Source organism: Peromyscus eremicus, chromosome 9 (assembly GCF_949786415.1).
Source record: "Peromyscus eremicus chromosome 9, PerEre_H2_v1, whole genome shotgun sequence".
NCBI classification, from domain to species: domain Eukaryota; kingdom Metazoa; phylum Chordata; class Mammalia; order Rodentia; family Cricetidae; genus Peromyscus; species Peromyscus eremicus.
The window spans coordinates 70,635,802-70,707,890 of record NC_081425.1 but is presented as its reverse complement, the minus strand read 5'-3'; the positions used below and the strand labels follow the sequence as shown (position 1 = coordinate 70,707,890).

Below are 72,089 nucleotides of genomic sequence, written 5' to 3'. Positions count from 1 at the left end.
ATTGAACCTAAAAACATAATTAGCTTCATATCCTCTTTCTCAACTCTTGTGTCCTTCCTTATTACCTAATATTACCCTTTCTTGTTCTCCTTTCTAAATGTTATATTTCACCCACACTTACAGTTGTGTGTGTGTGTGTGTGTGTGTGTGTGTGTGTGTGTTATGCTATAGGTTAGGATCCACATACAAAGGAGAACATGAGGTTATTACTCTTTCTGAGATTAGGTCACCTTATTTAATCTTATACTTTCTAAGTCTACCCATTTCCCTGCAAATTTCATGATTTTGTATTTCTTCATAGCCGAATAATATTCTATCTGTATATGTACCACAATTCCATTAAACTTTAACTATTGGTGGCATCTAAGTTGGTTCTACTTCCTTGATATTGTAAAGAAAACAGAAATAAAATAGATGTGCAAATATCTTTGTTGTCGGGTATGTAGTTATCTGGGTATATGCCCAGGAATGGAATAGCTGGGTCATAGGGTAATTGTATTTTGAATTTTTTAAGGAGCATCCAGACTGATTTCCTTAATTGCCATGTCAATTTGCACTCAAACCAGCAGTGAATAGGCATTCCTCTTTCCCCACATCTTCTCCAACATTTGTTGTCAGATAGCTTGGTAATAGCATTCTAACTGTGGTGAGGTGCTATCTCAAAGTAGTTTTAATTTGCACTTCCCTGATGAGTAAGGATGCTGCACACTTTTTTTTTTCAAGACAGGGTTTCTCTGTGTAGCTTTGCGCCTTTCCTGGAACTCACTTGGTAGCCCAGGCTGGCCTCGAACTCACAGAGATCCGCCTGGCTCTGCCTCCTGAGTGCTGGGATTAAAAGCGTGCGCCACCAACGCTCGGCTACACTTTTTAAAATGATAGTTTTTGGTCTTTTGTGTTTCTTCTTTTGAGAACTTCCTGTTTCGTAAGCCCATTTGTTCGCTGGTAGTTTTATTTCATTGGTATTTAATTTCTGCAGTTCTTTGAAAATCTAGATATTAACCACCTGTCTGAAGATTTGTAGGGAAAGATTTCTTCCACGCTTTGCTGATGGCTTCTTTTGCTGTGCAGAAGGTTTTTAACCGCATGTAGTCTCATCTCTTGGTACTTGGGGCTGGATCCTGTGCTACCAAAGTTCTGTTCAGAACACTTTTGTCTACCCCAACACCTTAAGAGTCTTCCCTATGCTTTCCTCTAGTAGGTTCAGTGTTTTGGGTTTTTATTTTAAGGGAATGAGATAGTTTACTCTGGAGCCATTTCAAGAGACCATGGCCTGGGAGCACAAATTTAGGTTACCCCAAATTTCATGTTCCAGTGTGGAAGAAGTTTTACAATATTTTTATAGTTTTACAGAACAGAGAAAGTCATCAATCAAGGCAAATTTAAAATATATTGGTGGGTACATCGGAGAAGCAGGTACAGTGAGATGGGGAAGCTTTCCTATAGGCCCACGATGCTACCTGATGGTATTCTTAGCTTTTGGATTGGTAGAAGCTAGTCACCTACTAAGTCTAAAAAGTTTTATCTATTTTCACAGGGTGTTAGTTCTAACACAGGGGGGGACAAGGAATGGTCATTCTGGAAGACCAGAGCTTAGTCCAAGGTAGAGTAATTAGGCTCTGGACCTGCAACATTGCACCTCTCCAGAGTACTGAATTTTTTTTTCTCTTATTGAAGAACGGATTTTTTTTCACACAGTATATTCCAATTATGGTTTCCTCTCCTCCAATGTCTCCCAGATCCTCCCCACCTCCCCTCTCACCCAAATCTACACCCTTTCTTCCTCATTCTCATTAGAAAAGAAACAGGCATCTAAAAAATAACAAAATAAAAAATATAAAACAAAAAACAAACAGACTGTAATAGGGCAAAACAAACAGAAGAAAAATAGCCAAAGATAAAGCACAAGAAACACATATAGATTCAGAAACATACATGTTCACACACATAGAAACCCCATAAAACCAGAAAACATAATATATACACAAAGGACGTATAAGGCAAAACAAATAAATAATTAATTAATTTAAAAAATAAAAAATACCCTGACAAAGCATTATGAAACATAGAATGTCCAAAAATGCCATTGAATTTGTTTTGTGTTGGTCATCTACTGCTGGATATGGGGCCTGCCCTTAAGAGTGATTATACGCCCAGTAAGTTTTAAGTTAAGGTCTTTGGCCCACTTCAGGTTGACAATTTTTAAAAACAGAGGTAATACACTTGAGACTCTGGGATCCCTTATCCACAGAAGCCAAACCTCTAAAGAAAACAATTCAAGCCGGGCGGTGGTGGCGCACGCCTTTAATCCCAGCACTCGGGAGGCAGAGGCAGGCGGATCTCTGTGAGTTCGAGGCCAGCCTGGTCTACAAAGCGAGTTCCAGGAAAGGCGCAAAGCTACACAGAGAAACCCTGCCTCAAAAAACCAAAAAAAAAAAACAAAACCAATTCATCACAGAAACTCGGCTCTCCTTACAAAGGCCGTGTCTCTATTTCTGGGGCATGCATAACTTCTTCTGCCTGTGGTCTCCTAACTTTGGTCCTTTAACTAACCTGATGCATGAAATGGTCTCAGAGGTCCCCACAAACTGTTAGAGACCTTGATTCCTGTCAGAGGGCATTCTAACTCCTCAACAAAAGCCCTAGCCTCTGGCTGCTCTGGCCCAGGCTTTGCCAGATTCCTCTAGACTGGTCCACCTCTACTTAGACACTAGATAGGGTTATGTCCTGGGTCTCTTAAGACAATGCTCTTAAGACTGTAGCCTGAGATGTGCACAATTGCCTGTATTTCTAAATGGCTGAGAAAGTTTGTTTCGGAATGGCCCACCTGTGTGTGAAACTTCGTCTTTGGTTGTAACTGCTCTCTCTCTCTCTCTCGCTCTCTCTCTCTCTCTCTCTCTCTCTCTCAAATAATTTTCTCTTTTCTTAGAATGTATTCCTTTTCTTTAATGTGTGAGTCTTTTGCCTGCATGTCCATATGTGGATCATGTATGTGCCTGGTGCCAGAAGAGGTCAGAAGGGGATGCAACTGGAAGAGGTCAACTGGAGTTACAGATGGTTCTGAACCACTGTGTGGGTGCTGGGAATTGAACCAATTGAACACATTGCAGCTAAAGCAACAAGTCTCTGAACCACTGAGCCATCTCTCTTCTTTCAACCCACAAAACTCTAAAAGCAGTGCCCTCTCTTCGTTACACATCTATGTGTCCCAATTGTTCAAACCTCCTTCAGCTCACCACGCGATCTCTGCTCCCTCCCGCAGCCTCCACGCGGTAAGTGTTGCTTTCTTGCAAACCCTTGATGTAACCTTCTACAGATGCCATTCTATAAATCCAGAAACTCCCAATTCTGCTCCTCTGGGATCAGAAGAAACTCTTCATGACTACAGCTGCTCCTCTAACCTCTATCCAACACACAGAGAGCCAAGCTAGTCTCCATTATGGTATTTTCACAAGGATGGTTCAGAAATCTCAAACTGTTGGCTGCGGGGTGCAGAAAAAACTTGACACCACGTAGCTGAAGCTTGGAGCCTAGAGCCTTTGACTATGACTGAACTTTGATCAGCCACCACTATCCTTATTTGCATAGCAAAGATCATATAACTTTTCCATATAACTGGAAATTATATGCATGGCAGCTCTGAGCAACCTCCACCGCCCTCCTTCACAAAGAACAATTTGTATTCCTGGAGCCTATATAAAGAAACTCACCCTCACACGAAAGTACTATTCAAAAATGGAGAGTCCCTCATTCCAATGCATTACTCCATGCTATGGACATTTCTTTTATCACTTCTGAACCCGTCACTGCCCTCTGGCCTAATGCTTTCCTACACCTTAGTAGGGTCTAGTGAGCACACTGAAAAATAGTCTTTTCCTATTTACAATGCCACCTGGGTGAAATGGAACAAATGAGATTCTTCTCTTTTTGTTTTTCTTTTGAGATTTATTCTCTTTCCTAATTATGTATATGTTTATGATTCTATGTAGGTTTGTGCAGGTCCCCTGGGAGGCCACAATCATCAGAGAATGGGTCAAACCTGGGGCCTGTGGAAGAGCAGGAAGTGCGTTTTCCAGCCACTTCTTGGTAAACTTAAAAGGTGAAGAAAAAGAAGATGATTTTCTAAAGAGATTTGAGATGAAACAGAGGGGACTTTTTTCTCCCTTTGTATCTTGTGGAATTAATTTTGTTGGGGAAAAGAGAGGGGCCATTTTCAAGTATTTGGACAGTAAGTTGTGCATTTATGGCAAAAAAGATGTATTTATTAACTGAATAAATAAAATGTACAACTGTATGTATTTAAACAGTAGGAGCTTTGCAACTGGTTAATACTTAAAATGATCTGTCGAAAAGTCTTCAGGGGGCTTGAGAGACACACGATGGTTGGGAGGACATACTGCTCTTGCACAGAAAATGAGTTCAGTTCTCGGCACCCAAACTGGGCAGCTCACAAGTACCTGTAACTCTAGTTCCAGAGGTATCTGGTAGCTCTGGCCTCCACAGGCACCGACACTCAGGGACCTGCCCCTCCCCTTGCCACATACACAGAATTTTAAAAATAACTAAAATACATCTTTTTCAAAAAAGAATCTTAACAAAACTAGTAGTTTATATATTGAGATTTTTGTTAATTTTGGATCTCCTGTTTTGGATGATGGGGGTCACCAGGAATGGAAAAGAAAGAAGTTTGCAAGGTAGCAAAGAGCACAAGATTTAAAGGAAGGATCATTTGTGATCCCTGAGGACAAAGACTTGGGCTACATTACTTCTGGTCTCTTATTTGTGGCTGTGTTATTATTGTTATTGTTATTATTATTGTTATTGTTGTTATTGTTATATTTTATGCGTATGGGCATTTTGCCTGCATGTGTGTTGTGCACCACCTGTGTACCTGGGGCTGGGGGAGTCCAGAAGAGGCCATTGGCTCCCTAGGACAATCATGAGCTGCTTTGTGGATACTGGAACTCGGACCAGGCCCTCTGGAAGAGCAGCCAGTGCTCCTCACTGAGTGCTCCACTGAGCCATCTCTCCAGTCCTTGTTCATGATTTTTGAGGAAGCATGAAAAGGTTTAGCATCCAAGCTTCAATGTCCAGCTTCCTAGTTAGTGGTGAATTCAGAAGATACGCTTTACCGTCTTCCTTGAAGGAACTCAGTAAGTGAATTCTAGGTATTTGTTTGTGAAACATAAACCAATCCCTTTCCAACCCACAGGTGACAGATGAAGGACTTAAATATTTTTAAAGAAGAAACTAAAATCATGAGATCTGAGTTCCCTGATTTTTGTGGGGAGTGGTTGTTTGTTTGGTTTGGTTTGGTTTTTTGAAGCAGGGTTTCTCGAAACAGTCCTGGCTGTCCTGGAACTCGCTTTGTAGACCAGGCTGGCCTCAAACTCACAGAGATTCGCCTGCCTCTGCCTCCTGTAGTTTCCTGATTTTTGTTCTGAGAAACACCTCACACCTATGTAATGTGAATAATAGCAAGGACACGTCCCGTATACACTGACAGCACACAGCAACTTGTCTTTCCTGCCACTGTGCCCTATAAGAGATTTATTAACATTATTATTTTTTCTGAAGCCTTTGAAGAAAATGTAGATAAGGAATAGAATGATCAAAGAGGGGATGCTTAACTGAAAAAGAATCATCAGTTTTCATATTAATAGAATAGACTGGTTCAGCAAAAATCCCACAACCTCACCTTCTAGAAGTTCTGAAGTTGCTTTCTTTATTATGCTATATTTTTATTATTTAAAACAAACTTCAAATTTAAATATATTTTGGTCATCTTCTTCCCCTCTCCCAAGTCCTTCCAGATCCTCTCCCACTCCCTACCCATCCAACTTTTAAGTTCTTTCTCAAAAAACAAACACCCAATAAAAAATAAATAAAATCCCCCCAAGCCAAGAAAACTAAAACCATGCCCAAAAAGAAAACACCAAACTGTAACCAAATGAAAGCACACAAAAATACTGTGGAGTCCATTATGTGTTGGTCAGCTGCTCCTGAACATGAGGCCTGTCCCAGAGTGGTTGATAAACACAATGTCACTCTATTGGAGAAAAGCGACTTTCCCTCTCCCAGCAGGTATAAATGACAACTCAGTTGTTAACCTTTACCCCAGTGGCTAGGTTTTCTAAAGTTACTTTCAAGTACAGATTAGTAAAGTGGAGTTTCTGCCACTTTATACTGTTGCTCACACATTTAGAATTTGTAAAGCAAGTTTTCATCTATAATCCTAAGGAATCAACTTCTTTGTATGTTCTGTTTCAGTACAAGGAGCTAATCAACCAACTATTAAACCTACCGGTGCAGGTGTGATAGCTTGACTAAATGTCCTTCTTCCCAGGATGCTCACTCAGCACACTGTCTCTCCAGGTAGCCTGAGGAAAGGGATATATCACTGGATGACTCCTGGAAAAAGAGATTGTTTATGAATGATGCTCTAATAATCACAACAATAACATACGGCGGGGGAGGAGAGGGGGGACAGTGTATCTGCCTGTGCTCGCTGTTTATTTTACAACTGTGTCTCAGAGAGGGTTCAAAATTTTTCACCCAGTGAATATTTGTCCTGTATTCACACATGAAAGTTTGGGGTTTTTGTCTGGTTGGTTGCTTTTGAGACAAGATCTCACTATGTAGCATTTCTGGCCCAGAACTTCCTACCCAAATGGGCCTCTCATTCACAGGGAGCAACCTGATTCTGCTACTTGCATGTCGGGATTAACGGTGTATGCTTGGTCCACATTTGGAACTTTTACACTAAGCTGTTCCTCCCCATCTCCTTTAAGTCGTTCCTGAGAAACCCTGAGTAATTAAACTTATTAAGTAAAAGGTACCCTATAATGTCACAGAACCATCCACCTATTTCTCTTACATGCAGACTAGCTTTCCTAGATGAGCCTGGAGAAAGGAATAGGTACCATGGAACCTCACCTCAGCATCAGGCATCATCTCCTCGATGGCTCTGTGAGGAAAACTCACAAAGGGGAATCGATCCATATGTGGGTTCACTTCACTTCCGGAGACTCTGGAGACTTGTTTCCTAGGACTTTGCTGAAACGTTTAAGTATGTGCTTCCTCTCAGGGACTGTTGTAAGCACCGCTCCCCCTTCCCTCCCCAGGTGGTCTCAGAGGCTTCCTCATTTCCCCTGAAGGGCATTCTTTTTCCAACCCTTGGGACTCACCTGGAATTTAGTATGTTTGCTTCTTTACGTATTAACTCTAGCAGATGGTCTAGAGTTAAGGGAAGAGAGGAGCTATGGAAAATTCCGAATAAATTCTAGGAGACTTCCAAGTGTACCCCGTTGAGGAATCTTCCTCTCGGGACACCATGAGACAAGGGGTAGTTTCACCTAGGACTCTAATTCTGAAACTGAGATATGTTGGTGAGTAAATCTTTCCCTTTTAGTAAAAATTAAATACACCAACATAGAGAAACACAAAACTACATTCTATTGGTTTTATAAAAATAAAATCTAAGCCAGACATGGTGATACATGCCTTTAATCCCAGCACTCAGAAGGCAAGTGGAGCTCTGTGAGTTGGAGGTCAGCTTGGTCTATATAACAAGTTCCAAACCATTTGGGGCTGCCTAGTGAGACCCTCTCAAAAAAAATTTTTTTTAAATAAAAAATAAAACTCCTCCAATTTCAATAACATAAATGGGATCTGAAATCATTGTGTTAGAGTGAAACAGCCCAGGCACAAAGTGGCAAGTACTGCTTGATGCATTCACATGCGGACTCTCATGACGGTGAGGCGTAGAGGCTGAGAGTAGAGTGGTAGCTACCGAAGGCTTCATGGTAACAAGAGAAAGGAAGGGGTAGGGAAGATCAATGAGTACTAAGTTGCAATTAGAGATAAGGAAAAAAGTCTAAGGGCTTTCCAGCCAGAATCACCATCTTCCTGGAGTTACCAAAATGACCAATACAGAAGGAAGGAGGAGAAGAACATGACATGTGTTTTCTTAGCCTTTTAGGAAATGTGGAGTTGTTTGTATGTGTGACTCTATTAGAAGGGTGATATTATAGACATCAAGGAAGTGAGTACTGTTCAGTAAGGAATGTTGCATCCATGTTACCATGGCAAAACTGGACTCTACAATGTCTCCCACATGCTGTTGGCGTTGTTGCAAACAAGCAAGTTAAGGATAAGATTCTTGACAAGAGAATTAACTGAACACACTAAGCATATTAACAGCCAAGAAAGAACTTCATGAAAATGGGTGAAGAAAAAATGATCAGAAAAAAAGGAAGCCAAAGAGAAGTACCAGGTCAATGAAAGCACCAGCCCACTACACCCAGAGATGAACACTGTGAGGACTAACAGAAAAGCGCCAGAGCCAGCAGTGGTGGCACACGCCTTTATTCCCAGCACTTAGGAGGCAGAGGCAGGCGGATCTCCGTGAGGCCAGCCTGGTCTACAGAGTGAGTTCCAGCACAGCCAGGGCTATACAGTGAAACCCTGTCTCGGAAAGAGAGAGAGGGAGAGAGAGAGAGAGAGAGAGAGAGAGAGAGAGAGAGAGAGAGAGAGAGAGAAGAGAAGAGAAGAGAAGAGAAAAGAAGAGAAGAGACTGAGCTGTGGGAGCCAATTAATCCATAACTTTATTGATATAAATAAATATATAACATAAAAAATAAAGTTCTGTTATTCTAATACATAAGAACATAAGTATTGGTAATTTTTACATTTTTCTGGTTAGTTTCTAATACAGTATTTTTCAAACAATTTTTTTTATTCTCCTCCCTGTAGGGACCAAAAAAAAAAGCAGGGGTGGGGGGGTGGGGGGGAGGTAAAAATAACATAAAAAGCACACCCACATTCTCCAACAGCTTGGAGCCTGGCCCAGTGAATTGTGATGCCTTGTGCAAAAAAAGTAGAGACTAATTCCTGGTGACCCTGTTGCCTCATCCTATGCGGCTAGCATCGGAGAGGACAAGTGTCATCATAAAACTGCTTCCTCCTCCTCCTCCTCCTCCTCCTCCTCCTCCTCCTCCTCCTCCTCCTCCTCCTCCTTCTCCTCCTCCTCCTTCTCCTCTTCCTCCTTGTTGTGGAATATTATTTTAAGATGTGTTACATTTGTTTATGCTGTGGAACATTTGTTTAATGATGCAAAGATGTGTTGCATTCTTTGATGTTGCATTTGTTTAACTCTGTGAAGTGGTATTACTTTGCCTGTCTAAAACACCTGATTAATCTAATAAAGAGCTGAACGGCCAATAGTGAAGCAGGAAAAAGGATAGGCGGGGCTGGCAGGCAGAAAGAATAAATAGAAGGAGAAATCTGAGAGGAAAATAAGAAGGAGCAAGAGAACAAGGAGAGGAGGATGCCAGGGGCCAGCCACGGAGTAAGAGTGAAAGTAAGATATACAGAAGTAAGGAAAGGAAAAGCCCAAAGGCGAAAGGTGGATGGGATAATTTAAGTTCAAAAAGCTGGCAAGGCATTTATAATGAAGAATAAATGTCCATATGTTTTACTTGGGAGCTGGGTGGTGATCCCCAAAGAGTAAAAAGTCAAAGAGCAAAGAGTAAAAACAACCAACAACACTCCTTGTTCCTTTTGATAGAGAGTCTTACCTTGTTGCCCTGGCTATCCTAGAACACACCATGTAGACTAGGCTGGCATTGAACTCACAGAGATCCACCTGCCTCTGTCTCCTGAGTACTGGGATTAAATTAAAGGTGTGCAACATCACACCCACCTTGATCTGTCCTGCTTAACTCCATTCAAAAATAACTTCACTCCGACAAATGGCCCAGGAGGACAGGTCGGATAACTTTGCTCATCTGCTATAAAAGGACTCTATTCCTTCCCAGAGGGGTGGGTCTCTGCCTCACTCCCTGAGATTTTGCCCTCTGTGTTTCTATTCATAGTATCTATTCTTTGTTAAAACGTTTATATTAATTTTGGTCTGGTACATTCCCTGCCCCCCAGACTTGGTCGTTCTTCCCATGACACTCCCACTCTTCTCCCCTCCCCATTTTCACCTCTTGTTCCTTCTACTTCTAGCGGCCTTGTTTCTTCTTTACAGCTCCTTTTGGCTTCCCCTCCTTCTCCTTCCTCAGTTCCTCTTTTCTTCCTCTCATGGTCTCTTGTCTAGTTTCATAGCCTGTAACCACTCTCACACTCACTTAAAAACACACATATAAACATTAAAAGTTAGGAAGGACACACGAGAGAGAACATGTCGTTTTTGTCTTTCTGAACCCAAGTTACCCGGTTTAAAAAAATACTTTCCAGACACATCCATTTTCTTCCAAATTTCATTTTTCTTTAGAGCTGAATAAAATTCCATTGTGTACATGCATGTTGTGTGATATTTTGTTTGTGTTCTGACAAATAAAGCTTGCCTGAAGATCAGAGGGTGGAGCTAGCCATTAGTTAACCTTAGAGACCAGACAGTGGTAGCACACACCTTTAATCCCAGCACTTGGGAGGAGGAAGCAGGAAGATCTGGAGTTCAAGGCCACCCTTGAGACTGATCCAGTCTAAAAGAGAAACAGAGCCGGGTGGTGGTGATGCATGCCTTTGATCCCAACACATGGGAGGCTCAAGCCTTTGATCCCAGCACATGGGAGGTGCAGACAGGATCTCCTCCTTTCAGACTGAGTCAGGATCACCCATTCAGTCTGAGGATTCATAGAGACAGGTTGGCCCATTTTGGTCTGAGCACTGGTAGAGGTAAGAAGTCTTTGGTGAGGGCGGTGGTGGCGCATGCCTTTAATCGTAGCATTCGGGAGGCAGAGCCAGGTAGATCTCTATGAGATCGAGGCTAGCCTGGTCTACAGAGCGAGATCCAGGACAGGCACCAAAACTACACAAGGAACTCTGTCTCAAAAAAAAAAAAAAGTCTCTGGTGGCTGGCTGTTCTGCTTCTCTGATCTTTCAGCTTTCATCCTAATACCTGACTCTGGGTTTTTATTGTTAAGACTAGTTAGGATCACGCTTCACATGTACAATGTTTTTATTAACCATTTATCTTTTGATTCACATGTACATCACTGATTGTTTCTTTTTTCTTTTCTTTTTTGCTATTGTGAATAGTGCATGTGCAAGTGTCTCTGTGATAGGATATGCAGTCCTTTAGCTATATACCTATAGCTGGACCATAGGGTATCCCTAGTTTGAATTTTTTGAGAAATTCCCCCACTGATTTCTGTAATGGTTGTACTAGTTTATACTCCTAGCAGCAATGAATAAGAATATTTCTTTCTTCAGATGCTCACTAGAATTTGTCACTTGTTTTTGAGGGTTTTTTTTTGTGGAAATATAGTTTTATTTTTTAAATTTAATTAAAATGTAATTATATTATTTCACCCTCCCTTCAACCCTCTCATGTCTCTCCGCCCACTCCCTTTATTCTTTATTGTTTATTGTTATTATGGCCTTTTATTCTTTATTGTTTTACATATAGGACATATGCAAATAAAAGTATAAATGCAACCTGCTGAGTCTTAGTGTTCCTTGTATGTATATATTTTTAATACTGATCACTTAAGATTGGATAACCATTTAGGGTACTCATTTCTCGGGAAGGCATTCTCCTCCTTTTAGTAGTCTGTAATTGCCTATAATGCTTCATCTAGGGGTGGGGCCTAGTGACAGTTCCCCCATCCACAATGGCATGTCAACTGGTCTTACAATTGTTCAGATCTGGGAGCTGGAGAGATGGCTCAGAGGTTAAGAGCACTGGCAGCTCTTCCAGAGGTCTTGAGTTCAATTCCCAGCAACCACATGGTAGCTCACAACCATCCATAATGAGATCTGGGGCCCTCTTCTGGCCTGCAGACATACATGCAGGCAGAACTCTGTATATATAATAAATAAATTTAAAAAAAAAAGAATTACAAAAAAAATTCTTCAGATCTTGTTTGAGGAGCTATATTGTTCAGATTTCAAGGGTGTAGCTCCTCTATCATATCTAGAAAACACACTTGCACGGACTTCTTGCTCCTTTGGCTCCAGAAATCTTTTTGCCTCCTCTTTTGCAATGTATCCTGAGACATAGATGTAGGGGTTATATCATAGATGTATCAATCGAAGCTGCACATCCCACGGTCAGTTATTCTCTGCCTTTTAACTAGATGTGACTTTCTGCAATGGTCTCTCTCTGCTGCAAAAAGAACTCTTTTGACAAGAGATAAAAAGGTACACTTATCTGTGGGTAGAAGGATAAGTATTTAGAATGCAATTAGGGATTATACTACTTTAGTAGCTAGCATTAGTTGGTTGTCTTCTAAGATCTATAAACTCACTAGGCATGGGTAGTTGAATAGGTTTTCAGATATGATTTTCCACCTCTTGAGTGGACCTTAAGATGCATTGATTAGCTGTTGGTTACTCCAAAGACAGAAGTGCCGCTACCTCATCGTTAGTGATATCTTACCATCCTGATCGATCTTGTGGTTCAGAGGTGTGACAGATGGGTAGGACTATTGAATGCTTTCCTCCCTTGGTAACTAGCCCAGCACCCTCAAGCATTATGAAAGCTACTCCCCAGGAATAAAGCTTTTGGGTCAGATTCAGCTCAATTTCTCTGAGTCCTGTGTCTGAAGAGTATATTGTCTTCAGCAATACGGAGTTACCTTCAACCTCTGGGAGGCAACCAAAGGCAACAGTAATACCCTGTATTGTTTGGGGAGTCACTTGGAGTCAGAAGCAGATTTCTCATGCCTGATACTGTTGTTGTTGTTGCTGCTGCTGTTGTTGTTTTTAAGATAGGCTATGGTTCTTGGGGGAGCATTATCACCCCAAGTGACATAATTTCACTTAAACTATACATGTATGTGTATATATGTAATATAGATAATTTTATAATGTGATTCCTTATAGCTTTTTTCAAACATTCTAGCATTATTTTCCCTACCCCCTTCCTCTCCTATATTGACATCTCTCCCTCATCCCCAAGTAAAGGTCCCCCCCCCATTTTTTCCGTTTCTTTATTCATTTCACCTCTATCCTGCAATTCCCCTCTCTAGTAACCCACCCCAGGCCATGGTCCCTACTTACTTCCCTGGTTTCTGTTGTTACTCCAGGTTATATACTAACATCTGAGGTTGGAAATAGGAACCACAGATGAGAAAAAATATGCAGTGTTGGTCTTTCTGATTTGGGCTACCTGACTCAGTATAATATTTTCTAGTTCTATCCATTTACCTGCAAATTTCATGATTTTATTTTTCTTTGTACCTGAATAGCCTTCCACTGTGTATAAGTTACATTCTCATTATCCATCCTTCGATCTTCTGTTGTGTATAAGTTACATTCTCATTATCCATCCTTCAGCATTTATGTTGTTTCATTTCCTGGCTACTGTGAATAGAGTGGCAATGAACACGGCTGAGCAAGTCTGTGTGGAATAGGATATGGAGTCTTCTGGGCATCTGCCAAGGAGTGGGATGGCTGGATCATATAATAGATTTATTTTTAAGTGTTTAAGAATTCTCAACATTTATTTCCATAATGACTGGACCAGTTTGTAATATCACCAAGAGCAAATGCATACTTCTCTTTCCCCACATCCTCACCAGCATTTGTTGTTAGTTGTTTTGTTAACCTTTGTCATTCTGACTGGATGAAATCTTAAAGTTGTTTTGATTTGCATTTCCCTAATTGCTAAGAATGATTAACACTATTTGAGATGTTTCTTAGCCTTTTCATTGTAGGTTATTTTTTTAGAGATAGGGTTTCTCTGTGTATCTCTGGCTATCCTGGAACTTGCTCTGTAGACCGGGCTGGCCTTGAACTCAGAGATCTGCCAGCCTCTGCCTCCTGAGTGCTGGGATTAAAGGTGTGTGCCACCACCACCCTGCTCATTTTTATTTCTTTTAAATCAGTTCAGATTCATAACCCATTTTAATTGGGTCATTTATTTCTTGACCTTTTATTTATTTATATATTTTGGATATTAATTGTCTGTCATAAGAATAGTTGGCAAGTAAAGGATAACCATGCTATAATCCACAGCCCCAGAGAGGCTAGGTAACAAAGAGACCCCCAAGGGGGGACATATGGATTTCCCGGGGAAGGGGAAATAAAAATATCTCCTGGGCAGACTGAGGGCAGGTGGTGATGGGAACCTGAATGATGGGGTTGGAGAGTAGATGAAGAGGGAGAGTAATGAAAGAGATACCTTCATGGGGGCACATTTCAGGGTCAGGTAGAAACCTGATGCAAGGGAAACTCCCACGAATCAACAAGAGTGACCCCAGCTATGACTCCTAGCAGTAGTGGATAAGTGGCCTGAACTGGCCATCTCCTGTGATCAGATTGGTGACTACCCCAATTGTCATCAGAGAGCCTTCATCCAGTAACTGGTGGAAACCAATGCAGAGATCCACAGCCAAGCACTGAGCCAAGCTCAAGGAATCTGGTTGAAGAGAGGGAAAAAGGATTGAACAAGCGGTGGGGGGGGGGGGGGGGGGTAATCAAGGTCATCACAAGGGAATCCACAGAAATAACTGACCAGGACCGACACCTGTAAACCGACAGCTAGGGAGCCTGCATGGAACCGACCTAGGCCCTCTGCATATGTGTGACAGCTGTGTAACTTGATCTACTTGTAGGACTCCTAGCAATGGGAACAGGACCTTTCCTGACACTTTGGCTAGCTTTGGGGAACCTATTCTCCATACTGGGTTGCCTTGCCCAGTCTTAACACAAGGGGAGGAGCTTAGTCCTACCTCAACTTGATATGCCATGTTTTGTTGACACCCTTGGGAGGCCTGCCCATTTCTGAACAGAAACAGAGAAGGAGTGGATGGAGGGGGGACAGAGGGGAGATGAGAGGAGGGGATGGGAGTAGAGGAAAGAAGGGAAACTTCAATCGAGGGGCTCCCTCTTCACTGGGTTGTTTCCTTAGGTATGCAGAGCATTTTAGTTTTATGAGGTCCTACATGCCAATTGTTGGTCTCAATTACAGGAAAAGTGAAGTATTACTTAGAACATACTTTGCCACATCTATATCATGTAGGGTACTTCCTATGTTTTCTTCTAGTGATTTCAGAGTTTCAAATTTAGGTCTTTGACCTGTTTGGAGTTAGTGTTTATGAAAGGTAACAGGTAGTGACCTAATTTCATTCTGCATGTAGACATCCAGTTTCCCTGGCACCATCTGTTGAAGATGTTGTCTTTTCTCCAGTGCATGTCTTTTACTTCTGTCATAGTTAATGTTCTATCACTGTGAAGAGACACCATGACAATGGCAACCCTTATAAAGGAAAGATTCAACTGAGGCTTGCTTACAGGTTCAGAGGTTTAGTCCATTGTCATCAAGACAGGAAGCAGGGTGGCACACAGGCAGGCGTGGTGCTGGAGAGGTAGCTGAGAGTTCTACATCTGGGTTCGCAGAAAGAGAGAGAAAGACACTGGGCCTGGCTTGAGCATTGGGAACCTCAAAGCCCGCCCCCAGGGACATACTTCCTCTAACAAGGTCGTATCTCCTAATAGTGCCACTCCTTATGATCCTTGGCAGGGGGAGCAGCATTCCCATTCAAACCACCACGGCTTCTTTGTCAACTCTCAGATGGTGTCATTACATACACTAAGATTTGGATGCTCTGTTTTTGTTCCACTAGCCTACATGTCTGTTTTGGTGAGAGTACCACATTATTTTTATTACTGTTTTATACTGATCTTGCAGAGGCCCTGAGTTCAGTTCCCAGCACCCATGTTGTATGGCTTACAAGTGGTAATAACTCCAGATCCAGGGCTATCCAACACTTCTGGCCTCTGAGTGCATGTACACTTATAAGCACAGACACACCACATGCACACAAACACACACATACACAATTAAATACTTTTATAAATGAATCAGAGAAATCTAAGAGAGATAACCCAGGCCCCAAAAGACAAATGCTGAGTCTTGTTTCTCATAAGTGGAGAGTAGCTTTAAATTTTTAGGTTTGTGTGCTATTAACAAGATTGGACTCCTGATCCTCTGGACTCCAAATGGCCTTGTCAGCTAGCTCCACTTCTCTAGCTCAGCCATCTGAAGCACATGCAGTTTGTCTCACAGATTCAGGCCAGTTTCACTGCACACTTGCTACTATCCCTGGTGGCTGCCCCATAGTACTGACATCTCCAAAATGCTGGGGTCTTTGCTGCATCTGGGCTGAACCTTCACCAATAGCTTCTCCTAGTGTCTCATGAGACTCTGGCCCTGCTCCAATGTGCAAAGTCTTTCTCCATGACCCCTTTAATTCTGGGATTTTCACTGCTACTGAGGCTGTACCTTTATCAATGGCCTCTCTCTCTCTCTCTCTCTCTCTCTCTCTCTCTCTCTCTCTCTCTCTCTCTCTCTCTGCCTCTCATAATGCCATGCCTCAGGTACTCTTCCTGCCTTCAAAATCAATACCACCTGGGAGATTGTTACACATTACCAAGTTCAGCTACCAGTAAGAGGTACAGCCTTGGCTGCCTCTGGACCACAGCCTCTGGTTGCTGACTCTGAGGGAAAACTTCCCAGAAGGAAGCTCTCCCTCAATGATATTTGTCTCTGTTTTGTTGTTTTATTTGTTTTGTAGGGTTTTATTTTCAAGATAGAGTTTCTCTGTGTAGCCCTGGCTGTCTTGTAACTAGCTCTGTAGACCAGGCTGGCCTCGAACTCAGAGATCCACCTGCCTCTGTTGAGTGCTGGGATTAAAGGTGTGCATGCACCAGATACTGGTCTCTTCTTAGAAATCAGTGCTAACTTCTCAGCTCCTGATAACCAGCATTCATTGTCCCAGCAACGCAAAGATTCCACTTTAATGGTGTTGGTCTCATCTTGATCACAGTCAGCTCCAGCTCTAGCTAACCAGACACCACAGATTCTTAACATAAAACACCACACACCACCCCAGTTGAGGCACCCCTCCAAAACTTCACAAGCCAGGCCTCCATCACCTGCATTGCTCTCAATGTGGTTGTGTGTTATTTTGATGGCATTATGACAAAGTTTACTTTGAGTCAGAGGGCGGAGCTAGCCACTAGCTGACCAAAATTAACCATAGAGGTTTTGGAGGACTGGGGACAGATAGGAGACAGGAAATAGTAAGGGGGGGCTAAGAGAGGATCTCAGCCCTTTTAAATAGAGAAACGGAAGAGTCACTGGTGGCTTCTCCACTTCTCTGATCATTCAGGTTCTTACCACAATATCTGAATCCCAATATTTTATTGATAAAGAATTATCAGATAAATGCTTCACAAAGTGCTTATCCTTCAAGTTCCCACAGAACAGCCGACTAAGCTCTGAGCACTCAATGGCTTTTCCAGCCCAAAATTCAAATACTACCACAATCCTCCCAAAAAACACATGATCAATCAGGTCTGTCATAACAATACCCCATAGCTTAGTACCAATTTGTCTTAGTTAGGGTTTCTATTGCACTGTGACCAAGAGAAATTTGAGGAGGAAAGGGTTTATTTTGGCATACAGCTTATCTTCCACCATGAAGGGAAGTCAGGGCAGAAACTCAAGGCAGGCACCTGGAGGCAGGAACTGAAAGAGAGGCCATCAAAATGCTGCTTACTGACTTAGACCACTCAGCTGGCTCAGCCTGCTTTCTTATACAACCCCAGAACCACCTACCCAGGAGGAGCAATGCCCACAATGGACTGGGCCGTTCCACATCAATCACTAATTAAGAAAATGCCCCACAGGATGGCCCACAGGCCAATCTAGCCAGTGCATTTTCTCAGTTGATGTTCTCTCTTCCCAAATGACCCCGGCCTGAGTCAAGATGACAAAGAAACCAGCCAGCACAGGCATCTATGGTATTATCAAGTGTTGAACCCTCCAGGCCATAATTACTGACCTGCCAAGCAAGATGTCCCCACTGGCACAATAGTGATATGAATGGAGACAGAGCTCACCAGCACCTGATTGGACTAAGAGAGCTTTTGTCCAGTGACTGATGGAAGCAGATGCAGAGATTCACGGCCAGGCACCAGGCTGAGCTCCAGGAATCCAACTGATGAGAGAGAGGAGGGATTCTGCAGGTGGGGGGACGTCGAGATCATGATGGGAAGACGTGCAGAGATGACCGGCCACACTGTTGGAGGCCCATGAACTGTGGACTAGTGGCTGTGGAGCCCCCATGGGACTGAACTAGACCCTCTGGATACGGAAGTTGGTTGTTTGGCTCAAATTGTTTGGGGAGCACCAGGCAGGGGGATCGGAATCCGTCCCTGGTGTGTGGGCAGGCTTTTAGGAGCCCGGTGACTGTGATGTGACGCCTTGTACAGCCTTGGTGCAGTGGGGAGGGACTTGGACCTGCCTAGGCTCAGTGAGCTGGGCTCTGCTGACTCCCCATGGGAGACCTTGATTTGGGGGATGTGGGGATGTGGGGTGGCTTGGGAAGGAGGGCTAGGGGGTGGGAGGAGGGAGGAGGTGGAATCTGTGGGTAGTATGTAGAGTGAGTAGAAATTTTCTTAATAAAGAAAAATGAAAAAAATAGTGATAGGAATGTTAGGGGGTAACCAACCATTTTTTAACTGAAGCCTGCTCCACAGGAGGATGCTCATCCCTGGTACTGTAAGCCTTTTCAAAAACCACTGCTTATGAGGCCATAGGCCACAGTGGGAATCCACTACTGTTTTATCCTAAAATTGCTTTCCACATTGGAGTCACAAATTCTGGCTTGGCCTGAGTTGAAGTCTCTAAAAGTCTAGGGAATTCCTCAGGTTGCTAAGGACAACAATGAGGAGCCACATGTCTGTTCCCTCGGCACTAACATATCTTGGGGTAACTCATACCTTGATCCATCTTGCACTATTGATGAGTTGCTTATCACTTGCTCATCTGTCTTGTTAGAAAGGCTCACCTCTTACCTATGTTCTTTTGCTTCTGTTTTGTTTTTTTTGTTTTTGTTTTTGCTTTCTGATCAGATACACTTAATATTTGATAAATGCCACTGGTATTAAAGATAGAGACCCCTAGACTCAGCTATACCATGTTCCTGGGTCAGATGAAACAGTGCATGGCTTTTCAAGGGGATATCAAGGACTGATCCTCTAGATATCCTAAACCACTCTCTTGCCTCCAAGAGAGAAGCCTGAGACAAGTGAGAAAATTATAACCCTATAGCAGCAGCACATTCTGGATCCAAAAGTAATACACTGGGAATAACTGCCTCAGTGTTTACTCTTCTCTCCCTTGGGCTGGCTTAGTAGTTAAGAGCACTGATTGTCAGCACACGCCTTTAAAACCAGCACTCAGGAGGCCAGAACAGCAAGATGCCAACAGACCAGTAACACCACAGCCACGTGGCAACATAGAGATTAACTGGTTAAAGCAATGGGTTAATTTAAGATGAAAAAGCCAGCTAGCAAGAAGCCTGCCATAGGCCATACAGTTTATAAATAATATTAAGCCTCCGAATGATTATTTTATAAACAGCTGTGGGACCACAGGGCCAGGCAGGACCAGAGAAACCTTCTGGCTACAAAAACTGGTCTTAAAAAAAAAAAAAAAAAAAGATTTTACTTTATCCTTTTAGTAAATGAGATATTTAAAACTTGATATTAGATTTCTCCAAATACTGTTTACTTGCTCTACCATTGAGCAAATTACATGTGGTCATAGGTCTTATTTCACTGGAAAAACTTTAAGTCTATTTGCAAATTTGGCCCATTATACAAAATTTCATCATGGCCATGGTCTTCAATCATCTAGACTAATAATTAAATTTTTTTAATGTGACTAATATCCCTACAGCCTGCACTTGATATTCTTTATATTCTGCTGTATTCGCAAAATACTTAAAATTTGCTAGGTTATTCTTCAGTGATCAAACTGACTACTAGATCTGATAAGAATACAAGTAAAGGCCGGGCGGTGGTGGCATATGCCTTTAATCCCAGCACTCGGGAAACAGAGGCAGGTGAATCTCTGTGAGTTCGAGGCCAACCTGGTCTTCCAGGACAGCCAGGGATACACAGAGTGTATACAAAAACCCACAAAACAAAACAGAAGGTAAAGATCATATTAGGTATTTCTGGTGTGTTTTCTCAGCCCCTGTCTTAGTTAAACCACTTGCAGGAACTTAAACTCTTCTAACATGAACTAGAGCACCCATCTCCTCAGTCTGCTGACTTTGCCCATTTTAACTATTTTAACATTGAATATAATACTTCCAAGCTACATCCATGTTGTTAAGATTCCAGTAAGTGTAGAGTTAAAATGTTACAGATCCAAAGCCAAAATTATCTTGGACTATCTTAGCCTTTTTAACAGTCGATCTATTACCTACCTGTGTATGTGACATTTGTTGTGTCCAAACCATGAAACTATCTAAGGGGATCAACTTTAAACAGATCAATAACAACCCTATTAAAATCTATACTTTTATTATGCCTTCCCTACAACATCCTCTAGAACAGTGGTTTTCAGCCTTTCTAACACTGGGACCCTTTAATACAGTTTCACATATTGTGGTGACCCCTGGCCACAAAATTATTTTTTTGTTTTTGTTTTTGTTTTTTGTTTTGTTTCCCGAGACAGGGTTTCTCTGTGTAGCTTTGCACCTTTCCTGTATCTAGCTCTGTAGCCCAGGCTGGCCTCGAACTCACAGAGATCCGCCTGGCTCTGCCTCCCGAGTGCTGGGATTAAAGGCGTGCGCCGCCGCCACCACCGCCCGGCATAAAATTATTTTGTTGCTACTTTATAACTGTGATTTTTCTGCTGTTGTGAATTGTGTTGTAATTATCTGTTTTCTGATGGTCTTAAGTGATCCCTGTGAAAGGGTTGTTTCACTCCCCCTGCCCAAAGGGGGCCTGACCCTTGGGTTGAAAAACAATAATCTAGAATGATCATTGAACATTGATGAAACTTCATCAGGTGGATCTCTGTGAGGTTGAGGCCAGCTTGGTCTACAAAGTGAGTTCCAGCCAGGACTGCTACACATAGAAACTCTGTCGGGGGGGGGGGGGGGGGGGGGGGAGAGAAAAAAGAAAAAGGAGGAGGAGGAGGAGGAAAGAAAATCATAGTAGACATTTGTGTCTTTTAAGAATATAATTCAAGAAGTCAACCAGCAAATGTTATGTACTCTGTGACTACAACTTTAAATTCTATAGGAATATAAAATGGTCAGGGACTAGGAAGGAGAAGCAGCTAAGCAGGTGGAACACAAAAGATTTTAGACAGTGAAACGATGCTGTGTTACGAAACTGCAATCGTAACACCTTTCTGCACACATTTACAAAACCCATAAGATATTCATGAAGGGTGTAAATTATAGACTGTAAGCTGTGTCAGTATTGTTTAAAATGCTCCACTCCAGTGTGAGATGTCAATCAGAGAGGCTGGGAATTCAGCAGGAAAGTGGATATACAGGAATGCTCTACTTTCATTCAGTGTTGCTGTGACTCTAAACCTGCTCTAAAACACAAAGTCTATATTAAAAATATTTTAATATAACCAAATCATTGGCCAAAGCTTCAAAACTCATATCCACTCTGCTTTGGGCAACGGCAAACAGAAGTCAGTCAAGTTTCTCACAAGGTCTTTGCTAACAGAAGCAATAGATGGACCACAATGCCAAGGTTTGGTGATTTGCCTTCTCACCTATTCATCTCTCCCATCATCCAACAGGCTCATGTTGAACACCTCAACCAGACACTTCCTCCCCTCTCTGCTAACAAGAACAAAAGCATAATGCAGAATACAGTAGTTGGCAATGCCTAGAAGAGCTTGGCAGCGTTCAGGCTGCCTCGGCAAACAACGCCCAAAGGAATCCTCTTCTCCCAGGCCCAATCCAAAGTTGTTTCAACAAATTAGAAAAGAAACTTAATGCAGCGAGTGGTATCAGAAGAACCCAGGGTCCCCAGGCACAGGTCCGGAGCTCCCTGCAGCAGCTCTGCTTGCTTGGCACAGGAGTCGGGGACCCCTGAGAACTAATTAGAGAAGGAAATGAGAGAGGAGAGAGAAAAGTGATTATAGCAACTCCCAATTAAAAGTGCATTGGATCCCACAGCACTGAGGGGCAGTGACTCACAATTGCATCAGTACCGACTCCCTGAACAGAAAAAGAAAGCAATGGGGATGGGGAGTGTGGGGGGAGATAAGTAGTCCATACTTTGGCAAGCTTCTGCTTCCTCTTCCAAGTAAATGCGCATATGATAATTGATGAAGATGATTAACCATGGTCTTAGTTTTCTATTGCTGTGGTGAACACAATAGCCAAAAGCAATGTGTAGAGGAAAGGGTTTATTTCAATTCACAACTCTCAGGTCAATTCCGTTAATGAGGGAAGTCAGGGTAGAAACTCAGGGCAGGAACCTGGAGGCAGGAACTGAGGTAGAAGCTATGGAGGAACATTGCTTACTGGCTTGCTCCCTTAACTTGTTCAGTCTGCTTTCTTATGCCATCCAGGACCATAGGTCCAGGGTTGGCGCCATCCCCAGTGAGCTAGGTCCTCTCACATCAATCATTAGTCAAGAAAATGCCCCTAAAGACTTGCCTACAGCACAGTCTTATGGAGGCATTTTCTCAATGATGCACCTAGGTTTGTGTCAAATTGCCAAACGCCAGCTAGGACAGCCATAAAGAAAACTCCAGCTTATGATGATAGAGATGTTTGTCACTCGTTCCATGTAAATTTGAGAACATCTGTCATATAGTCACCCAGGAACTATGATATCAAAGATGAGAATATCTTCAAAAGACCCACAGCCCAAAGGAGGAAAGCAGATGATTAGTTATTGGAGTTCCAAGGGAATGGACAGACATCAAAATCTCCAGTGACCACTCTACTGTATTAGCAGCTACCATCACATATTGTCTGTCATCCAAGCTAGAAACCTGGGATGCCACCTCAGACGATTTTTCAACACTAAGTCTGCCATCAGATATACTGATTTTATCTCCTATATTTTTGGTTGTGAGCCTAGCCTTAAATGGCTGAGCCATCTTTCTAGCCCCTGATTTTGTCTCCTGAACACCTCACGTCCTTCCTTTCCATTCTTAGCACACTAGCTCAGCATTTCTTGTCTAACTAGTACCACAACCCTTTCCCCCATAGCTAAAACTTTCTCCAGTTTTTTTAAATTTCTTTTTATTTATATGTGAATGTATGTTTATGTGTATGTGCATGCCTATGCTGTGCAGGCCAGAAGAGGGAGTCAGATGCCCTGGAGCTGGAGTCACGGGTAGATGTGAGCCATCTGACATGCTGCTAAGAACCAAACTCTGGTCTTCTGCAAGAGCAGTCTATATGCTCTTAACCAGCCCTGCTTCTCGTTGTTTATGATGAGTATTATCTGTTTGCACTCTAATAAGCAGTAAAGCCAGGATCTGAAGCCTGACTTTTGTTTTGGTTTTTTGCAGTTGATGGGGTTTGAACCCAGGCCTCCACATTCACCAAGTGAGTACACTGCCATTGACCTACATCCCCAGTCCCTGTGGGGTTTTCTTGTATTAAACATACAGTACACTAGTTAAAGTAGCAAGGATTTATTTATAATAAGTAATATGCTATTGCAGCATGACTCAACCATTTTAAACTTCAGCTTGCCCAGCAGCAATGAAGTCTTACAGGAAGAATGAGGGAATACCCAAAGAGAAAAGTGATTATGAACAGCAGGAAGAAAGCTGGCCCACGATTAACTGGCACTTATCAAATTAGGCCCTTCCCCTCCAAGAGGCTGGGAGACAGGAAGCCTTAAGGCAGATAAGCAGACTCCTGCTGCAGTCTTGAGTTGTCTCAGCAGGACTTTCAAGGAGACTAGTGAACAGCAGATACCATTCTCTCTTTACAAGCAGATCCTGTTTTTTATGTCACGTGCATATATGGGGGGGGGGGGGGCGGAATATGAATGTAGGTATCAATACTAGAAAAGGAACTGCAAGAAAAGAGGAATCTGGGCTGGAGAGATGGCTCAGATGTTAAGAGCACTGACTGCTCTTCCAGAGGTCCTGAGTTCAATTCCCAGCAACCACATGGTGGTTCACAACCATCAATAGTGAGATCTGGTGCCCTCTTCTGACACACTAGCATACTGTATACAAATTAATTAATTAATTAATTTTTAAAAGGGGGGGTTGAGGATTTAGCTCAGTGGTAGAGCACTTGCCTAGCAAGTGCAAGGCCCTAGGTTCGGTCCTCAGCTCCAGAAAGAAAAAAAAAAAAAAAAAAGAGGAATCTGAATGGGGAGGAGAGACAGAATACATGTGATATGGCAGGTGGAGAGATGGTTCAGTGGTTAGAAGCACTTGCTGCTCTTGCAGAGGACCAGAGCACTGTCATAGAGAACACCAATTTGGCTCCCAGCACCCACATGAGGCAGAATACAAGTACCTGTAACTCCAGTTCCAAGGGGCTCCACCACTGGCCTTCACAGGCGCCCACACTCACTGACACATGCCCACACTCAGATATGCATACATGCACATAATTAAATGAAGGAAATCTAGGGGGAAGTGGGGAGATACAACATGAAAAAAGTGGTGTGATGAAGAAGGGGACCCAAAGGAGAATGGGAAGGATCAGAGGGGAGAGTGATAAAGTGGGAGGAAAGGCCCAATGGAAAGAAAGTCTACATGAGATTGTCATGATGAAACACACTACTTGTGTGCAAATTTGAAATATGAATACAAGGCTAGAGAGCTGGCTCAGTGGTTAAGAGCACTTGTTCTCACAAAGGGCCCAGTTTCGATTCCCAGTACCCACCTCCTTGGGCATCAGACATGCATGTGGCGCAAAACACCCATACACACAAAAAAATAAATCTAAATAAGTAAGTCAAAATAAAAGTTTAAAAAACCAAATACAAAGAATAAATTAAATAATGCATTAGTCTTTTATTAAAGTTTTACAAGACAAGGCTGCAAAAGGAGCTTGGAGAAGCCTCACCACAGCTTGATCAAGGAGAGAATCTGTCGATTACTGTGAAATTTCATGTCCACATCTATAAAATAGGATGCTACTTACCTTGTAGGTCTACTGTGAGATTAGAGTCATCGTGGGCTCAACACATAGTCCAGGACACTGGGATAGCGTTTGCACGTGAGCTGAATTTGATCCCAGGCACTCTGATTCTGTAGCCGACACTCCTGCCTGTTGTTGTAATTACTCTGCTGCTGACTCAGAAGTGGGCTATGAGCTGCAGGAAGGGCTCTGTGGGTTGATAGTGCTTGTGTCTTAAGCATTACAATACAACCTGAGTTCAAATCCCCAGCACCCATGAACTGGCTTTCTGGAGCCCATTACCTATGTATGGTGGGACACCTTGCCTACCCTTGATGCAGGGGAGAGGGGCTTGGTCCTGCCTCAACTAAAGTACCAGGCTTTTCTGACTCTCCATGGGAGGAGGGGATGGCGGGTTTGGGGGGAGGGGGGAGATTGGGTGGGGAGGAGGGAGGGGAGGTTGGGAGGGGATCAGGAAAAGGGATGAGAGGGGGATCTATGGTTGGTATGTAAAATGAATTTTATTTTTAAATTTAAATAAAAAATAAATTTAAGTAAATAAAAATCCCAGCACCCACAAAGCCAGCCAGCCATGGCCACACAGACTCAGGAAACTCCAATGTTGTAGGGGTAGAGACAGGAGTATCATTTGTGCTTGCTCAAGGATAAGGTGAAGAGTGTGATAGCTGACACCTTCCAGTAGCTTCTACACACATGTGCACACATACCACATACACACACACACACACACACACACACACACACACACACGCACACTCACACACATACACACAAAACAAAATAGTCAAATAGTCCTATGTTAAAGCCTTTTTTTTTTTTTTTTTTTTCTTTTGGTTCTTTTTTTGAGACAGGGTTTCTCTGTGTAGTCCAGGCTAGGCCTCGAACTCCAAAGATCCACCTGCCTCTGCCTCTGGGGTGCTGGGACTAAAGGCATGCACCACCACTGCCTAGTAAAATGTATTTTTTAAAAAAGAGAAAAAAGAAGTGGTCTATGCTATCAACTTCATTGTTCTTTGTTTTGGTTTGGTTTTGTTTTTGTTTTTAATGTATGTTGGTGTTTTGACCACATGTACGATCTGTGTGATCTGGAACTAGAGTTACAGTTTTGAGCTGCCATGAGGGTGCTGGGAATTGAACCCAGGACCTCTGGAACAGCAGCCAGTGCTCTTAAACCTCTGAGCCATCTCTCCAGCCAACTTCAATGTTCTTAAACACAAACATTATCACAGGATTTGTTTTAAAACCCCAGTAGTGCCAGGCATGGCGATCCAGGCATAGCAATCCACGTCTTTAATCCCAGCATTCAGGAGGTGGAGGCAGGTGGATCTCTGAGTTGAAGACCAACCTGGTCTATATAATGAGTTCTAGGCCAGCTAAGGTTACATGGTGAGAACCGTCTCAAAAAAAAGCAAAACAAGAAATTTAAAAGAAGAAAGGGAGGGAGGGAGGGAGGGAGGGAGGGAGGGAGGGAGGCAGAGGAGTGCCAAGAAGATGGCTTAGTGGCTAGGAAAGCTTGCTCTCAAGCATGAGGACCTGTGTTCAAATCTCCAGTGCCCATGTAAAAAGCCCAGCACAGATGCACGTGCCTGGAACTCCAGTACTGGAGGGTAGACACAGGCAGATCTGAAGAGCTTGATGGCCAGACAGCCAACACAGCTGGCTTCTGGTTCCGTGAGAGACACTAGCTCACGGCAACAAGGCAGAGGAAGGCACCCACACCCTTCTCTGGCCTCCTCACTCATGCACACGGGGATGTAGACCTGCGTGAACAGCTGCATGTATGTCACACACACAAAATAAGTAAAAGTTTAGGCCTGGATAGTTGGTTCAGCAGTTAAGAATACAAACTGCTCCCACAGAAGATCTGAGTTCAGTTCCCAGCACCAGCGGCTCTCTACGGCCTGCAATTGCAGATAAACTATTTTGTATAATACTCAAAGAGAGCAGTGTCATTCCAACAGACTTTAGAGATCTTAAAACCAAGAACCCTTATAACAGGAGAGAATAAGGAGACAAAACTATAGGGTAAGTTTTTTCCAAACAAATTTAATTTTGTTCCAGCACTAAGGAAGAGGAAGAACTTTTTCTTTTTTTTTTTTTTCTTTTGAAACAGGGTCTCACTAATGTAGCCCTGGCCAGCCTGGAACTCACTATTTAGGATCAGGCTAGCCTCGAACTCATAGAGACCTACCTTCCTCTGCCTCCTAAGTGTTGGGATTAAAGGTGTCCCACCACACCCATCAGAATTTAAATCTAAAAATTAAAAAAAAAAAAAAAAATGTTCAAAAATGATAGAAAAGTTAAGCCCCTCAGCAATAAATAGTAAACAGATATATACATACATATTAGACTCAGGAAGGAGGCAACAACAGGGATCTTGGGACTGTCAAAACATCTCCAAAGTTGGGGAAAGAGTCTCCCATAACAGGGTCCCAACAGTTCTGAGTGCTCTGTCCTCCCTCTCAGTCAGCACATTTGAGGAGGCAGGAGGACTAAACCAGGGTAGTGACGGCTCTGCTGATGGCTGGGATACCACAGGGAAAAGAGCCTCCAACTATGTTACAGGGCAGAGGAAGAGAACTCTCCATTCACAACACCCCGGTGAGCTTCTCTCTGGGCCTCCACTCCTCCGCCAGGTCATTCACACTGTGGCCTGGAAGCCACGGTGGCAGTGGCTTGGCTGTTGGAGTTCTGTGGCTTTCCATTCACCACCAGGAGCAGAGGCGTCTCCACTCGCACACTGGAGAAGGAATATTCCTAGAAAAGACAGGCCAACTCATTACAGACCAAGGTCAAGTAACTTATCCCACCTACCCTTACCCCTGCACGCTCACTCCCCTCACCTCTATCTTACACTGAATAAAGGTGAACAAAGAAGACAGTTCCTGAGACGGACACGACACCAGCAATACAGGTGTAAGAATATGACAGCCCCCATTCAAGAAAAGCAAATTGCTTGCCCGGCCTGAGAAAAGGGAGCCACCAGCTCTCGGAGAATCTGCCCTTCTCCACAGTTTCTAGAAACAGATAGCAGCCAGCCAGAAGCACGGGGAACTTGCTAGTCTCTATGTAAAGCCCCAAATTAAAACTGCCAAGTACAAATTAAGATTACTTCTTTTTTATGTTCATGAGAAACAGACTACGTAAAGGAATTTAAGCACCGTCCTAACAGCGGAAAAGGGACCAGCTCATCTTCCCAGCTCAGAAGGATGTTGAGCTGTGTGGGCTACTGGAGGAACCTCACCCAAGAAATGCTTGATTGGCAATGTGAAGCAGGCTTTTCTAAGCCACAGCAAAATTCTTACGAGTTTGTTGGTTTTTGTTGTTGTTGTTGTTTTTTAACAAAGTCCCAACAAGAATAGGGGTGTAATACAACTATATGTGTTTACATATTTATATATGTAAATAAGTTTACATGTTTATATATAAATTTACGTTTATGTATGTAAATACAAATATATATTACACATGCAAACATGCATGTAAATAATACACATGAAGGCACACATGTATAAATAATATACACACAAAATCACACACATATCATATACATGTAAATACACAGAAAAAAACACATGTAAATAATACATATAAACAAAAGCATATATAGCACACATATGTATACAATGCATATACACCAAAGCATGCATATTACATATGTGGATATAATACATACACACAAATGTACACACACATCACACACATATATATAAAACATAAACACATACATCACACATGTATACAATACATACATACAAAAGCACACACACAAATATGACGCATACACACAAAAACATACACATATTACTCATTCATATATAATATACACAAAAGCACATACATATCACACATATATATATAATACATACACACCAATGTTCTCATCAGACACATATATAATATATACACACAAACACACACATGTGTATAATACACATACACAAAAGCACACATATTACACATGTGTGTATATAGTACTATGCTAGCTAGTTGGGGTTTTGGGGGGAGGTTTTTTGTTTTTTTGGTTTTGTTTTGTTTTGTTTTCGAGACAGGGTTTCTCTGTGTAGTTTTGGTGGCTGTCCTGGATCTCACTCTGTAGACCAGGCTACTCACACAGATCCTCCTGGCTCTGCCCCCTGAGTGCTGGGATTAAAGGTGTGCGCCACTACCACCCGGCTTGCTAGCTAGTTTTTATGTCATCTTGACACAAGCTAAAGTCATCAGGGAAGAGGGAACCTCAATCGAGAAAACGCTCCCATGAGATGGCCCGTGGGCCAGCCTGTAGTGCATTTCCTTGATTAATAATTGATGGGGCGGGCCTATCACGTGGGCGGTGGGCCTATCACATGGGCGGTGCCGCCTGTCCTGGGTGCTGTAAGAAACCTCCGAGGAGCAGCCCAGTCAGCAGAGTTCTTCCAGTCTCTGCACCAGTTCCTGCCCAGTTGCTGGAGGACTGGGATGCAGAAGTACAAGACAAAACAAACCCCTTCCTCCTCAAGCTGCCTTTGGTCCTGGTGTTTTAATACAACCATATTTCTACGGTCTGTAAGACAAGTACATACACACAAAAGCAAACACATATCACACACATATACAGTACATACACACAAAAGCATACACATATCACACACATATACAGTACACACAAAAGCAAACACATATCACACACATATACAGTACATACACACAAAAACATACACATATCACACACATATACAGTACACACAAAAGCAAACACATCACACATGTATATACAGTACATACACACAAAAACATACACATATCACACACATGTATATACAGTATATACACACAAAAGCAAACACATATCACACACATATACAGTACATACACACAAAAGCAAATATCACACACATATACAGTACATACACACAAAAGCAAACACATATCACACACATATACAGTACATGCACACAGAAGCACATACCTATCATATACACATGCATTACTTTTACTTCCATGTTTTGAAGAGAGAAGTTTGGTGCTATTACAGAGACGGTGCGTTAGAGACTCCTGGACATTACTCACCTTTCCCTTGTGCTGAATTTGGTGATGCCGAAGGTTGGGCTCAGGAATGGCTACAGAGTCCCCAATGAGCACTCCCCAGCTCTGCACCACATTATACACCATCACTGCATAGCAAGGACCATCTGAATCCACCAAGCCAAAGGTGCTTCCAGGTTCATGTGGGTTAGAGAGGGAGAGAGAAAAAACATTAAAGGTTTGTGGGCAGGAAAGAATAGAAACAGTGTTTTAAAATACAGCAAAATAACGAATACATTCTTGGTCACTTAGAAGTCTACAAGTATTATTATCCACTATATACATTTGAATCCTCATTTATCTTGGGTTTTATACCTTTAGGAAACATTAACAAGGCTCAATAATTATGTCACTTTACTAAGAACTTAGACACATATACACTGAGGTCATTCAATAAATGTTAGTAACAAACTAACCCAAAATATTGCAACTAGATCATTATTCCTGGCCTAACAATTTAACTAACGTAAACTGAACCAAACCCTCTACAATCACTATCAATTTAGGTTGATTCCACAAACTTTGATTAACTACTACATATCAAGCACTGTTAGCAGTAAAATACTAATCCAGCTGTAAATGACCCATAATCTAGCAGGAGTCACATAAAAACACAACCACTTGGGTTGGGGAGTAGCTTGGTGGGAGAATGTTTGATTGCTGGGACATAACTACAATTCCAGCACACAGAAAGCTCACAAGATCCCAAGTTCAAGGCCATCTTGAAATACATAGAATTTACAATCAACCTGGACTATGCAGTAAAACCCCATTCCAAAAAGCAAAAGGGAAAATAAGGAAAAACAGGGAGAAAATAGGGAAAACCAGCTAGTTAAAACAGGAACACCAATCCCAACATGGTAGCACAAGTGATCCCAGCATTGGTGAGGGGAGGCAGGAAAAATACTCATGCACACAAAATGAAATTTTAAAAAATGTTTTAATGAACACATAAGCCATAGAGCCAGCAAGATGGCTCTGCAGGTAAAGGTGGTTACTGCCTGGGATCAAACTCAGAACACGTGCAGTACAGAGAACTGGCATGTATCTCCCAACTGCAGCATTCCCTCCTAATTAAAACATGGACTCCAAGAGGGAAGGGAAGGTTCACCATCCTCAACATGCCACATGTGCAGGAGGACATAAAAAGTGGAAGATTCTTGAGGGCCAATAAGGTAAAAGGGAGTAAACAGTTGCAGTGGGTAGACTACGCAAACTTCAGAAAGAGAGAGATGTGCTGAATGCATGCTGCTCCATAGAGAGCACCAGTTTTCAGTTTTCAGGAGTCATCACCCATGCTGGAGTGGACTTTCTGGTGACGCAGGTGCTTTTGGTCACGCCTGCTCATGTGAGTAACCCCTCACCCATACTCCTGTTTGTAACTGCAATTAAAAAAAAAAAAAAAAGACTCATTGGTTCACCAAATCGGACATTGGTGCAATCGTTATTTTTGTCTGTCCTGGCTTCTCTTTCTGGTGAAAGTAGACATGTATGCTGGGTCTTGCAAGGAAAAAAAAAAATCTGTCACACAAGTACCAACTCCAAAAAGTTGTCATCTGACCTTCACATACATGCCATGGCACAATACATGCATGATCACATGTACACACATAATAAAAAAGGGGGTGGGGGTAATTTAAAAAAGAAAAGAGGCCCATCATGCTGGTGCACATCAGCTTGAGAGGCAGAGCCAGGTGGTTCTCTATGAGGCCAAGGCCAGCCTGCTGTACATAGTGAGTTCTAGGACAGCCACAGCTGCACAGAGAGACCTGCCTCCAAAGGAAGAAGAAAGGTAAGTGGGGATGCTATAGAACCATATAGCAGGAGCGTGGAGACAGTGGTGGTCCACTGCATACAGATCACAAGCCTGTGACCCAGCGTCTGGAAGACAAAGGTGGGTGTGGGAGATAGGAAGGTATCATTGCAGGGCTGAGGCTAGCCCAAATAAACAAACTACTGCAGTAGAAAAGAAGGAACTCAACCAGAGAACAAGAAGTGTGTGAAGGACCAAGCAGGCACAGTACTCATCAAGTACTCATAGTACTTGAAAACTCCAGGGTTTTCAAGATTTTTTTCCTGGGAAGATGGTTTCGTGGGTAAGGCGCCAGCCACTGAGGCTGACAATCTGAGTTCATCCCCAGGACGCACATAGTGGAAGGGAGAAACCAACTCCCCAGATTCGTCTTTGACTTCCACACATGCTCCTCGGCACGTGCACACCCACATCCGCACATGAAATGTGAAATGAAATGTCTTTAAATTTTTTCTCAGTAAATAGTCTAACTCCCTCCTTTCCTGGACTGTAAGCATGCTCTACATGTGTCCTTTCCATTTTTTCCTCCCTCCCTAATCACTTATGCCAAAACCCAAATAAATGAATAATAAAATGCAATCTCTCTGCTCAACAAGTTCCCTGCCTGAAAAGACAATTCTTGAACTACAGATATGAGAATACAGAGCTGGTTTTGTTTTGCCACACAGAGCAAACTAAGTAACAATAAGTCAGAAAACAAGTTATCTGTATATTAAAAAAGAAAGAAAGAGAAAGAGATAGGGCAGGGGGTGGAAAAGAAAAGGACAGAACAGAACAGAACAACCCTGAAAGCGAAAGCAAGACCCCAGGTAAGATCCCAACCAGACCTCTACTCTAACCTGAAGCTCACCTTCCAGAACTATCTAGAAACAGACTCCAAATTTGTCTTTCTTCAACTCTATGATCCTGAACACTCAAAGAAAATGAAGAATTTTAAAGTTTCTCTGTCTGACTTTAAAAACAACCTGTCAAGGGGGCTGGAGAGATGACTCGTCGATTAAGAGCGTTTGTTGATCCTGCAGAGGACCCGGGTTCAGTTCCCAGGATCTACACGGTGGCGTATAACCATCCATAACTCCAGTTCCAGGGAAGCTGACACCTTCTGAACGTCACACACAGCACGCATGCATGCATACGGACAAACACTCATATGCATTTTTTTAAATGACCTGTCAGTTTCAGATAATCAATTTAGGAATTCACAAAGCACCAAAACAACCAAAAGGGGAAAACAACAGGCAATGGCAGAACCCACAAACGCCTCCGTCGTCAGACTGTTAGAGGCCAGCAAGATGGCCCATCGGGTCAAAGCGCTCAAGCCTAGCAGCCTAAGTTTGATCCTGGGACCCCACACGCTGGAAAAACTCGCACAAGCTGTCACACACATACACAAAATAAATATAACAGAACTGTATTGCTGTAAAAAATAATAATAATAATTAATTAAAGAGATTGTTAGGTATCTCCTAGACAAGGCTTGCACATGGAGCAGGTCCCATAAAGTAATAAAAGTCAGTAATTTGTAAAATGTCTTTACTGGCCAAAAAAGGCCAGGAAGTAAGAGCGGTTAGTTCACAGGGAGGAGGAGGTGAAACTCACAAGGGGACTTTCTCCTCTGTGGTTAGGCTGAACACCACCTTTCCCAGGACCACAGCACCACTGTTCACACCAGGCTGCAGCGTGCTCAGTGGCTTGAGCTCCAAGGTCACCTTCTGCCCAGAGGCTGACTGATAGCGCCCGTCGCCACAAGGGCCCAGATGGGCTGGACGCAAGCTTCCCAGCATGCTCTGAAGTTTTTTGGGTTTTGTCTTCCCCTGCAAAAGAAGGAAAACAGATCAGCTGGAAACTGGTATACTGACTGAGTCGATTCTTTCTTTCAACCTGCCTACCTGGCCACCACCACCTAGCCCTATTCCTTTTGGATTTGACCGACAGCTCAGTAGTCCTTAGCCATCTTTACCTTGCTCTCCAGGAGGCTGGATAGCCTAGTGAGGAATTCCAGGAGTTGTTGCTCTCGCTGCCGGGGCTCTGGCCACGCAGGGTCCAGTGCTGCCGCCTGAGAGAAACCCTCTAGGGCCTCCCCATAACTCTCTTCATATTTATGTAACTGTAGAAAAGTAAGCCAGATTATCAGTACAGACAAACAACCTATGCAGAGGAAATGCTACCGTGGACTACGAATCTAGAGAAAACGGTCTGCCCCTCAGCCATGCTCCCGTCCTACACTGAGCACCTTTCCTCTGGGCCAAAGCGAAGACGGTGCAAAGACAAACTCATTTCCAAGACTCTGAAGCAGTGAAGCACGCTAGGTAACTGTTACTCTATTCATCCTTAAAACCAGAAGCCTCCTAAGCCATCTCCCCATTCTCTATGTCCTCTCCACTGCCTCAGTCCCTCCCTTCCCTCAAGTGACTCTTCCAGGCTGAGGTCAAACTGAGCTAGTTCTTCCTAAGAAGAATCGGGCTTTTCTCTCATGGTCTGTGTCCAACTTTGTCCTGTATAACTAACTCGGTTACCCTCAGGAGTTAAGGCTCAACTGTCTTTTTTTTAAGACATTTTTATTTGACAATGTTTTGCCTGTATGTATGTGCACCACATGTATGCAGTACACTCAAAGGTCAGAAGGGAGTATCCGGTCCCCTAGAACTGAAGTTATAGCCGCATAGGTGCTGGGAACTGAACCCAGGTCCTCTGCCAGAGCAGCAAGTGCTGTCAACCTCTAAGCCATCTCTCCAGCCCCTATATGTTCTTTTTAGTCTACCTTCAGATGACCGCCACCCACGGGCCTTACCGTCGCCCTGTTCAGATGAAGGTCGGGATTGCTAGAAGCTTTCCTGTCGACCTTCTCCTACGATGGGATAAAAAGATCATCAATACGTCCTGACTCGATTTTAAGGATACCCAAGCTCAACATGTCCCAAATTCCATTTCCTTAGAAAAAACTAGAGGTTCTTCCTTGCCAAAATGCAATCTCTACCCCCGCTGCTGTTCATCAGTATCTAAGGGCATGGAACATCACTCTGCCTCTGAAGCCTTGAAGATATAAAGCTGACTGCATGTGTGGAACTTTAAAATAGAATTATAACTAACCCACACAGTATTACAAAAATAGATGAAAGATAAAAACATGAAATAATTCTGATTTTTTTTTTTTAATTAAGTCATGACATAGATACAAACGAGGAAAGCCTAAAGCAGAAACAGTGACTTAACCCAGCTCCTCTGCCACAAGCATGGCTCCAAATGTAGGCAAAGTCATGCTCTGGATCAAGCTCCTTTATACAGACACAGCAAGTCACATTCTGACTCTAAAACGGATGGACAAAGCTGTAAGACAGCACAGAGAAATGTGCTGGGAAAAAACTGCAGTGCTGAGGTTTTTTAATTATGTTCAATGCCTGGGCACAGCAACATGAACGAAGATTATTCAAACAGCTGTTTCAAAGATGTTTTTAAATGCAGAAGAGGAGAGTAAGACCTAAAAACAACTATGTGCTGGGCGGTGATGGTGCATGCCTTTAACCCAGCACTCAGGAGGCAGAGGCTGGTGGATCTCTGAGTTCGAAGCCAGCTTGATCTAAAGAATGAGTTCCAGGACAGCCTGAGCTACACAGAGAAACCCTGTCTCAAAAAAATAAATAAATAAAAGAAGAAGAAAGAGAGAGAGAGAGAGAGAGAGAGAGAGAGAGAGAGAGAGAGAGAGAGAGAAAGGAAAGAAAGAAAGAAAGAAAGAAAGAAAGAAAGAAAGAAAGGAAGGAAGGAAGGAAGGAAGGAAGGAAGGAAGGAAGGAAGGAAGGAAGGAAGGAAGAAAGAAAGAAAGAAAGAAAGAAAGAAAGAAAGAAAGAAAGAAAGAAAGAAAGAAAGACCTATGAGGCAGAGGACAAATATGGAATTTTGAAGGCATAGTCTTGAAAATGTAAGTATTCACAAAATTAGCATAAAGAGCAGGCATGTCTATAAATAACACCAGCTCTAAGGAGGCAGAGATGGAGGGATCTCAAGTTCGAGGCTAGTCCGGATTTCACAGTGAGACCCTGTTTATAAAATAAATAAATATATAATTTGGGGTAGAATACAATTCCTCTGCCCTCTGGGCAGTCTCTGAACCACAAGCATAAATTCAGCATAGCTGCTTCCTTACTCTGCCACAAGGTGCAGTGAGCTAGAGTAAGTTAAACAACAAGTTTCTATGTCACAGAAACCTGACCGCAAAGAATAGAGATGAATATGAAGGCCACCTAAAGAGCATTCAGAATGTAAGTGTGAGCCTTCTGACAGTGAAGAGACAGGCACTCAAAGCCTCAAGGAACCCACCCCCCAGGTAAGTGTCATCAATATAAACACGGCTTAGACCACAGAGTGACGTGTGAGCTCCACTGTGTGGCTTCCTGGAAACAGCGCACACTAAGCCTAACTGTGGGAGACCCGGAGCCATGTCATGTAATTTATCTTGGAACCACTACTTAATTTTCAGAGCTTCCCTTTTCTTTAAAATTATATTTTACTGAGCTTTTGGTCCTACTAAAAAGAGATGAACATGCTAGAACAGGCTCCATGATTTCTTTATGCATGCCTGTAAGACACTGAGGCAACCCGAGGAGTTACCTGTCCCCAAGGCACCGTCCCTAATATCTTATAAAATGTCACCTATGTAGACACGTGAGCTGCTAGCAATCTCCACCAGCACTACTCCCTGAAGGAGCCCAGGAAGGATAACCCGCTCCTGATCCGGCCGCTGCCTCTACATCCGCCCCAGGTGATCGCAAGTACTTACTGCTTGGGCATAGGCACTGAGGGCTTGCTGGGAGATCTTAGGGTTCTGGCCAGTATTGAAATAAAGAGAGAGATACGCATTCCCCAGGATATCTGCAAGAGCAACAGCAGTGGGCCATCTCAGAGCCCAGTCCAAGATACGACCAGCAGCTCTCGGAAGTCTGTATGTTTAAAGTTTTTATTAGCATATATTACTGTATATAGTAATGAGTTTCACTATGACAGTTCCATACATGCATAGGATGGATTTTGATTGTACATATGCCCTCCCTTACCCGTCTCTTGTCCCCCTTCCACGTCCACGGATCCCCTTCTTCCCAATCAATGCCTCTTCCACTTCCATCTTTCTGTTTATTTTAACCCTCCGTGGCATGGGCACCTTACCAGTGGTCACAACACAAAAGAAAATGTCTCTCTCCCCCAACAACCATTAACTACCTATACATCCTCAGGGAGGGGGAGAGGTTTTGTAAGCCCTGCTGCAGGAAAAAAAAAAATGTGAATGCAGGTTTTGTGCCTGCAGAATTTTCTTTTTAAAAAGCTCACTTATTTTTATTTATGTATATGAATATCAGTGCACGACACCATGCAATGCCTGTGGAGGCCACAAGAGGGCCTCAGATCCTGTGGAACTGGAGTTACAGACAGTTGCAAGATGCAATGCAGATGCTGGGAATTGAACCTGGATCCTTTGGAAGAGCAACCAGTGCTCTTAACTACTGAGCCATCTCGCCAGCCTTCCCACCCACCCCACCCCCCAAGTCAGGATATCATCAGTGTAGCCCTGGCTGGCCTCAAACTAACAAAGATCCACCTGCCTCTACCTCCTGAGTACTGATACTCAGAAGTCTACTTCTGAAAATCCCTATCTATTACCCAAACCACGTATTACACTGTATTGACTAGTTAAAATTCTACTGAGATAAACAGATAAACATGAACTCTCAACAGATTTGACAAAAGTCCTGTGTGCTAGATTTAGCTAGGGGTGGGTTGGGGGTGTTACACTGATTTTGGGTTTTTTTTTTTTTTGGGGGGGGGGTCACTTGACATAAGCTAGAGTCATCTGAGAAGAGGGAGAATCAATTGATAAGATGCCTCCATCAAATTGGACAGAAGGTATGTCCTTGGGACATTTCTTGATTAATGATTAATGTGGGAGGGTCTAACCTACTGTGAGCAGCGCCACACCTGGACAGGTGGTCCTGAGCTGTATAAGAAAGCCGGTTAACCATGAGGCTGGAAAGCAAACCAGTAAGCGGCATTCCTGCTTCAATTCCCATCTCCAGGTTCCTGCCCTGACTTCCCTTCACAGTGGACGGACGGTTATATGCTGAAATAAATGCTTTCCTCCCCAAGCTGCTTTGGGTCATGATGTTTATCGTAGCAATAGAAGGTAAACAAGGACACCCTACACTGCTTACGGGGAAGCGTAAGTCTCCTGTCTTAGATCAAGAGATCCAAGAGTCCCAATGGTAGCTCATCAAAATAAGTTTAGAGGGGCTGAAGGTCACCTCAGCAGTTAAGGGTGCCTGCTGCAGAATCGTAAGGGCAGAGGCTGGATCCCAGCACCCATGTAACAAGCCAAGCATCCAGCACACATCAGTAACTCCACCTAGGGATGTAACAGCAGCGTCTTCTGGCCTTCACATGTGCGTGGGCATTCATACATGCATGTGAGACACACCACACACACACACACACACACACAATTTAAAAAAATAAATAAGTTTAGGGCTTCACAGCTGGACTCCTGGTGGTTCTAGTACGTAGCCACGGCGGAGCACCACTACCCTACCAGCCTGGAGATCTTTTCCTAACACTCACACCAGGAGCGGCCATCAAGGACATCCATCTGCACTGCCAACTTAGCCTGTCGGACACTGTCCATGACATGACGAGAATGTTCATCTCCGGAGTCAGTCTGCAACTGGCGAAGCACCATGGACAGGTTTTGCAGGGAGACCTTGTTCTTGCACTGTACGTGGAAGAGACACACACTCAACTTTCCCGACCCCACCTCCCCTCCAGCTCCACACTGGTCTCAGCTTCTCCTAATTCCACTCTTTTGTCTAAATTCTTGCCTCTAAGTGCACCTTCGAAGCCTACGGATAACCCTGGATGCTATTTTCTTCTCACCCAGGCCAAACCTGATCCCCTCCTTCATCCCTTCTCAGGCCTCTCTTCCCATCCCAGGTCTGTTCTCCACCCTTTCTCCCTTCTGATTCTACTCTCCCCGTTCAGATTCATTTCTGACCCAGTATCTTCTCTTAAGGAAATTCCAAGAACCAAAGGAATCCATAACTTCCCAACTCTGGGTGGGGAACGGGCAGCTCACATGGGTGAGGGCTCCTGAGAAGCAGGTGTGGGCAGCCGCAATGTCCCCTTTCTTCCAGTACACCTCACCCAGCTGGTTCCAGGCTTCCACCAGCTCAGGCTCCAGCTTCACAGCCTTTGACAGAAGCGCCTCAGCCTTCGGGCTATACTCGGGAGTCACATTCAGGGCCTTCCCCCTCAGCATGAGAGCCTGTGCCTCACCCTGGACAGAACCTAGGAAGACGAGGTAAAGATCGAGCAGTGAGACACCAGGGAATTTTTTTCTCGGCTGGAGACTCCACCTAACCTTAGTGCAGACCCAGCTTTGCTCCTTCCTGGGGATCCTCTTGACCTTCCCTTCCAGCTCATCCCCATTCCTTTGTGTCAGCCACCAAGACCCAGAAACACTTTTTATACCTGGGACCCCCAGTGGGCACAGCTGGTTGGGACTCAGCAGGAGATTTTCACTACTCTCCATCACTAGGGCTCCTGCCTCAGCCCCGCAGCTCCCGGCTTGCAGATGCCCTTCCTCCCACCTGATTCCATTCACTGGTGACTCCTCTTTGTGCAGACCCAGGGCTCACCTAGCCACTTCATCCCTGTCTCTCCAGGCACAGTCTTTGTTTTACTCTTACTGCAACCTACTTTACACACAGGAGCTCCTCCACCTATCATACTTCCAACTCCTTGGGGACTCTTGGTGTGGACCCATCCCCTTAGGTCTCTCCCTCAGACCAAATCTATAAATAATAGAAATACAGAAGGAGAAGAACCCCAGATCAAAGGCACAGAAAATATTTCCAACAAAATCATACAAGAAAATTTCCCCATACTAAAGGGAATGCCTACCAAGGTACAAGACGCATACAGAACACTAAATAAAATGCACCAGATCACATACGTGGTGGTTTGAATGTAACTGGCCCCCATAAGCTCATAGGGAGTGGCACTATTAGGAACCATGGCTTTGTTGGAGTAGGTGTGGTCTTGTTGGAGGAAGTGTGTCACTGTGGAGGTGGGCTTTGAAGTCTCATAGATGCTCAAGCCACACCTAGTCAATCCAACCACTTCCTGTTGCCTGCGGATCAAGATATAGAACTCAGATCCTGCTCTAGCACCAGGTCTGCCTGCATACCACCATGCTTCCTGCTATGAGGATAATGAACTAAATCTATGAACTCTAAGTGAGCCACCACAGTTAAATGTTTCCCTTTATAAGAGTTGCCATGATCATGGTGTCTCTTCAAAGCAATAGAAACCCTAACTAAGAGACAAAAATCAAAACATTAAATGTACAGAATATAAAAAGAATACCAAAAGCCCTGAGGGAAAAAGACAAAGTAATATACAAAAGCAGGCCCAGTAGAATAAAACCTGACTTCTAAATGGATTTCTCCAAAATCCAGAAGGACCTGGAAGGATATTCTACAAACTCTAAATGACCAGAGATGCCTATCCAGACTAATATACCCAACAAAACTATCAATCACAATAGAAGAAAAACATCCCACAATGAAATCAAATATAAGCAGTATCTATCTACCAATCCAGTTCTACTGAAGACACTAGAAGAGAAACTTCAGTCTGTAGAGGGTTTTAACCATACCCAAGAACATGAAGAAATAATCCCAGAACAGCAAATCAAAAGAGGGGGAGAATCCACAACATAACAACAAAATACAGAAATCAAAAAACACTGCTCATTGATGACTCTCAATATCAATGGCCTCAACTCCCTAATAAAAAGACACAGACTAAGAGAATGGATTAGAAAACAAGATCCATTGCTCTCCTGCATCCCAGAAACACACCTTATCATTAAAGGAAGACATCACTCAGGATAAAAGGATGGGAGAATGATATTCCAAGTAAATGGATCCCAAAAGCAAGCAGGTATAGCCATTTTAACATATGACAAAATAGACTTGAAACCAGACCATTGAGAAGAGCTAGGGAGGGACACCTATCGGTAACACCAAGAGGACACCGCAATCCTAAACATCTATGCATCAAACATAAGGTATCAAAGTTCACAAAAAAAAAAACCACTACAGCTAAAATTACATAGTGACCTACACACAGGGACAGTGGGTAAATTTAATACCTTACTCTTGCCAAGAGACAGGACACGTAGACAAAAACTAAACAGAGAAATGCTGGAGTTAAATAATGTCATAAATCAAACGGACTTAGCAGATGGTTACAGAACATTCCACCCAAACATAAAAGAATGTACCTTCTTCTCAGCACCTCATGGAACGTTCTCCAAATGTGACCACATACTCAGACACAAAGCAAGTCTCAATATATGTAAGAAAACTGAAATAACACCCTGCATCCTATCTGACCACAATGGATTAATGCTGGATATCAACAACAACAGAAAGTATAGAAACTCTTGGACACTGAACAACTCACTACTGAATGAAAAAATGGGTCAAGAGAGAAATTAAGAAGGAAATCAAGAATTGTTGCTGGAGAATTTCTCTCCAGCTCCCACCACCAAGTCCCGCCAGTCTCAGGGCCCACTTATAAAATAAACACACAGACTCTTACATTATTTAAACTGCTTGGCCATTAGCTCAGGCCTGTTATTGTCTAGCTCTTACTCTTATATTTAGCCCATTTTTATTAATCTTTACTTTGCCACATGGCTCATGGCTTACTGGTACCTTACATCTTCCTTGTCCTGATGGCGGCTGGCAGTGTCTCTCTCTCAGCCTTCCACTTCCCAGAATTCTTTTCCTTGTCCCGCCTATACTTCCTGCCTAGCCAATGGCCAATCAGTGATTTATTTACTGACCAATCAGCACCACACTTGACATACAGACCATCCCACAGCACTTCCCCTTTTCTTTTCTTAAAAAGGAAGGTTTTAACTTTAACATAGTAAAATTACATATAACAAAACAATTATCAAGCAAGAATTACAGTTACAGTATTAAAGAAGAGATCCTATCTATCTTATATTTGTAAGTTTAAGGTTTTATATCTAACTTATCTTTTATTATAACTAAGGAAAATTGTAAGTATCCAGTCTTTAACCACATCAAAGACCTCAGAAGGATATATTACTACCTGAGAAATCGAGAAGGATATAAGCAACTTTTAGGAGTCTTGTAGGGTAGACAGAGACAGCTGGCAGCCTGGACAGTCATTCAAAGTTCTCTTGTAAAGTTGGGGCATCTGTCTTCAGCCCACAGGCCTAGAGTCTCTTATTCATTTTTCTCTGTGTCTTGTAGAATGTCTGGCAGATTTCTCTGCAAAGCAGGAACCTGAAGGACCATTTTGTCAAGCAAAGTTCAGTGGTCACCTTTCTATGGGTCCTGCATGTCCAGTTGATCAGACAGTCCAGGCAAGAACAGTTTCTTGCCCAAATGGCTATTTTTGTCAAGGTGAAGATAAACTCCATATGGAGTGTCTTCGATGCCCATCCTCCTCTCTGAAGTAAATCGGTGCTGTCAGGAGCAGACATGTCTCACTGTCCAAAAAGTCTAAATTTTTAAAACATTTTAAATGCCATATTCTGTAGGTCTTTGAAGTGTTTGAAGATTACCTATCTATCTGAAATATATCTATGTATACCTAGAAGACTTAACTAACATGGCTACAAATATTATCATAGATGACTAACTATTAATCTATTTTTTAATTATCCATTACAATTTTAAATGAGTTACATAAATATAATACCTCAAACAAGAATAGAAATATATATATAGTATAACAAAATTAAGTTTAAATTTGTATCAATAAACTAAAATCTGTAGCAATGTAAAACATTTTAAACAAGTTGTTATTCTTTAAAAGTAGGTTCATTAATCTACCCTTTCATCCTATCATATCTAAACTATCCCCTTTTTTGTTTTAGAAAGAGATTGTATTTATAATCAACCTGATTTAAATAAAAATATTGTTTTTTTCTCTGTCCCACAGCAGAGGGCTCTTCTGATTTGGGACACAAGAATCTCTTAACCATTTTTTTTTTTTTTTTTTTGAGCAATATGTCTGGGTTTAGAGGGGGAGTGAGCCAATTCCATCTCTAAAGCCAGCTTGGTATATTTGGGAATTTGGGCGTAGCTTCTCTTACTACTTCCTGCTGGAGGGGGGCGCTGTATCTTCTGGAGACAGAAAGAAAATTTTAGGATCATGGAGTAGTCCGTGAGGCTGTATATCTGAGCCAGTTGACTTGAAACCATTCTGGATGTTGAATCATCTGGGCCATGGTGTCATTGGAGACCTTTCAGGGGGTCTTGGCTGGTCAAACCTGATGTATCTTAATCTGGAACAAATCCACAGTCTCTGGCTTTCTGTGGAAACAAGAGCAGAGACTCTCTTCCAAAGCAACATATCCTTATATCCAAATTTTGAAGTCAAGGTACCTTTAAAATATACATTTTGGCATAACTCAACAGCTTTTACAATCAAATGTTTTTCTGCAGTTACGAATATCAAAGAGAACATAATCCAGATTCTTTGTGTGGTAGCCATCTTTACGTGGCTTATTTTTTTATATTAGCGTGAGCCTATTGCTTTAAACTGTAGCCTTCTAAGCCTGAAACGGCACTGGCGCTGTGGCTGCTGGTTCCGCCCACTTCAGCTTCCCAACATGGCGGCGGTCCGCTTTCCGCCAGCTCTGGGAGCCATAACTCTCAGAAATAGTGGGTCTACACTTTTACCAAAGTAGCGTGTAGCCCAGAAACCTCTTTTTTTGTTTTGTACTAGCAAAGGCTAAATTCACCACACAGTTTAATGTGCTACTTGCAGAGGCCTCATTCCCACCATACTGCAGGTCGAGAGCGCACGCTAGGAACCCGCCAGTAGCTCAAACCGGCAGCTGCCGCTTATTTGAGAGAGACAATTAGGAAGCTGTTTTTAGGTCCGTTTTAGAATCTTTTTTCTAAGTTTTTAGGTGGAAACTCTTGCCACCACGTTGGACGCCATTTGTTGCTAGAGAATTTCTCTCCAGCTCCCACCACCAAGTCCCGCCAGTCTCAGGGCCCACTTATAAAATAAACACACAGACTCTTACATTATTTAAACTGCTTGGCCATTAGCTCAGGCCTGTTATTGTCTAGCTCTTACTCTTATATTTAGCCCATTTTTATTAATCTTTACTTTGCCACATGGCTCATGGCTTACTGGTACCTTACATCTTCCTTGTCCTGATGGCGGCTGGCAGTGTCTCTCTCTCAGCCTTCCACTTCCCAGAATTCTTTTCCTTGTCCCGCCTATACTTCCTGCCTAGCCAATGGCCAATCAGTGATTTATTTACTGACCAATCAGCACCACACTTGACATACAGACCATCCCACAGCAAAGAATTTTTAAGAATTGAGTGAAAATGAAAACAAAATATACTTAAATTTATGGGATACAATGAAGGCAGTTCTAAGAGGCAAGCTCATAGTACTACATGCCTATATAAAAAAATTAGAAAGATTAACTAGAAACTTAATAGCACATCTGAAAGCTCTAGAACAAAAAGAAAAAATAACACCCAAAAAGAGTAGACAGCAAGAAACAATCAAACTCAGGGCTGAAATAAACAAAATAGAAACAAAAATAAATAAATAAATTACAAAGAATCAATGAAATGAATAGTTCGTTCTTTGAAAAAAAAATCAGTAAGATTGACAAACTATTAACCAAACTAACTAAGAGACAGAAAGAGAAAGTCCAAATTAATAAAATTATAGATGAAAAGGGGGCATCACAACAGACGCTAAGAAAATCCAGAAAATCGTAAGAACAAACTTTAAAACTCTACACTCCATCAAACTGGAAAACCAAAAAGAAATGGATGAGCTAGAGAATTTCCTAGATAAATAGAAGCAATAATTAAAAGTCCTCAGCCAACAAGACTTTAGAGCTGAGCTTAGGAAAGAGACGGCGGGGACTTGTATCAGGTTAAAAGATTAGGACTTCAGCCAATGAAGTAGTTAGAATCTTTAAGAACACCTCAGCATCGGGTGTGGTAGCACAGGCCTATAATCCCAACACTGGGAGCCAGAAGCAGTAGATTTCAAGGAGATTTCAAGGCCGGCCTAGTCTACATTCAAATTCTAGGACAGGCAGGGCATCATAGTGAGACTCTGTCTTTAAAAAAAAAAAAAAATAGAGGCAGAAAAATCAGGTAAGCATATAAAGATTGTTGCAGAAAGTATATTCTTTTATACCATTTGCTATAATCAAACCTTTGGAGTGACAGAGTCCTATCCCCCACAGGAGCATGACAATACTCTGGTCTAACCTACATCAGCCACACACAGGATATCACACAGTCCACAGAGAAAGAGTCAAGCACTATCACACTTGAGTAAAGGGCAGGAGGGCGCATGCCCCTTGGTGCTCATACCCAGTACTTCCTCCATCTGTTGCAGGGTCTTCTCCATCTCGTCCCGCACATCCTGCTGCTTCCGCCCTGCATCCTCAACACTGTGTGTCTCAAAGTAGCTGTCTCGAAATGAGTAGAGTTGATCCACCAGTTCCTAGAAAAGAAACACAGAATCATTCAACAGAGAGTACCAGACAAGGAGATTTTACATTAACTGTGCAGCCTCTGGCCTAGCCACACTGGTTCTCTTGCCTCATATGAGGCACAGCACAACAAGAAGGTTCCCAGTCCTATCAAATGTTACACATCAGGAGAAAGGGCCAGGACCATAGGATCTCATGGTCCCAAGCTGTCCCACACTTTGTACTCAGCATTTACATATGTACCAATCTCTCACAGCTCAAGCAGGGCTTCCCTATGACCACACCACAGGCGGGAAACAGACACCTTGAGACTTGAAATAAACCAAAATCAACTAGACCACTCTATCTTATTCTGGTCCCCAAAACTTTGCAGTTTAGCCTTAAAGCTGGACTTCTGAGTAGGGGAGATGGCCTCCTCAGTAAAGGCAAGCGTCTGTGGCCGAGCCTGATGACCTGAGCTGGGCTCCCAGAACCCACATGGTATAGAGACAGCCAACTTCTGCAAGCTGTCCTCTGACCTCTACTCATGTACCCTGGCATGCACCCCAATACATAATTTTTTTTTTAAATATCAGTCATGGTGGTGCAGTCTTTTACATCCAGGTCTACAGTTTCAAAGAAACAAAACGGGGGTGTGGTTTGAATAAGAATGGTCCCACAGGCTCATAGATTTCAATGCTTGGTCACTAGGGAGTGTCACTATTTGAAAGGATTAGGAAGTGTGGCCTTGGGGGAAGTATGTCATTGAGGGTAGGCTTTGAGGCTCTAAAAGCCCATGCCAAGCCAAGAGTCTCTCTCTTTCTGCTCCCTGGGGATCCAGATGTAGAACTCTCAGCTACTTCTCCAGCACCATGTCTGCCTGAATGCCACCATGTTACACCATGATGATAATGGACTAAACCTCTGAAACTGTAAGCAAGCCCCGATTAAATACTTTCCTTTATAAGAGATGTTGTGGTAATGGTGTCTCTTCACAGCAATAAAACATTAAGCGCGCACGTGCGGGGGGGGGGGGGGGGGGGGGGGGGGACGACACACAAAAAAATGTACTTGTAAGAAGCACTGTTTTCTCATGGATATAGATAGCATGCATAAGGCTCTCCAGGTCTCATCCCCAGAAACACACACACACACACACACACACACACACACACACACAGAGAGAGAGAGAGAGAGAAAAGAAAAACAAAACACTCCCAAAATAAAACTCCACTTCTTGTTTTAAAAAAATTATGCATTATTTTTTCACATGCTGATACATGCTATACATGGCCTCTCTAAATATGACAACCTGTAAGGAAGGCCTGTTTTCCACCACAAGCCAGCCAATCTGAACCTGGTGACCTGGGTATCGTTGGAGGGTTTTGGAAGATTTTATTTGTTTGCTTGGGGCATCTTCTGACTCTCTTGCATTTTCTCATTGAGTAAATGTTAAATGCTTCTAAGTTGTCCCGTTATGCCAATAAAACTATTTCACTAATCTTTCCTGAAACCAAATAACAGAGGAAACATACAGCCCAACTCCACTAAATTACATCAACTATCACCCTAAAGTCATCCACCTGTTTTTACTATCACCATTCTAGACTAAACTAGCTTCCTTATGTGACTGGACTACTGCAATAACTTTGTAACTGGTCAATTTGCTTCTACTCTATCACAAACTGTTGAGGAATTCACCACTACAGACAATAAAATCTAACTCTTGTCCAATACCTACAAGAAAGTATGAACTGACCTCCCACAGCCACTGCACCACAGACTCCATGTCTTACCCTCCTTGTCCCCATATTCCTCAAGCCATATGACTATCCTCCAACTATGAAGTTCACCCTCACCTGGACCTTCTTTCCCCCTGCACCTGCATACTTTCCTCAGATCCCCCAATGACTCACTCCTCAGCATCACTGGGATAAGGGCTTAAATGCCAACTTCTCAGAAAGACCTTCCCTAACTCTCTGTCCTAGTTTACTTTCCACTTCTGTGATTAAAAAAAAAAGAAGATGACCAAAAACAACTTGAGGAGGTAAGGAAAACACACAACTTAGCATCAACCTTCAGGGAAGTCACAGCAACAAATCAAAGCAGGCCCTGGAGGCAGGAATTGAAGCCAAGACCATGGAAGAGTGCCGCTTACTGACTTGCTTTCCAGGCTAGTCCAGGACCACTTGCCCAAGGTGGCACTGCCCACAGTGTACTGGGCCCTCCTCCCACATCAATCATTAACCCAAAACATGCCCCACAGACTTGCCTACAGGCCAAATGAGGCATTTTTTCAGTTAAGGCTCCCTCTTCCCAGATGATTCAGCTTGTGCCAAATTAACAAAAAAAAAAAAAAACTGACCAGCACACCACCTAAACCAAAGTAACTTCTTCCTCCCCTCCTCTACAATTAATCACTTAGTTTCCTTCAGCGTGCCTATCATTTTATTTTATATGTCCTATTCATTCACCACCGCCTGGAATCACCACGGTGCATTCCCATAATGGAAAGAATTTCATGTTGATTAGGGTTTAAGTATTAGAACAGGGGTCATGACGGGCTCTCATTAAATACAGTGGTATTAACAAATCCCTATCTGCTGTATGTAATTCAAAGCCCTAGCCTGAATAAAGAGAATAAACTGACACCTTCTTCAGTAGTGCTTTTAAACTTTCATATATATATGTAATATATATTATATAATATTACATATATATATATTATTCCCAGGAAAAACAGGTCCTGCAGAGACTGATTTGAGCACATACTTAAAGTTAGGATTTTCAACAAGTTCTATAATAAAATGGTCAAAATGGTCTGTGGAACACAATTTTTGGAATTGTTTTAAACAGAGTTCTAAGAAAAGTCACAACCAACTTCCTGTCATGTAATGAGCATGGCCGCAAATTCAGAATGAGGTCTTACTGTCTGGTTTTTAGTTGATTAGGTTTTTTGGGACTGAACAGTTTTCTGTGGTGGCAAAAGCAATACAAATAAGTTGTTAAATGAGAGTAGAAAAACGTGAAAATACAAAGTGATTTTCATAACCACTCCAAATAGCCTCGACAAACACTATTTGGTATAAAGCTTTGTTTTGTTTTGTTTTGTTTGTTTTTCCTGTACAAGCAAATGTACATAGTGTGTGTAAAGTCTCTCTGAGGATAGGATCAAGAATCTGATGTCTAGCTGGGCGGTGGTAGTGCACACCTTTGATCCCAGCACTCAGGAGGCAGACATAGGCGGATCTCTGTGAGTTCGAGGCCAACCTTGTCTACAGAGTGAGTTCCAGGACAGCCAGGGATACCTAGAGAAACCCTGCCAAATAAATAAATAAATAATCTGATTTCTGCCAGTCACACTAAGGAATGAAGTTAATCAAAGTGCATGCTTTGAGTGTTATTTTAATGCACCCAAGGAACAAAGAAACTTGATCAATGCTTTAAAATTTGTTAGAACTAGCGGGGCATGGTGGCTCACGCCCACCACTTGGGAGGCAGAGGCAAATGGATCAGCGTGAGTTCGAGGCCAGCCTGGCCGACAAAGAACCAGAGCTACGAAAAAAGACCCTGTCTCAAAAAAGAAACAAACAAACCAATGGTTAGACGTATATAAGCATAGTTCTAGTTTAAATTCCAGGATGTCGTAGACTACAAACTGAGTTCCTAAGGATTAAGAAAAATCCTGATCACTAAAACAAAAGTAGAGACACAAAGTGGAAGGAAACTCCTTTCTGCCTTTCTTCAAAAGTCACCTGGGGAGAGGGTGGGGTTAAGAGATTAACAGAGTAAATCCTAAAACTAACAAACCAGGGCAGCTGCTCTGCAGTCCATCCCTGAGTGTGGCCAAGTTCAAAGCAGAAAGATGCAGAAGAAATGGCTGCTGTGGAGACCGAAACAACTCCGTTAACAGCCGAGGCGACCTGCCACTCGTTTACACGCTACTTGTTACCGAGGAATCCCGACCCGGCGGACTTCCTCCGGGCTCTCACCAAGCAGTCCGCAGCACAGGCTGAACCCCCGTCCTCTGCCGCCCCGGCCCTGACCGCTGCACTTCCTCCTTCCAGAGCAACCAGGCAAAGGTTTTAACTCACAGCCTCACCTGCAATTTCTGCAAGACGCGCTTCGCTTCTTCCTCTTCATCAGCCATCATTCCAGCCACTGCCGGATTCTCCTCCCCCAACTTTGTAACCACAGAGACTCAGCCGTTCTCACGATGAAACCACAGCGACATCTAGAGCTCGGAGGCCCGCCTGCCCCTCAGAGACATGCTACAAACCAACTTCATGCAAAATTAGGTAGCTCGAAGATGCGCTTTTGGGTTTTGTTTTGCTTCGCTTTTTCGAAGCAGGATCTTACCACATAGATCAGACTGGCCTCACTGTGGTTATGTAGTCCAGGCTGGCATAACTTTTTTGCCTCAGCTCCCAATTGGGATAACAAGCATATATTGAGTTTGTGATCACTTTCAGTTTCATAAACTTCCTTTCCAAATTCCAGAATCAAAATGTTCTTAGCTTAATTACATTCAATTTTTTGTTTCGTGTATTCTTGTCCTTGCTTATATCACTCTTAAAAACCAAGACCGGTTATCAAAGCCCATGTGTTAGGTGGTATTTGGAAGGGAAGGTACTACCAGACTAACTTGTCTGAATATTTTCCAACTTTGAAGATTACTGCACATGTAGCTTTTAGCATTTTAATGCATTATCCTAATAAGTCTACTATGTTTGGGCTACCATGCCACCATACTGCACATTATTAATGTTCTCATATTCATTACTTTCAAAAGGAAACGTAAGAAAGAATCAGAAGAGAGAAACAGGAGAGACTGAGAACTATGGGTAGCCTGAGAAAATTCTTCTTACTGTATTTTCCATTTTTTACCTTAAACATGAATTGATTATTCAAAAATAAACATTTTAAATCTTCTGCTTTTTTGAGACGTGTTTCATGTATCTCAAGGTGGCCTGGAACTTTCTATGTAGCCAAAAATGACCTCGAATTCCCAATCTTCCTGCCTCCACTTCCCAAGTGCTGGGACTATAGACGTGCATTATTACACCTGATGTTTATTTTAACTTTTTAGACAGGTTCTCCCTATGTAGGCTCAGCTGGTCTCAAACTCTATATGTAGACCAGGGTGGCCTTGAACTCACAGAGATCCTCCTGTGTCTGCCTTCTAAGTATGGGGATTACAGAAGTGCATTACCACATCCAGCTACTATTTAAAAAATTTTTAAATCATTTGCTAAAAGGCAATCTCTGCAAAGAGATATTAGACACTTCCTATAGTAACTGCTTCCTATAGAGAAGAGACTGAGCAGCAGAAACAAAGAAGGTTATCATTTCCCTCTGTGCTTTTTTCATACCTTAAAAAAAAAATCCCACTAAGGGGCTGTAGAAGTAGCTCAGTGGTTAAGAGCACTGGCTGTTCATCTACAGGACCTGGGTTCAATTCTCTCAATTCCCAGCATTCAAATGGTCCCTCACAACTGCCTGTAACTCCAGTTCTAAGGTACCTGACACCCTCACATCGACATACATGCAGCCTGAACACCAATGCACATGAAATAAGAAATAAATCATAAAAATAAATAAAAAGGCTGCCATGCAAATTAAACTCGAATAATTTTTAAAGAAACATAATATTCCTGAACAGCTTATATTTTTAGTTTCAATTATACCCTGCTTATATTTCAAACTGCTCAAGATACCTATTTCCTCACACCCTTTTCCAACAAAATTGAAAAACCTCGTAGAAAAAAATTTCATATTTTATACTATAATCTATAAAATGTACTTCATTAGCTATAAAACATGGATTTTTACTTTTGGTCCTGGTGTGAAGTGCTCCAGGGAGGTAGGCACTGCCATTGGAGAGGCATTTGCCAAGCTTTCCATTATCCCTGTGCAGAAAGGCTACTGGGGGAACAAGATTGGCAAGCCCCACACTGTTCCGTGCAAGAAGACAGGCTACTGTGCTCTGTGCTGGTCTCATCCCTGTCCCCAGAGGAACTGGCATTGTCTTTGCTCCTGTGCCCAAGAAGCTGCTGCTGATGGCCAGCATGGATGACGGCTACACACCAGCCAGGGCAACATTGTCAAGGTCACCTTTGATGCCGTCTCCAAGACCTGCAGCTACTTGACCCTGACCTCTGGAAAGACTGTTCACCAAGTCTCCTTATCAGGAATTTACTGAACATCTTGTGAAAATCCATACCAGTTTTTGTTCAGAGGACCAAGACTCCAGCTGTGGCTATCAGAGTAGGGCTTTTATACAAGAAAAATAAAAGTTCATTAAGCCGGGAAAATGGGGTTTTTTTCTTTTTTTCAAATTATGTATACGGGTGTCTGTGTCTGCACGTAGGTATATGCATATGAGTATAGGTATCCCCAGAAACCAGAAGAGGGGATCAGATCCCTTGGACTTGGAGTTACAAGCAATTATGAACTGTCTAATATGGGGGCTAGGAACTGAACTGTGTATCTCTCCACTTGGATATTTTTAAATTTAATTGTTTTTTCATTATACACCATTTTTGAGATTTAGTAAAATAAAGAAATTTTAAGCTGGATGGTGGTAGCGGTGGTGGCACACACCTTTGATCCCAGCACTCAAGAGGCAGAGGCAGGCAGATGTCTCTGAGTTCGAGGACAGCCTGGTCTACAGAGTTCCAGGACAGACACTACACAGAGAAATCTAGCATCCAAAACAAACAAACAGGAAAAAAAAAGTCCATTGTTCTAATGAAGCCTGTAATCTCAGCGCTTGGGAGGTGGAAGCAGGAGGATTGTTCACAAAGACAGCCTAGGCTACCATGAGACTGTTTAAAAAGAACCGAAGACAGTAAACTCGGTTGTGTAAAGCAATAGCATTTACTCTTTCTACAGTGACTAAACATGAAAATCCCTCAAGCAACTTCAATGTGACTCTGATTACCTCAACAGCAATCTGATTTGGCATTTAGGATAGTTCTGTAATTCATCCCAGGAAAAGTGTTTTAAATTATGTTAATTACTATATAACTCTTAATTAAGGTCAGCAGCACTGGTCTGGGAACGGCTTCTGAGAAATGCTGTTTCAAGTCTGCCTTCACAGATAAAACTCTCACCTAATTTGTGATCAAGTTAATAATATGCTTTGAGGTCATTTCTAACTATGAACTGACTTACACTTTATATTCAACCTGTTCAGAATTAACTGACCTAAAGAAACATTGCAATCAATCTTACTATACTTTGGATTTGCAGTGTAACTCCAAGCTCAGCTAAAGTCCCAGCTTTGATGCTGTTCTTATCAGCAGGGCCAGAAAAACAATTTTCTCCCTTAGGAGATTCGAATAAAAGATTAAGGCAAAAGCTCCTGATTCCTTTTTGTTTTTGTTTTTTTCAAGACAGGGTTTCACTGTGTATTCCTGGCTGTCCTGGAACTCACTCTGTAGACCAGGCTGGCCTAGAACTCAGAGATCTGCCTGTCTCTGCCTCCTAAGGGCTGGGATTAAAGGCGTACGCCACCACGGCCTGCTCCTGCAGTCCCTTTTATTGCCACATTTGCTGTGCAGCTCAACAAAGACAACCTTTGGTCAGCATTTTAGATTAGGTGATTAGAACAGTAGAAACCTAAAGTCTGAATTCTTGTGCACATGCCCAAACAGAGACACACATAATTAAAAATAAATATAAATCTCAAAAAAAAAAAAAGAAATGCATTCCCAAATAAACATGTCAACAATTGTTAAAAAGGTAAGGAAGCAGTTTTATTTTAAAACAAATACCAATTAAATCAGCAAATAATTTTTATCAATGTAAATTCTTTTTAAATAGAAACTGAACATGTATGTATCAAATTACACTTTCATTCACTGGCACAACACACTTCTAAAACAAGCTAATACAAATGAAAATACATGACTGTGTACAATGCATGCAAATAGCACGCCACCATCTTCCAAGACCATCATTTTTGGCCACCACTTTCCAGACCATAATTTTTATATGAATATACTGGCAAGTAGAGAAAATCAATGCACACACTTAACATATACACACTAGAATCCAAAGCACCATGTAAATATAACACGGGTGCTTACAGAAGCATAAACACAGCTTGGTCTGAAACAGGGGTTTATGCAACAATGTTGTGACTGTGTGAGCAATGACTAATGTGGAGACTGAGATTCATGAAATCCTTATGCCCTAAGCAAAAAATGAAGAAAACAAACAGGAAGTCACACACCCTGCTGCAAGCCAGCTTCTTCTAAGATGAAAATGTGAAGAGAACTCAGGAATGCCAATTATTCTATCTAGAGTAAAACTGTGAAGACAGACAGTCTAGAAATATGAGAGGAGCTAAATTCTTTTTGCTTTAAAGGCCCTGCTGCAGACTTGCTGCTCCGCCTCATGGCTTTGAGAAGTAAAACTGAAGAAGTTGTTAAGGGGTTCAGGTGCGGTGGGGGAATCCACAAAGAACGGTCTGAACTGAACATCTTCATCTCCACCACCTCGGCTTCCAACTGGTGTACGGTCCAAATGAAACTTTGAGCTGTTCCCTAGGGGAGAAAATTAGGGAAGAATGTAAGAGTATTTCCTAATAGATCTTTAGGAACAAACTAATAGCCATTGAACAAATATTTTAACAAAATTCAACTCCTATGAGATGGATAATTATCTTAAACTCATCTCCTATGGTAAGATAAATACAGACCTAACCCAAGACCAAAGACTATGTCACTCAGCTCCTCCCCTACCACAAAATACACTACACCTTCTGTGAAAACTCAGATTGAATAAACATCTGACTATTTCTACCAGACCCCTCCTTGGCTTTAACAGACTTCATTGAAGAGGAAAAAGCTGACTGTATCTGCCTAAAATAACCTGATTGTATCCGCCTAAAATAACTGCTCGGTGCTTAAGAGCAGCTGTTGCTCTTGCAGCAGACCCAGGTTTGATTCTTAGCACTCACATAGTGGATCACAACCATCCAGTTCCATGGGATCCAACACTCTCTTATGGCCTCCATGAGTAGTACACAAGTGGTATACATACTTACACACAGGCAACACATACACATAAAAAAGAAATCTTTTTTAAAATGTACAAAATGAATGAAGAAACACATACAAGGACAAGAAAAATATGTACAACAGCCATTTGGAATGACTAAATTATTGTGGAATCATCTTTTTGTACACTGTGAAAATGTATCTTTGCCAAGGCACCTTCTGATTGGGTTAATAAAGAGCTGAATGACCAATAGCTAAGCAGGAAGAAGTTAGGTGGGACTTCCAGGCAGAGAGAAAGGAGGAGCTGAATCTAGGCACAGGGGAGATGCCAGAGAAAACAGGAAGTACAAGATGGAAGAAAGGTAAAAAGCCACGAGACAAAACATAGATTAATATAACTGGGTTAGTTTAAGTTATAAGAGCTAGTGGGATAAGCCTAAGCTATAGGCCAAGCTTTCATAATTAATAATAAGTCTCCATGTCATTATTTGGGAACTGGTGATACAGAGAAAGACTCCCTATACTAAATTGCCATTTATAAATAATGAAGCTAGGCAGAAAACTTCAGTTTTAGACTGGATCTCATTCTAGTACTGAAACTAGTTTGTAGACCAATTGGTCTCAAACTCAGAGCAATCCACCTGCCACAGCCTCCTAGGTACTGGGATTAAAGGCTTGCCCACCATGCCAGGCAGGAACCTTCCTTATTTATTTATTTGTCTTTTTTCCAGACAGGGTCTCACTATGTAGCTTTGGCTGTCCTGGAACTCAGAGCTCCAGCTGCCTCTGTCTCTCATGGGCTGGACTAAAGGCTGCCCCATTAGACCTGGCCACAAAACTGGGCTAAAGGCTGCCCCATTAGACCTGGCCACAAACATTTTGTTTGCACATTCTTATCACCTCATTCCCATTCTAGAACATCATTCTCTCTCACTGAACCCTTTTCCTTAGTCTATAATAAATGCCAAAATTTGAGTACTTGGAAAAGTCTACCACAAGAGACTTCAATGTTGTATGCCGATTTATAAAATTATATTAATACTGAGGGGAAAAACTACTGGATTCTGTTGCACTGGTGTTATCAAGGGAAGAACTGGAAATGAGTCACCCACCTATCAAAAAAGATCCTGAGTCAGCCTAGATTTTGAATTGCATACTGGGACAATAATTACATCCTCACTACTCAGAACCATGCCCAAGAGCCAGGCACATAAAACATACTTGGTAATTATGTGATGACTGAATAAACAATTAATGATCAAAGGGCGGAAACAAGAACTGCGCAATCTGGGCCAGTCAGCAAGGTGACCCAGTGAGTAAGGGCGCTTGCTACCTAGACTGACAACCTGAGTTCAATCCCCAGGACCCACGTGGTGCATGGAGATTCATGCAAGTTGTCCTCTGACCTATCCATGTGTATTGTGGCACATATACAATGCCCACACAGACAGACACACAGACAGACAGACAGACACACACACACACACACACACACACACACACACACACACACACCCCAAGCAAATAAATGTAATGAAATAAAAATACATGTTGGCATGTGAAAGAAACTAAAACGTGGCCTTGTAGGCAAATGCAGGAGAGCTGGTTAAAGAATGGGCTGTGCAACGCAAATCACATGAAAACAAGAAACAGCAGTGCTAACACTCACCAATCAAAAACTCCAGCTCATACTAATTACCACCACTAAATAGCTAGCAGAGTACAACTTGAACATTTGTTTTGCAGAGATTAATTCTTCTCAAATTGAAAATAACTTAAACTAGGCATGGTGGCATACTCCTTTAATCCCAGGATTCAAGAGGCAGAGGCAAGCAGATCTCTGAGTTTGAGGACAGTCTTGTCTACACAGTGAATTCTAGAACAGCCAGGGTTATGTAGAGACCTTGTCTCAAAAAAATAAAAATAAAAATGAAGATAATTGAAATGTATGCAAATACAACTGAGAGCAATATTGTACAGAGTAAGACAAGGAATCCCCAGCTTACCATGGCTCACCACTCTCGAAGCCTTCTGGGTGTGCAGAACTATGCAGCACAGTGTGAAAAATCATAATTTAAAAACTAAGTGTTGGGTATCAGATTCCTTCTTACCTAATGGAAAGCCAAAGACACCAGACTGTGCGATCGTAGCTTGTTCCAGGGAACCTTCTTGGCTAGCAATTGAGATATTTCGTAGCCTAAGGCTATCATAAAGGCCTTGGAGCTTTTGATACTGGCGATTACGCTCCATAAGTTTTTCAGAGATATCACTAAACTTTTTCTTGTATTCTTCTAGAACTTTCTTCATGGAGGTGACCTCTCCTTTCATAGAGGTCAATTCTACATCCTTGCTCTGTATCTGCTGTGTATATATCTTTTCCATCTGTTTCAGATGGCTCTCAGCCTTGCTGAAATTATATTCTTGATAGAGACGTTCCTGATGTACCTGTCCAAATAAATGAGAAGCAGCATGATATTAGAGACTGTAGAACCTCATCCAAGCTCAAGTGGAAAGGATACTTATACAGGGATATAATTATTACAATATTTAAAGCAAGGCAAAAAACATAATCACGTGGGGCAGTGGTGGTGCATGTCTTTAATCCCAGCACTTGGGAGGCAGAGGCAGGCAATCTCTGTGATTTCAAGGCCAGCCTGTTCTATAGACCTGGTTCCAGGACAGTCAGGACTACAAAGAAACCCTGTCTCAAACAAACAAACAAACAAACAAAAAAACATAATCACAACATACAATGAGGTGATTACAAAAAATGGGCTGCTCAGAAAACCATACCACCAAAACAAGTATGCCTTATCTGCAAGTAACATATCCTAAAAGTTTTTAAGAAATACAACAGAAGTTAGGTGTGAAGGTTTATGCAGGAGGATCAGGAGCTCAAGGTAAGCCACCTCAGCTAGGGTAAATTCAAGGCCACCTGGGTTACATGAGACAAAACCAAGAAAAAATACATGTTTACAGGTCGTATGCACATATATGAAGTCCAATTTCTAGTTGATCCAGAGTTAGAAAAATAAGACCCCCCAAATATCCTAGAATTTACACATGTGTAACTCATGTTGGGCAGAACCTGTAACTAGGACATAGCAAACAAAATAGGATGTCACTTCTCTGGTACATAAGACTACAAAGTCCATCTTCCTTGGAGATACCCTTCCTTGCTGACTGGAAAAAGCAGCCATGATGGGAAAACCTAAAATGGGAGCAATTGCAAAATACTGAGGCCTCACAGGATTAACTCAGAATGAATCAGACCTGAATACAAACTGCAAATCAACTCATAGGCAATAACACAAGGGAAGTCTAGACAATCTGAAGTTGGCAATGACAGTTACATTATCTATTTTTTATGTTGCCTGAATGTATGTATGTGCACCAGTCAGAAGAGGGCTTCAGGTCCCGAGACTAAAGTTATGCATGGCTGGGAGCCACCATGTGTGGATGCCAGGAATGGAATCCAGGCCCTCCATGCAAGCCACAAGAGATCTTAACCAGTGAGCCATTTTCTCAGCCCCACCAATGACTTTTAGACAACATCAAAAAAGTCACTGAAGATGTTAATAAAATAAAAATCTCTACTCCATGAAAGGCACTGCTGAATGAAAAAGACAAATCACAGACTGGGAGAACATACTTGCAAAAGATCTGAAAAGGGCTGCTATCCAAAATAAGAAAGGATGCTTCAACAGCAGTAACAACAAAACCACTTTAAAAATGGGCAAAGTCGGGGCATGGTGGCATATGCCTTTAATCCCAACACTCAGAAGGCAGAGGCAGGTTCTGTGTGCTTGAAGACAGCCTAGCCTGCATAGATAATTCCAGACCAGCTAGGATTACATGAGACCCTGTCCCAAAAACAAAAATCAATAGCCTGAAGACCTCAGTTCAACCTCAAGACGGCACATGATGGAGAAACCCAATTCCCACAAATTGTTATCTGACCTGTGGATCCAGAACATGCACACACAATAACTAAATGTAAAAACAGGCCAAAAAAATGAGCATAGGTTCTTATCATTTCTCAGGAAAATTAAGGTGATTGCACTCTACCTCATTAAAATGGCCAAAATTACAATTTGTCATTTTTGGCAGGAATACAAAGTAATACAGCCAATGGAAAACAGTTTGGCAGTTTCCTACAAAAATATGGTCAGGGATGAAAAAGTGCTTAGTAGCATATGCAAGACCCTGGGTTTGGTCGTTAGCACTACAAAAAAATTCTTGAACTAGCTGATGAACAAATGTGTAGGTAATTGCCACACAGTATAAACAATAAAACAAAAGTATGCGTACAAACAGTTACTCACAAAATATAAAAACAAAAATATCTACTTAGCACATGATAAATACTTGTAATAAAAATTAGGGGAGAATATTTAAGAAAGTTTTCTGTATATTCATGCATATGTAAGAAATACATAATAGTGAAGGGACGTTTTAAGAAAATCCCTCAGAAGGGAGTTATAGATTTAGCACAGTGGTAAAGCACTTACCTTTTAAGCACAAGGCCCTGGGTTCAGTAGCATCCCATACCAAGACAAAAAGAGATCCTACCTAGGCCTCAAATAATACTTCAGTGTACATTGTATTTGCGCACATGGAGGCTGATGTTTGCACACATGAGAAGCCAGCTCTCCTGTGGGTGCTGAACTCAGGTCCTCATGCTTACACAAGCACTTTACCCACTGAGGCATCTCCCCAGCCCCTAAGCACTAACCTGGTATGTCCAGAAGGCCAATGCTCGGGAGCTAATGTCCAGTACAATCTCTGGTCGAAGCCCTGCCAATACCATAGCTTTATATTCCTCTGACGGGCTGAGTTCGGTACGGACAATATCTAGCTTTCCAGAAAGGGTACTGTTGCAGGCAGGGCAGATAGCTGGTGAACGGCTGAATTCACCACTGCCATGCTGGTCACAGAAGATGTGAGAGCAGGCAGTAACCCAAGCATAGCCAGAGAGCTTGAGACGACATTTTCGATAATTGCAAAGCAACATGTCCTCATACAAAGACATGATAATAGCCTCCAGAAGAAGAATCCTAACAAGGAGTAAATGAAGAGATAAGCAAGTCAAATTGTAATGAATATGGAATTTTTTTAAATGTACTTTTATTCTGACAAAAAAAATGGACATTTTGGGCATTTATTAAAATTATATTGATTTCAGCCTCAATACTGTGGTCTTTCCTTATATATACAGATAGTTCCAACTCTTACCAATGCCAAGAATACTACGCACATGGCAAATGTTTAGAACATCACAAATAAAAATTAAATCTGTCTGTTGTGTCATTTTCCAACACCAGAACAGAAAGCATTCTACTAAGGCCAGGCGTCATGGTGCAAGCCTTTAATACAGTATTTGGGCTGTAGAAGCAGGCAGATCTTTGTAAATTCAAGGTCAGCCTGATCTATATAGTGAGATCCAGAACAGTCAGGGGTAGTACATCTCGTACTTGGCAAACATGAGGCTGCACATAACTGCAGGAACTTTTCAGTAAAAATATTAAGTGACACTCTTAAGGGTTTTTTTTATACATCTTGATTTCTCATATTTCTTAACTGAACTGCCTTGATTAAAAGACTAGCTGCCTGATAAAATTAGGTATAAACTAAGCTAATTCATCTATGATGAAACCTGAAAATCTACATTAAAATGTTTGTTTAAATTTTATTATCAGTTAAATAATACATCTATTTATTATTTATATATTGCCATAGTTTGATTTAACACATTGACAATTAATTCTCTAGACTAAGTTGCTTTTCAGTAGTGTCCATATATAGAAAGCAATAGCATTAACAAGTCATATACTGAATAATAGTGGTGTATCAATTATACACCAAGGAAAAATGAGCACATTCAACATACAACTTAAGAATGTTTCCTTAACAGGGTGATGGCCCACACCTGTAATCCCAGCACTCAGGAGGCTGAAGCTGGGCATCCCTTGTTCAAGGCCAGCCTGGGCTACACAGCAAGCTCCTGTCTGAAAAACAAAACATACTCCCTATGCTGGAGTGTCTCGCCCAGCCTTGATGCAGGGGATGAGCTTGGTCCTGCCTCAACGTGATATGCCATGCTTCGTTGACGCCCATGGGAGGCCTGCCCCCTTGTCCCTTTCTGAACAAGGAGGAATGGATGGGGGGTGTGGGTGGATGGGAGGTGGGAGGAGGGGGAATGGGAAGAGAGGAGGGAGGGGAAACAGTGGTTGGTATGTAAAATAAATGAAAATTTTTAATTAAAAAAAAAAAAGAAGCCAGGCGGTGGTGGTGCACGCCTTTAATCCCAGCACTTGGGAGGCAGAGGCAGGCAGATCTCTGTGAGTTCGAGGCCAGCCTGGTCTACAGAGGGAGTTCCAGGACAGGTTCCAAAGTTACACAGAGAAACCGTGTCTCGAAAAACCAAAGGAAAAAAAAGAAAGAAAAGTAAATGATGATGATGATGATGATGATGATGAAGATGATGATGCTTTAGTAACGAGGGTCAATGGATATGCTGACACCTTCATCGCAAATGCCACACCTGTACAACCAACCACCTGAGCGGCAGCCCCTACAAGATGAGCAGTCCAGAGTCATCCCTGGACTCCGCGACTCTGAGGCCACTACGCACTATGAGACAGCCTTCAAAGGGACAAATACACAGACGTCCTTGCTGAATTTCCAGATACCCTTCACCTGACAGCCAGCGGCCAACTTGACTCTACCTCCCCCGGAGTAATAATGCTCCCCGTCCTAGCTGGAGGGGCCGGAGCCGCCAACTTCCACAGGGCAGGCGGGAAAGCCATACACGCGAGGACGGCCAAGCGCTGCGGAACAAGACCCACCACACTGTGTTCCCTGGAGGTTCAGCCTTTCCCCCCACCGCTCCCAGAGACGACGCCGGACAAGATACCTGCAGCAAAGCAAGCTAAAGGCGCCGGCCTTCCACCAAGCGAGGCACGCAGGCTTCTTCCGCGTGGCCGAGCTGTCAGGGCGCATGCGTGCCGGCCGCGGGGCCTGCTGGGTAGCACGAGGCGGGCTGCTGGGTAGCACCCGGGGCTCATTGCTGAGGTGATCAGCCAGAGCCTTGTCCTCCCGCTTTCCCCCGTCAACATCCACTGAGAGTCGATATTGCAGATAGTCACAAGGTGCTTAAGAGGAAGCAATAGGCCGGGCGGTGGTGGCGGCGGCGGCGGCGGCGCATGCCTTCAATCCCAGCACTCGGGAGGGAGAAGCAGGCGATCTCCGAGTTCGAGGCCAGCCTAGTCTCAGGAGCAGCAGCAGCAACAGGATCAAGTGCCATAATTTTGGGGGAAGATTTCTTTTTTTCTCTAGTCCCAGCCCTGGACAGAAAGACTGACCATTGAGTTCCAGGCCAGCCAAGACCACATGGTCAGACCCTCTCTCAAGTAACTTTTAATATATATTTGTAAACATCTGTGTGCCCCTTGTGTCCATGTAGTCAGAAGAGCGTGTTGGATGCCCTAAGAGCTGGAGTTACAGACAGTTGTAAGCTGCCTTGTTGATCGATGCTAAGGATGACCGGGTCCTCTAGGTCAGCAATAACTACTGAGGCATCCCTCCAGCCCCAGGAGTCATAACTTTGAGATATCTTTGCTGGTAGTATTCAAATAGTTAAGGGGATTATTTTGTTTTCAAGATTTATTTATGTAATTTATGTATGTGGCTGTTGTCTGCGTGTACATTGGCACTCCAGCAGAGAGCATAGGATCCCATGAAGCTAGTTGTGCCCCACCATGTGGTGCTGGGAATTGAACTCAGGATCTGGGAAAGAACAGCAGCCAGTGCTCTTAACTGCTGAGCCATCCCTTCAGCTCCTAAATACTGATGTAACTTTGCCCTTCAGAGATTTTTCTGCCTGAAAGTGTTTTTTTTCTAACTGAAAATTAAAATTAAGTCGGGAAGAGGGCTAGAAGGTAGCTAGGATGCAAACCATAGTGCCATTCTCTTGCAGCCACCTACTCAGAAGAGAAGACCCTGTTGTGAACTAATTATAGCCACACAATGGACACCAACCAATGGACTTTCCCAATATTAAACCTCTCTTTGGTTTTTGAGACAGGCTCCATGTTTCCCTACAGTGACCTTGAACTCACTGTGTAGCAGAGGATGACCTTGAACTTCTGAACTTTTACTAAAGGCTGGGATCAGGGAAGTGTGTGCTGGAGATATAGAACCTGGTTTTCATACTGAAGGGACCAAGCAGACACCATAACAAGCTGCTCAGCCTTCTCTCAGAAATCCGGCCTCAATTTCAGTTTCCCGAGACTGAGCAAGCAGTTTCTGAGAGGGTCATGAACAAAAGACTGATGTCGCTGCCAGCAGGGACAGGGAAATAGGATGCACCAAGCCTGGGCCACTGACCAGCCCCCACAGTATGTGCTAGGCCAGCCAGCCTCCACAGCAGCTCAAGGACAAAGCCTGGGACTTGTCCAGGCCTGCCCCAAAAATGGATAACTGTAACCCCGAACTAACCCTAGCCAATTAAAAGTTACTGACATGATTGCCACTCGCATAAACCAATCCTGAGTCTGTTCCTATGTAGTCTGTAGACCCTAAGACACCCCTGCTTGCTTTACTCTCTATAAATACCCTATCCCCTTGCTAACTCGGGATCTCTCCTGCTCTGCAGCTGCATCAGACGGATGGAGGGGTCGAGTTAACTCGAAACAGTAAAGACTCTGCTTTTGCATTGGATTTGGTCTCTTGATGGTCTTTGGGGGATTCTGGGTACAACAATACATGTTAGGCTTGACAACTAAGCTACAGCCATTAAGCCTGATTCCTTCCATTAATGAAATAGCTCTAACATTTGCTTTTCCCACTAGCAACTTAATCCTACTGGTACAAATTAGTCAAGGGAAATTGGATAAGTAAATGTTAAGTTTGTATGAAGAAATAAAAGATGAGAATTTAGACAGCCTCCAACTATAGCAGACTTTATTCAAAGATAGGAGATGTGGCATCTCTAGTTCTAGACAGGACATAATCAGAGCACAGGACCCAGTCACTAAATGACCAGAGTTCAAGAGAATGAAGATTACATGCTTCAAGATGGGGATTCTGTAGCTACGGAGAATGGAGAAGCGAAGCTGTTTTCCTTAGACAAGCTGGTTTTGAAATTGCAGGGTCTGTACTCTTACTCCCCAGGTGTCTAGGGTTGGGGTCAGCTGCTTTACTACTGCACCCAAAACTTACTTCTGCTTCCTGGAACTCAGTTTAGGGCCTTAGCTTGGGGGAGCAGGGTTCCTTTAAGGAGGGTCTTGGGTAAACCATACACTACCTACCATATGTTTAAAATAGAGCCTTTTGAGTGTGTCTGGTTTTAACTGTCCCAAACATATAGAGTAGAAATCAAATACAATCTCACTTAAATTTCCAAGAGTAAAAACACTCAGACTTCTACAATACTTACTTCAGGCATATACTAAAGCATACCGTATTATAGACTCATTTACTCTAATAGTTATTGGTTCTAAGCTTTTATAAATTAAACGCTACTGAGTTAGACTAAGCCTCTGTGCATGTCTTCCTGACTAACCATATCAAAAATTCCTATGGAATGTCAATATAAAATTCTCAAGTAAACTCTATGCTGCCCCATGCATTTCACTGACAGACAAAATGAGAGCTCACTGCTAAAGACCACAACATGCAGAACTATCAGGGTTTGCTTTGTGTTCTTGTCCATCTGGCTGCAGATTGATTCTGGGACACTATTCTTCTGAGTCAGCTTTCATCTTTGAGTATGCTGTACCCTTACACTGGATTTTAAACTGCTTTGAAATGTATTATTTATTCATTGGGCCAAGTGGTGCCAACATATCCCTTTAATCCCAGCACTCAGGAGGCAGAGGCAGGCAGATCTGAGTTTCAGGCCAGCCTGGTCTACAGAGTGAGTTCTAAGACAGCCAGGCCTGTGACAGAGAAACCTTACCTCTGAAAAGGGAGGAACTGGGACAGAGGGAAGGGGTTAAGAGCACTGGCTGGCTGCTCTTGCAGGACCTGGGTTCGATTTCCAGCACCCAGATGGCAGCTCACTACTGCCTGTTAACTCCCATTCAGTTCTAGGAACTCCGAGGTCCTGTCTTCTGACCTCCATCAGGAATGTAAATGGTGAACAGATGTACATCCAAGCAAAAACACTGGCACACACAAATTTAAAAAAGAAATTTATTAATTGGGAAAACAAATCATTTAAAATTTAAACGTGTTTCAGTAACTTCCACGATCACTACAATCCTGTGAAATGATATTACAATAAAAAGTCCTCTATAGCTATAGCCCTGGGCTTTGAACTTTTTTCATCCTATCATCACCTCCTGCTTTATAATTGTCTGACTTGGCAAAGTTGAGAAAGCACTACTGGGGACAGCCTGCCTATCCTCATGAAGCCCAGAGAAGACAAGCCAGTTTTGTATATGGTGGACTACAATCTCATTGCTTAGGCTCTCAGCAGTGAAGAGCAAAGTTTACCTGCAACCACATTATAAAGCATTTAAAGATAAGGCACTGACAGGACAGGGATCAGGCATACAAAACAAAAGACCATTGACTTAAATTGCCTTACAAAAATGATAGACAAGTGAGTGCCAAACAAAGATTAATCCACTAAGAAAATATTACTCAATCATATAGGGATACACAATATATTCTCATTCCATACTGTGCCTAATTTTAGGACCAAATTGGGCTTTGGGAGCCAGTTGTAGTGGCAATAATAAGTAGGTCACCAGGCAGACACAATTTAACTTTATGTGCATGGGTGTTTCGCCTACATGTCATGTCTACATGTGTTTGCCCCATTCCCGCCCCCACCTCCCCTCTGCCCCCCCCCCATCCACTTCTGCTCAGTTTCTGTTCAGGAGAAGCACAGGCCTCCCGTGGATATCAACAAACATGGTAGTCAGACTAAGCACCTCCCTTTGTATTTAGGCCGGGCAAGGTGACCCAGTATAAGGAAGAGGGTCCCAAATGCCAGCAAATGAATCAGAGACAGTCCCTGCTCCCACTGTTAGGAGTCCCACAACTGTCCCATATATGCAGAGGGCCTAAGTCAGTCCCATGCAGGCTCCCTGGTTGTCAGTTCAGATGCTGTAAGCCCCTATGAACCAGGTTAGTGAATTATGTGGGTTTTCTTGCGATGGCCTTGACCCCTCTGGCTTGTAGAATCCTTCCTTTCCTCAGCAGGATTCCCCGAGCTTGGCCTAATGTTATGCCTGTGGGTCTCTGCATCTGTTTCCATCAGCTGCTGGAGGAAGCCTCTCTGATGATAGTTGAGCTAGGCACAGATCTACAAGTATAACAGAATATCATTAGGCATCATTAGATTGACATTTTTTTTCCTCCAGTTGTGTTTGGTTCTATCCTAGGTTCATGTAGCCTTTATGTCCTGGCAGTGTTGGGGTGGGCTCTTGTGGCATGGGTCTCAGGCTGTACCAGTCACTGTTGGCCACTCCTACAAATCTGTGTCACCCTCACCCCAGCACATCCCATAGGCAGAACAGATTGTAGGTTGAAGGTTATGTGGCTGGGTTGGTGTCCCAGTCCCTCCACTGATAGTCTTGCCTGGTCACAGAAAGTAGCAAGTTCAGACTACAGCTGGAGTCATCCTTTTAGATTTCTGTGAGTTTTCCTTGCACTAGATTTCTTCCTGACCCTGACATGACCCCCTCCCCCATTCCCAGTCAGCTTTCAGTACTCTCCCTCTCCTCCCCACCCCCACTTAGCCCCCATATTTCCATCCCAACTCACCCCCAGTCCATCCACAAAATATCTTCTGTTTCCTTTTCCCAGGGAGATCCAAGTGTCCACCTTGAACCCTCGTTACTTAGCCTCTCTGGGTCTGTGGATTGTACCATAGTTATTCTTTACTTTACAACTAATATCCACTTGTCTTATACTATTATTACCATCTAAGATATAAGGATATTAGGAAACTTGCCAAGGTTATATAACTTGTTAAGTGTTAGAACACAAGCTTAAACCCAGTCCAACTAGAAGCCTACTGTGTATACTACATAGAACCACGATACTTATACCACCTCAAGATCTTTTGACTCTGAATGTTTAAAAACTAAAATTCAAGCAGCTGACCACAAATTACAAAGCAGTATTTTTAGATTTTGTATATGTCAAAATCTCAGCCTCACCATGAAAAGAATGCAGACATTTATCATTTATTGTACAACCATGATTTACAGCATGAAGGTCCAGATCAGAAATGCAGTGTCAATCAGGTTATTCTCTCCTGAACACTAAATGTTTGTACTTCTTGAATTCCAACTTTAGTTTCTGAGAAAAAAAAAAAGAGGGGGAGATAACTGTTCGGAAGCTGTGTGTACTTCCAAATGAATTCTCATGTAAACATGTGAAGTGTAAAGCAAAGTGTCAAGGAATACATGGTCCATAATCTGTTTGTCATGCAAAATCATTTAATAAACAAACTCATAAAATTGCATAGTATTGAACAAGCAATCGTATAAAGACTGGAAAAGTGATGAGTTCAAAGCTGTCAACTTAAAAAATATACATATTAATTTAAAAGTGGAGATGGAGAGACTAAAGAAGTGGTACATCTGAAGAGCACTGACTGCTCTTCCAAAGAGCCTAAGTTCAATTCCCAGCACCCACATGGTGGCTCACAGCTGTCTGTAACTCCAGTTACAGGGAATCCAATGTCCTTTTCTGGCCTCTACGGGCAATGTATATACTTGGTACACAGGCATACAAGAGGGCAAAGCATCAATATACATAGAATAAAAATTTTAAACTGTCAAAACTCATTAGCTAACAGAATTATACCAGCTATCAGTACCTTTTCTGTAGTGTTTAAGTTAGTATAAGGACCAACTAGATCTATCTCCCATTATTACAAAGATCAAAACACAAAATGTTGATACTATCAAATTCCTTAAATCATGAGTTCCCTGGGAGGAAAGGTCTAAAGGCAAGAAAGCAATGTTCAGCAGGCTGAGTTCACTTTCAACATTCGCCCCCACTTTAGTCTGCTCAGCACATGTGTGTAATCAGTGTGATCAGCTGAAACACGGACTTGACATGCACTTCATCATGGCAAACTGTGAATGATGGAGGAAGGGCAAACTGATGTGGTTCTTCAGCCAGGAAACTCTCAAAGGCCTTTGCAACCACTCAACTTCAGCCTCTAGTAACACTCTGTCCCTTATCTTTCATGGTAAAGATGGTTATTATACTATTTACCTCTGTTGTCAAGTGAATCCAGCTTCAGTCTAGGAATCCAACTTGAAATATCAGAACTACTTAGCATCATTCCTGCAAAATAAAAACACACAAAGGTTATACATTGTACTTACATAAATCACACCATCATGCTCCACAGACCGTGTAAGTCGTAAGGAAATGTGGGGCGTTTACCCACCAACCCCACAGTTCCCCAGAGTTTTCTTGAGTGTGAGCAACAAGAAATATTACATAGAAGGATTTATATTGCGGAGATAAACAGATAGACAATACAGGATAGCCTCGAGAGGGCCTGGAACCCTTTCCAATGGCCCCCGACTGTCTCTGCCCCAGGGTATTTATAGAGACGCCAAGGGGTGGAGCAAAAGACCTCCCCCTAGCATAGCCAAGTGCAGGCCATCTCAGACACCTGCACTTAGGCCCGTGGTCCTAATCATCCTCCTCTATGCAGACCTGCTGGGTAAAGCCACGAGGAACCTGAAAACAGGCTCCCACAAGGAAACAGTAACTATCCATTTTCCATCTGCCTCACTATTCAGTGTCATTTGAATCCAGCTGTGCTGGAACACACCTGTCACTGCAGCAAGTAGATGGAATATTTAAATCAAGCCTCAGGGCTCGGGAAATGGCTCAAGTTAAGATCACTGGCTGCTCTTCCAGCTCCTAGTTCAATTCCCAGGGACCGCATGGTGACCCACAACCATCTGTAATGGGATCTAATGCCCTCTTCTGGTGTGCCTGAAGACAGAGCACACACAAACATAAAATACATGAATAAATAAATCTTAAATCAAACTTTGGCCACACACCAAGTTTAAGGTCAGTTAGCTTGGGCTGCAAAGAAGGCCCTGCAAAATATAAATTTGTAAACAAAATCCTAAGCCAATATCAAATCGGGGCAGGATTTGATGATAAACTGAGAATTTTAAGAATTAAGATGGGGCTAGAGAGATGGTTCAAAAGTTAGGAGCGCTTCCTGTTCTTCCAAAAGACCCGAGTTCTGCTCCCAATGCTCACAGCAGGCAGCTCACAGCCAATCTGTAACTCCAGCTCCAGTGAGCTCAACTCTTCTGGCAGCACACTCATAGGTACCCACACATACAAATAAAGTATTTTTTAATTTAGATAAAATTCACACACTAAGTCCAACCAATCTTTGAAAGGAAACAGTATGAAAAAGCCAATTCACAAGGCTTTACTAAATAGAAAAGTAACCCAAAATAGTTTTCAAATCCTATTTTAATTTTACTTGAGCCAATCCTGATTGAATTTGACTGCCTTAAGAAAATCAACCTCCTTAGACACAGGAAAATTGTTTGGAGCCCCTGCTGACCACAAGATGGCAGTGTACGGAGGCTTTAATTTCCTTTTCCTTAAGAGCTTGTGATGAAAATAATCTCCAGACACTTTTCTATTCTTCACATAATTATGAACTAGAAAACTTCCACATTGTGTGCAATCAACATTAAACTCATTGTTAGGTTAGCGGTAGGCACCAAAAAAGTGCTAGGGTGCAGAGCAAAGAAAAAAGGAATAAATCTCCAGGTGTGGTGGCTCAGTACAACCCAGCATTCAGAGGCTCAGGGAGGCTTTCTGGATTCCAGACCAGTTTGACCCAGTCAGACCAAACAAAAAGAATTCCTTACTGAGGAAGGCTTCTGCACATGAAGGTATGTATTTAAATTGCACATGTAATAAGTAAACACTCACACACTGCAAGACCACTTAATTAAAATTAAGTTTCTTGTCAGGTCTACAATCCCAGCATTTACTTGGGAGGCAGAGGCAGGAGAAGGAATACAAGTTCCAGGCCAGCCTGGGCTCCCAAACAAGACCTTATCTTAAAACTATTCAAATTAGTCACGATTTCCTTTGTTCAGTAACTGTACTGTAATTGTGGACAACACAATATGGAACACTTTCATCGCTGCAGACAACTCCACTGGAAACCAGAACCAAAACGGTTAATCTGACTAATAAGTTGACGGAAAAAAGCAATACTACCTTTAAAATAAATATAAATATAAATATAGCTCAGCCTGGTGGCAAACACCTGATCTCAACATATAGGAGGTGAAACAAGAACACAAGGCCAACCTGGGCTACATAATCAGAAAAAAAAAAGTCACAATCCCATATCTACATAGAAATCTCTGCCTCCAATGAATTCCCTAAGTAAGGTATATAACAATTCTACCTAAACTCCATGCTGTTCACATTTATGTGAACAGCTACAGGAAATGGTTTGCTTTACATTGAGAAAATGGCACACTGGTTCTATAGGTGAGAAACTGAAGTGGTTTTAAGGACCTCAGAGACATACATGTTCAAAGGGTCATGTTAGTCCTCCCATCACATAAACATGAGATATGTGAACACAGGAAGTTTCTACAGTTTGAACAATGTCTGCCTCAAAATTCTTCAATCCAAATGCTTTTTACATTGTTTGAAAGGGACAACCACTCTATCTCATAAAACCTGAATTCCAAGGGACCTTGTCTTTCCTGGTGTTAAATACTGCCTTTCACAATATATGGTGCTTGATAGAGATCTAGTGGTCATGGTCTCTCTCTCTCTCTCTCTCTCTCTCTCTCTCTCTCTCTCTCTCTCTCTCTCTCTCTCTCTCACACACACACACACACACACACACACACACACACACACAGGGGATATGCACAATGCTGAAACATATTCCCTAAGAATTTTATAAACATGCCATAATCAAAGACAACGTGTGTTATAGCTCATGCTTTAATCCAGCACTCAGGAGACAGAAAAAGGCAGATCTGAGTTTGAGTTTTAGGCCAGCCTGGTCTATACGGTGAACCTTGTCTAAAAAAAAAAAAAAAAAAAAAAAAGAAAGAAAGAAAGAAAAGAACACACAGAAGAAGGGAGGAATATGGAATTAGGGTTTCTATTGTTGTGACAAAATATGTCCAAAAAGCAAGTTGGAGAGGAAAGAGTTTACTGGCTAGCTTCCCCTAGCTTGCTCAGCCTGCCTTCTAATAGAATCCACAACCACCAGCCCAGGATTAGCACCACCAACCATGGGCTGGGCTGGGCCTTCCTCCACTGATCACTAATTGAGAAAATGCCTTACAACAGAATCTCATGGAAGCATTTCCTCACCTGAGGCTCCTTCCTCTCTAATAACTCTAACTTGGGGCAAGTTGACACACAAAACCAGCCAGTACAGGTACTGACCTGTAATATCAGCCTGAGGTCAGAAGGTCAGCAAGTTTAAAACAAGCTTGGATAATTTAGCAAGATCCTATTTCGAAATAATTTTTTACAGGGCTAGAAAGAGTTGCAGCTCAGTCAGTACCCAGTACCATGAGAAGAGAGCAGGGGAACAGCATATATGTGTAATGCAGAACATCTGGGTCAAAATGAATACCTACCCTTATAGTCCCATCAGCCTTTAAACCTTCCTCTTGCGAATGTCCAAATCCAAGCCCACTTTATAGATATTTTGAGGTTTTCACAGGACATCTGAACCGGCACACAGAGTGCTACAGTCCCAGCTCTTTCCTGGACACACTTCATCTTCAACCTGAAACCAGAGAACAGAAGAAAGTAAACACCAAGGCGATGAGGCACAGGTGCCGATACAGACGCCAAGTTCTGTTTCCTACTCACTATCACTTATCTGACGAGCAGAAGGAAAGTGGTTTACTGGGGACAGAACACACTGGTTCATCCGCCCAGGCCCACGACTGCTCAGATGGGTGAACAGTGCTGAAAGCCGTGGCTGGAGACAGCAGGAAGTAGTAACTGGAACTCAGAGTGCAAGAGGCAGTAAAATTCCCCACGCTGTGAACTTGCTATTTTCCCGTTCATTACAGTTCTCCCACCCGAGGACCTATAATTTACGTTCTATAGATCACCTCATTTTCTAAATACAATCTTCTGTGTTTAAAAAAAAAAATATGCAAGCAAGGTTCAGAGAAATGGCAAGGTAAGCTTGATGGTTAAGAAAATAAATTGTCATTATTTTTTCCCCAGCTTTACTAAGGTATAATGAACAAATACAAACTGCAGTCTAATGAGTAGTGTGTTGATAAGAGGCCTCCGTTACTCCTCCTTTGTGTGGAGAAATGTGTTGAGCACATTTAATATCTACTGTTAACAATATTTGAGTACAGACATGCTGAATTTCCTCCCCCACTGTTCCTAAGTTCAATTTTTTAGTTTCTACACATAAGTAGGATCAAGAATTGCCTTTCAGTGTGTGGCTCATTTCATTTAGCAAAACATTCCCCCAGTTCCTGTTTCAAGGCTGAGTCATATTCCAGTGTATACACCACCTCAACCTGCACATTTAAATAGTATAAGTTTCTATTTTAGCCATTGTGAATGATGCTTCAACGAACATTGGAATAGTTTTCTATGTTTGTACATTCCATAATTGAATGCATTTTTGTTGTGGTGGTTTTTTCTTTAGATAATGGTACCTAGGAGCTCATACTAGCTTTGAACTCACTGGTGAGCCAATAGTGATCT

At 42.5% G+C, this 72,089-nt stretch overlaps 2 protein-coding genes and 1 non-coding gene across 3 annotated transcripts; all 3 read right to left on the bottom strand.

The window, feature by feature from the left end:
* Positions 1-26,361: 26,361 nt before the first annotated feature.
* On the bottom strand, positions 26,362-49,511 carry Ttc5 (tetratricopeptide repeat domain 5). Its single transcript, XM_059273710.1, has 10 exons — positions 49,436-49,511; positions 45,233-45,365; positions 38,897-39,108; positions 38,386-38,536; positions 36,560-36,651; positions 34,577-34,633; positions 33,746-33,892; positions 33,385-33,599; positions 29,958-30,102; positions 26,362-27,665 (listed from the first exon to the last, which is right to left on the bottom strand). The coding sequence occupies exons 1-10, from the start codon at positions 49,484-49,486 to the stop codon at positions 27,546-27,548; spliced, it is 1,323 nt and encodes a 440-aa protein (XP_059129693.1). The 5' UTR covers positions 49,487-49,511; the 3' UTR covers positions 26,362-27,545.
* A 4,128-nt stretch (positions 49,512-53,639) lies between these two features.
* Ccnb1ip1 (cyclin B1 interacting protein 1) lies at positions 53,640-61,381 on the bottom strand. Its single transcript, XM_059274476.1, has 4 exons — positions 61,258-61,381; positions 59,077-59,398; positions 56,453-56,786; positions 53,640-53,885 (listed from the first exon to the last, which is right to left on the bottom strand). Exons 1-4 carry the CDS (start codon positions 61,341-61,343, stop codon positions 53,686-53,688), a joined length of 942 nt encoding a protein of 313 aa, XP_059130459.1. The 5' UTR covers positions 61,344-61,381; the 3' UTR covers positions 53,640-53,685.
* Positions 61,382-67,369: 5,988 nt separating this feature from the next.
* LOC131920215 (small nucleolar RNA SNORD126) lies at positions 67,370-67,446 on the bottom strand. The gene has a single exon (XR_009381562.1). It is a non-coding gene; the product is annotated as a small nucleolar RNA SNORD126 (small nucleolar RNA).
* Between the last annotated feature and the right edge of the window lie 4,643 nt (positions 67,447-72,089).

Excerpts from the sequence above, each read along its gene's own strand:
- Ttc5 (XM_059273710.1), bottom strand. The coding sequence starts at position 49,486 with ATGATGGCTGATGAAGAGGAAGAAGCGAAGCGCGTCTTGCAGAAATTG. Across the intron at positions 45,366-49,435 it reads GCGTCTTGCAGAAATTGCAG|GAACTGGTGGATCAACTCTA; the intron begins GTGAGGCTGTGA and ends TTTCTTTTCTAG. Across the intron at positions 39,109-45,232 it reads ACAGATGGAGGAAGTACTGG|GTTCTGTCCAGGGTGAGGCA; the intron begins GTATGAGCACCA and ends TCGTCTTCCTAG.
- Ccnb1ip1 (XM_059274476.1), bottom strand. The coding sequence starts at position 61,343 with ATGCGCCCTGACAGCTCGGCCACGCGGAAGAAGCCTGCGTGCCTCGCT. Across the intron at positions 56,787-59,076 it reads TGGCCTTCTGGACATACCAG|GTACATCAGGAACGTCTCTA; the intron begins GTTAGTGCTTAG and ends TTATTTGGACAG. Across the intron at positions 53,886-56,452 it reads TGTCTTTGGCTTTCCATTAG|GGAACAGCTCAAAGTTTCAT; the intron begins GTAAGAAGGAAT and ends TTTCTCCCCTAG.